General features: G+C 36.0%; 1 protein-coding gene and 1 long non-coding RNA gene across 10 annotated transcripts; one reads left to right on the forward strand and one right to left on the reverse strand.

Annotated features, from left to right (window-relative positions):
• Positions 1-9,190: 9,190 nt before the first annotated feature.
• Positions 9,191-57,821, reverse strand: LOC102802108 (uncharacterized). Of its 9 annotated transcripts, none has more exons than XM_085493552.1 (17): positions 57,258-57,821; positions 55,985-56,642; positions 40,824-40,872; positions 39,087-39,225; positions 37,563-37,634; positions 36,272-37,218; positions 34,276-34,406; positions 24,691-24,812; positions 24,379-24,451; positions 24,001-24,237; positions 16,388-16,481; positions 15,635-15,781; positions 15,341-15,425; positions 14,843-15,002; positions 14,527-14,652; positions 13,964-14,120; positions 9,191-13,150 (listed from the first exon to the last, which is right to left on the reverse strand). In XM_085493552.1, exons 2-17 carry the CDS (start codon positions 56,597-56,599, stop codon positions 10,293-10,295), a joined length of 6,012 nt encoding a protein of 2,003 aa, XP_085349678.1. In that variant the 5' UTR covers positions 56,600-56,642; positions 57,258-57,821; the 3' UTR covers positions 9,191-10,292. The 9 variants fall into 9 exon arrangements, with proteins under 9 accessions (XP_085349678.1, XP_085349681.1, XP_085349682.1 ...); XM_085493555.1 differs by having other exon boundaries at positions 24,691-24,809; positions 34,303-34,406; positions 40,824-40,875; XM_085493556.1 differs by having other exon boundaries at positions 24,007-24,237; positions 34,303-34,406; positions 40,824-40,875.
• An 11,067-nt stretch (positions 57,822-68,888) lies between these two features.
• Positions 68,889-69,568, forward strand: LOC146731474 (uncharacterized). The gene is made up of 2 exons (XR_014927386.1): positions 68,889-69,037; positions 69,391-69,568. It is a non-coding gene; the product is annotated as an uncharacterized LOC146731474 (long non-coding RNA).
• The last annotated feature ends 2,521 nt before the right edge of the window (positions 69,569-72,089 follow it).

The following is a 72,089-nucleotide window of genomic DNA, read 5'->3' on the forward strand; positions in this document are numbered from 1 at the left end:
GCATTACGAAATGTGTATACTGTCAACAGTGTTCAACATATTGAACCATGCACTGTGGCATTACAAAATGTGTTTACTAATTCAACAGTGTTCAAAATATTGAACCATGCACTGTGGCATTACAAAATGTGTTTACTAATTCAACAGTGTTCAAAATATTGAACCATGCACCATGGCATTACAAAATGTGCGTACTGTCAACAGTGTTCAAAATATTGAAACCATGCACCATGGCATTACAAAATGTGTGTATTGTCTACAGTGTTCAAAATATTGAAGCCATGCACTGTGGCATTACAAAATGTGTATACTGTCAACAGTGTTCAAAATAATGAAGCCATGCACTGTGGCATTACAAAATGTGTGTACTGTCAACAGTGTTCAAAATATTGAACCATGCACTGTGGCATTACAAAATGTGTGTATTGTCTACAGTGTTCAAAATATTGAAGCCATGCACTGTGGCATTACAAAATGTGTGTACTGTCTACAGTGTTCAAAATATTCAACCATGCACTGTGGCATTACAAAATGTTTGTACTGTCTACAGTGTTCAAAATAATGAAACCATGCACCATGGCATTACAAAATGTGTGTACTGTCAACAGTGTTCAAAATATTGAAACCATGCACCATGGCATTACAAAATGAGTGTACTGTCAGCAGTGTTCAAAATATTGAACCATGCACTGTGGCATTACAAAATGTGTATACTGTCGATAGTGTTCAAAATATTGAAACCATGCACTGTGGCATTACAAAATGTGCGTACTGTCAACAGTGTTCAAATATTGAAAACATGCACCATGGCATTACAAAATGTGTGTACTGTCAACAGTGTTCAAAATATTGAAACCATGCACCATGGCATTACAAAATGTGCGTACTGTCAACAGTGTTCAAAATATTGAAACCATGCACCATGGCATTACAAAATGTGTATACTGTGAACAGTGTTCAAAATATTGAAACCATGCACTGTGGCATTACAAAATGTGCGTACTGTCAACAGTGTTCAAAATAATGAAGCCATGCCCTGTGGCATTACAAAATGTGCGTACTGTCTACAGTGTTCAAAATATTGAACCATGTACTGTGGCATTACAAAATGAGTGTACTGTCAACAGTGTTCAAAATATTGAACCATGCACTGTGGCATTACAAAGTGTGTGTACTGTCTACAGTGTTCAAAATATTGAACCATGTACTGTGGCATTACAAAATGAGTGTACTGTCAACAGTGTTCAAAATATTAAACCATGCACTGTGGCATTACAAAATGTGTGTACTGTCTACAATGTTCAAAATATTGAAGCCATGCACTGTGGCATTACAAAATGTGTGTACTGTCTACAGTGTTCAAAATATTCAACCATGCACTGTGGCATTACAAAATGTGTGTACTGTCTACAGTGTTCAAAATATTCAACCATGCACTGTGGCATTACGAAATGTGTATACTGTCAACAGTGTTCAACATATTGAACCATGCACTGTGGCATTACAAAATGTGTTTACTAATTCAACAGTGTTCAAAATATTGAACCATGCACTGTGGCATTACAAAATGTGTTTACTAATTCAACAGTGTTCAAAATATTGAACCATGCACCATGGCATTACAAAATGTGCGTACTGTCAACAGTGTTCAAAATATTGAAACCATGCACCATGGCATTACAAAATGTGTGTATTGTCTACAGTGTTCAAAATATTGAAGCCATGCACTGTGGCATTACAAAATGTGTATACTGTCAACAGTGTTCAAAATAATGAAGCCATGCACTGTGGCATTACAAAATGTGTGTACTGTCAACAGTGTTCAAAATATTGAACCATGCACTGTGGCATTACAAAATGTGTGTATTGTCTACAGTGTTCAAAATATTGAAGCCATGCACTGTGGCATTACAAAATGTGTGTACTGTCTACAGTGTTCAAAATATTCAACCATGCACTGTGGCATTACAAAATGTTTGTACTGTCTACAGTGTTCAAAATAATGAAACCATGCACCATGGCATTACAAAATGTGTGTACTGTCAACAGTGTTCAAAATATTGAAACCATGCACTGTGGCATTACAATATGTGCGTACTGTCAACAGTGTTCAAAATATTGAAACCATGCACCATGGCATTACAAAATGAGTGTACTGTCAGCAGTGTTCAAAATATTGAACCATGCACTGTGGCATTACAAAATGTGTATACTGTCGATAGTGTTCAAAATATTGAAACCATGCACTGTGGCATTACAAAATGTGCGTACTGTCAACAGTGTTCAAATATTGAAAACATGCACCATGGCATTACAAAATGTGTGTACTGTCAACAGTGTTCAAAATATTGAAACCATGCACCATGGCATTACAAAATGTGCGTACTGTCAACAGTGTTCAAAATATTGAAACCATGCACCATGGCATTACAAAATGTGTATACTGTGAACAGTGTTCAAAATATTGAAACCATGCGCTGTGGCATTACAAAATGTGCGCACTGTCTACAGTGTTCAAAATATTGAAGCCATGCACTGTGGCATTACAAAATGTGTGTACTGTCTACAGTGGTCAAAATATTGAAACCATGCACTGTGGCATTACAAAATGAGTGTACTGTCAACAGTGTTAAAAATATTGAAACCATGCACTGTGGCATTACAAAATGTGTATACTGTCAACAGTGTTCAAAATATTCAACCATGCACTGTGGCATTACAAAATGTGTTTACTAATTCAACAGTGTTCAAAATATTGAACCATGCACCATGGCATTACAAAATATGCATACTGTCAACAGTGTTCAAAATATTGAAACCATGCACCATGGCATTACAAAATGAGTGTACTGTCAGCAGTGTTCAAAATATTGAACCATGCACTGTGGCATTACAAAATGTGTATACTGTCGATAGTGTTCAAAATATTGAAACCATGCACTGTGGCATTACAAAATGTGCGTACTGTCAACAGTGTTCAAATATTGAAAACATGCACCATGGCATTACAAAATGTGTGTACTGTCAACAGTGTTCAAAATATTGAAACCATGCACCATGGCATTACAAAATGTGCGTACTGTCAACAGTGTTCAAAATATTGAAACCATGCACCATGGCATTACAAAATGTGTATACTGTGAACAGTGTTCAAAATATTGAAACCATGCACTGTGGCATTACAAAATGTGCGTACTGTCAACAGTGTTCAAAATAATGAAGCCATGCCCTGTGGCATTACAAAATGTGCGTACTGTCTACAGTGTTCAAAATATTGAACCATGTACTGTGGCATTACAAAATGAGTGTACTGTCAACAGTGTTCAAAATATTGAACCATGCACTGTGGCATTACAAAGTGTGTGTACTGTCTACAGTGTTCAAAATATTGAACCATGTACTGTGGCATTACAAAATGAGTGTACTGTCAACAGTGTTCAAAATATTAAACCATGCACTGTGGCATTACAAAATGTGTGTACTGTCTACAATGTTCAAAATATTGAAGCCATGCACTGTGGCATTACAAAATGTGTGTACTGTCTACAGTGTTCAAAATATTCAACCATGCACTGTGGCATTACAAAATGTGTGTACTGTCTACAGTGTTCAAAATATTCAACCATGCACTGTGGCATTACGAAATGTGTATACTGTCAACAGTGTTCAACATATTGAACCATGCACTGTGGCATTACAAAATGTGTTTACTAATTCAACAGTGTTCAAAATATTGAACCATGCACTGTGGCATTACAAAATGTGTTTACTAATTCAACAGTGTTCAAAATATTGAACCATGCACCATGGCATTACAAAATGTGCGTACTGTCAACAGTGTTCAAAATATTGAAACCATGCACCATGGCATTACAAAATGTGTGTATTGTCTACAGTGTTCAAAATATTGAAGCCATGCACTGTGGCATTACAAAATGTGTATACTGTCAACAGTGTTCAAAATAATGAAGCCATGCACTGTGGCATTACAAAATGTGTGTACTGTCAACAGTGTTCAAAATATTGAACCATGCACTGTGGCATTACAAAATGTGTGTATTGTCTACAGTGTTCAAAATATTGAAGCCATGCACTGTGGCATTACAAAATGTGTGTACTGTCTACAGTGGTCAAAATATTGAAACCATGCACTGTGGCATTACAAAATGAGTGTACTGTCAACAGTGTTAAAAATATTGAAACCATGCACTGTGGCATTACAAAATGTGTTTACTAATTCAACAGTGTTCAAAATATTGAACCATGCACCATGGCATTACAAAATATGCATACTGTCAACAGTGTTCAAAATATTGAAACCATGCACCATGGCATTACAAAATGTGTATCCTGTCGATAGTGTTCAAAATATTGAAACCATGCACTGTGGCATTACAAAATGTGCGTACTGTCAACAGTGTTCAAAATATTGAACCATGCACTGTGGCATTACAAAATGTGTGTTCTGTCAACAGTGTTCAAAATATTGAAACCATGCACCGTGGATTACAAAATGTGTGTACTGTCAACAGTGTTCAAAATATTGAAACCATGCACTGTGGATTACAAAATGTGTGAACTATTCAACAGTGTTCAAAATATTGAAAAATGCACTGTGGCATTACAAAATGCGTGTACTGTCTACAGTGTTCAAAATATTGAAACCATGCACTGTGTATTGCAAAATGTGCGTACTGTCAACAGTGTTCAAAATATTTAAACCATGCACCATGGCATTACAAAATGTGTATACTGTGAACAGTGTTCAAAATATTGAAACAATGCGCTGTGGCATTACAAAATGTGCGTACTTTGAACAGTGTTCAAAATAATGAAGCCATGCACTGTGGCATTACAAAATGTGTGTACTGTCTACAGTGTTCAAAATATTGAACCATGCACTGTGGCATTACAAAATGAGTGTACTGTCAACAGTGTTCAAAATATTGAACCATGCACTGTGGCATTACAAAATGTGTGTACTGTATAGTGTGTTCAAAATATTGAAACCATGCACTGTGGCATTACAAAATGTGTGTACTGTCAACAGTGTTCAAAATATTCAACCATGCACTGTGGCATTACAAAATGTGTATACTGTCAACAGTGTTCAAAATATTGAACCATGCACTGTGGCATTACAAAATGCGTGTACTGTCAACAGTGTTCAAAATACTGAAACCATGCACTGTGGCATTACAAAATGTGCGTACTGTCAACAGTGTTCAAAATATTGAACCATGCACTGTGGCATTACAAAATGTGTATACTGTCTACAGTGTTCAAAATATTGAAACCATGCACTGTGGCATTACAAAAATCATGTACTGTCAACAGTGTTCAAAATATTGAAACCATGCACTGTGGCATTACAAAATGTGTGTACTGTCAACCGTGTTCAAAATATTGAAACCATGCACCATGGCATTACAAAATGTGCGTACTGTCAACAGTGTTCAAAATATTGAAACCATGCACCATGGCATTACAAAATGTGCGTACTGTCAACAGTGTTCAAATATTGAAACCATGCACCATGGCATTACAAAATGTGTGTACTGTCAACAGTGTTCAAAATATTGAAACCATGCACCATGGCATTACAAAATGTGCGTACTGTCAACAGTGTTCAAAATATTGAAACCATGCACCATGGCATTACAAAATGTGTATACTGTGAACAGTGTTCAAAATATTGAAACCATGCCCTGTGGCATTACAAAATGTGCGTACTGTCTACAGTGTTCAAAATATTGAACCATGTACTGTGGCATTACAAAATGAGTGTACTGTCAACAGTGTTCAAAATATTGAACCATGCACTGTGGCATTACAAAGTGTGTGTACTGTCTACAGTGTTCAAAATATTGAACCATGTACTGTGGCATTACAAAATGAGTGTACTGTCAACAGTGTTCAAAATATTAAACCATGCACTGTGGCATTACAAAATGTGTGTACTGTCTACAATGTTCAAAATATTGAAGCCATGCACTGTGGCATTACAAAATGTGTGTACTGTCTACAGTGTTCAAAATATTCAACCATGCACTGTGGCATTACGAAATGTGTATACTGTCAACAGTGTTCAACATATTGAACCATGCACTGTGGCATTACAAAATGTGTTTACTAATTCAACAGTGTTCAAAATATTGAACCATGCACTGTGGCATTACAAAATGTGTTTACTAATTCAACAGTGTTCAAAATATTGAACCATGCACCATGGCATTACAAAATGTGCGTACTGTCAACAGTGTTCAAAATATTGAAACCATGCACCATGGCATTACAAAATGTGTGTATTGTCTACAGTGTTCAAAATATTGAAGCCATGCACTGTGGCATTACAAAATGTGTGTATTGTCTACAGTGTTCAAAATATTGAAGCCATGCACTGTGGCATTACAAAATGTGTGTACTGTCTACAGTGTTCAAAATATTCAACCATGCACTGTGGCAGTACAAAATGTTTGTACTGTCTACAGTGTTCAAAATAATGAAACCATGCACCATGGCATTACAAAATGTGTGTACTGTCAACAGTGTTCAAAATATTGAAACCATGCACTGTGGCATTACAAAATGTGCGTACTGTCAACAGTGTTCAAAATATTGAAACCATGCACCATGGCATTACAAAATGAGTGTACTGTCAGCAGTGTTCAAAATATTGAACCATGCACTGTGGCATTACAAAATGTGTATACTGTCGATAGTGTTCAAAATATTGAAACCATGCACTGTGGCATTACAAAATGTGCGTACTGTCAACAGTGTTCAAATATTGAAAACATGCACCATGGCATTACAAAATGTGTGTACTGTCAACAGTGTTCAAAATATTGAAACCATGCACCATGGCATTACAAAATGTGCGTACTGTCAACAGTGTTCAAAATATTGAAACCATGCACCATGGCATTACAAAATGTGTATACTGTGAACAGTGTTCAAAATATTGAAACCATGCACTGTGGCATTACAAAATGTGCGTACTGTCAACAGTGTTCAAAATAATGAAGCCATGCACTGTGGCATTACAAAATGTGTGTTCTGTCTACAGTGGTCAAAATATTGAAATCATGCACTGTGGCATTACAAAATGAGTGTACTGTCAACAGTGTTAAAAATATTGAAACCATGCACTGTGGCATTACAAAATGTGTGTACTGTCAACAGTGTTCAAAATATTTGAACCATGCACTGTGGCATTACAAAATGTGTATACTGTCGATAGTGTTCAAAATATTGAAACCATGCACTGTGGCATTACAAAATGTGTATACTGTCAACAGTGTTCAAAATATTGAACCATGCACTGTGGCATTACAAAAATCATGTACTGTCAACAGTGTTCAAAATATTGAAACCATGCACTGTGGCATTACAAAATGCGCGTACTTTCAACAGTGTTCAAAATATTGAAACCATGACATTACAAAATGTGTGTACTGTCAACAGTGTTCAATATATTGAAACCATGCACTGTGGCATTACAAAATGTGCGTACTGTCAACAGTGTTCAAAATATTGAAACCATGCACTGTGGCATCACAAAATGTGTGTACTGTCAACAGTGTTCAAAATATTGAAACCATGCACCATGGCATTACAAAATGTGTATACTGTCGATAGTGTTCAAAATATTGAAACCATGCACTGTGGCATTACAAAATGTGCGTACTGTCAACAGTGTTCAAAATATTGAAACCATGCACCATGGCATTACAAAATGTGCGTACTGTCAACAGTGTTCAAAATATTGAAACCATGCACCATGGCATTACAAAATGTGTATACTGTCGATAGTGTTCAAAATATTGAAACCATGCACTGTGGCATTACAAAATGTGCATACTGTCAACAGTGTTCAAATTATTGAAGCCATGCACTGTGGCATTACAAAATGTGTGTATTGTCAACAGTGTTCAATATATTGAAACCATGCACTGTGGCATTACAAAATGTGTGTATTGTCTACAGTGTTCAAAATATTGAAGCCATGCACTGTGGCATTACAAAATGTGTGTACTGTCTACAGTGTTCAAAATATTCAACCATGCACTGTGGCATTACAAAATGTGTGTACTGTCTACAGTGTTCAAAATATTGAAGCCATGCACTGTGGCATTACAAAATGTGTGTACTGTCTACAGTGTTCAAAATATTCAACCATGCACTGTGGCATTACAAAATGTGTATACTGTCAACAGTGTTCAAAATATTGAACCATGTACTGTGGCATTACAAAATGTGTATACTGTCGATAGTGTTCAAAATATTGAAACCATGCACTGTGGCATTACAAAATGTGTATACTGTGAACAGTGTTCAAAATATTGAAACCATGCACTGTGGCATTACAAAATGTGTATATTGTCAACAGTGTTCAAAATATTGAAACCATGCACTGTGGCATTACAAAATGAGTGTACTGTAAACAGTGTTCAAAATATTGAACCATGCACTGTGGCATTACAAAATGTGTATACTGTCGATAGTGTTCAAAATATTGAAACCATGCACTGTGGCATTACAAAATGCGCGTACTTTCAACAGTGTTCAAAATATTGAAACCATGACATTACAAAATGTGTGTACTGTCAACAGTGTTCAATATATTGAAACCATTCACTGTGGCATTACAAAATGTGTGTACTGTCAACAGTGTTCAAAATATTGAAACCATGCACCATGGCATTACAAAATGTGTATACTGTGAACAGTGTTCAAAATATTGAAACCATGCACTGTGGCATTTCAAAATGTGCGTACTGACAAGTGTTCAAAATATTGAAGCCATGCACTGTGGCATTACAAAATGTGTGTACTGTCGATAGTGTTCAAAATATTGAAACCATGCACTATGGCATTACAAAATGCGCGTACTGTCAACAGTGTTCAAAATATTGAAACCATGCACCATGGCATTACAAAATGTGTGTACTGTCGATAGTGTTCAAAATATTGAAACCATGCACTGTGGCATTACAAAATGTGTGTACTGTCAACAGTCTTCAAAATATTGGAACCATGCACCATGGCATTACAAAATGCATGTATAATTTTATATTAACTTGGGTTTTGAGTGTGAAGGTTTCACTATACCTGGGAGAGGGAGAGACAAAGTGTCCCTTGTTAGAACATCCACTCACAGGAACATAACATTATAGTACAGCAAACGTGCATTGTAAGAATGTATATAATTTATTTTCAATAACAATATAGTGTACAAGGCAGATGAAACTAAAGTGTTTCTGGCTAGACAGATAACTCACAAAATAAGCGCAAGTCTGCTTTTTTCAAAAGACAACTATTCTCAAAGATATTCACTTTGACAATTGGTGTATGAAACAAAATTGACAATTCTTGGTACAGTTTAATGCAATGACACCTAAATCATAAAGATCCAAACCTTACTCATTTGCATAAACACCATAAATACAAAGGACATCACGACTCAGGCTGCCACTGAAATTATGGTAGTTTACGAAAAGACGAACATTCATACTGAATGATTTTTTTCACTTCATTGCAAGGCATAGGTGGCAAAACTGAATTGAGAAAATGGTTTATGATAATGAGTAAGGGAATGGGTGTCTGTATACCCATTTTCAGAAATGACATAACTGGAGATTAAATGGACATGTTTAGTATACACACAAGATGAGTTCAATGACTCAAAATATTCAATTTACAAGAAAGATAGTCCAAATAAAATGTGTTCATATCATGAGAAAATGATGAACAGAAAGAGGATCTGAGTTCTGAGACAATTGTTTAAGGACAGCTCTGCTGCAACAAAGGTTCTAAAAAAACATAAAAGTACACACACAAACAATTCATTTGTTGACAAGCACAAAATACAACTTTGCAGAAATTCACAAAAACTATCCTCTGAAAAATTTTGGAAATAATACTAGACACACAGAATAGGTGGTCATTCACATCACGATAACATTTTATAGTATGTACAAGTATAAGGCTAAAAAGTCTTGAAACCACGCAGAGAAAGTGAAAATTCTTTATCTACAGTATTGAAAAAACAAATCTTGTGTTTTTATTTCATTTTCTCTTTTACATTCTGTATAACATAATTTGGTCTTAGCTGATAAAGAAGGAATTTCATACTCCATAGCAGCAGATTTTACAAAATATACATCAAGAAAAATAATAACTAAGACTTAAGAAAATAACTTAAGTCTTTCAATCAGTGTTCATTAATATCAAGCCAAATCAAAGACAATAAATAAGGTTACAATCTATTAATATTAAATTTGCAAGTTTCACCGTCGCATAACTGTCTGTCCACCAACCTGGTGGTTTATTATACTGTATTGTGGGTAAACAGTCCTATTGGCATGGTAACGATTTGAGTTTGGGACACCAATTGGTGGTTGTGTAACAACTCCCATCTGCATGGGAACCTGATGCTGCTCCAAGTATGGGGGGTTACTATGGTAACTATTATTGACCGGTTGATGGTGCATTTGGTGGTAACCATTGTAATTTGGTATATAGTTATAGGTATTTGTGTTGCCTGTGGGCTGTTGATGGTGAAGTTGTTGCTGAGGCTGCTGATGTTGCACTTGGGGTTGTGCCTGATGCTGCGATTGTTGATGTTTATAATGGTGTATTGTATGAGAGCTTGCTCTTTGCTGTTGATACTGTGATGGCTGTGAAAGTGGCCGACTTACAGGTGCCTGCATAGTTGTAAATTGTGGGGGTGCACTAGCAACACGCTGCTGTTGGTGCTGTTGGTGATGATGATGATGATGCTGTTGCTGCTGTTGTTGTTGCTGCTGCTGTTGCTGTTGTTGCTGTTGCTGTTGCTGTTGATGATGGTGTTGTTGGTGGTGCATGCTTCTTTGAGGTTGTTGGTGGTGATGGTTCATTACTGGTTGAGGCGTTAATGATTGCTGTGGTTGCTGCATTTGCTGTGGTTGCTGCTGCTGTAGCATGTTATTTTGAACAAGCATACCATTATGCGACTGCATCACCATGCCATGAATATTGTTCGGCATTTGTGATTGTAAATGTGGCAACCGTTGCAATGGGGGAGTGTGAGTAATAGGGGGAGTCATGTTTCTTTGCAATGATGGCGGCGGTGTCATATTAGGTGAGGGACTTGAATTCGGTGGCGGCGTAAGATTTGGGTTAGTATGAGGCGACTGTGGCACTTTTAGGTCACTATCCTGCATTATACCATTTGTCAATTGTTGTAACTTGGCCAAACTACAGCTGGTACTAGGTGCTGATGGTGGTTCAATCTGAGCTGGACGTGGGCTAGTACTATACAGCATGTTATTGTTCGAGCTATTTTCATTTTGCGATCCTGGTAGAGGATCAGTATATACCACTTGTGGACTGTTTCCTTGAACCTGTGAGCTATTTGAATGTGGACTCTGTAGTGTTGCCTGTGGGTGAGGACTACTTGAAGCTGGCATTGGGCTTTGCATTTGTACTTGTGATCCATTGGCATGTGGACTGTGCATCTGAACTTGTGGGCTTCCTGCATGTGGGCTATGCATGGCTCTTTGAGGACTATTCATTTGTACCTGTGGACTTGGAGCATGAGGGCTACTCATCTGTACTTGAGGACTCATAGGAACTTGAGGACTGCTGGCACCAAATTGTGGACTACTACCATGATGTAAAGGGGGAGGAGGTGGTGGTGGTGGAGGAGGAGGTGCAGCACTCCGGGGACCATGCAATGGTGCACTTGTAAGATTAACTTGAGCAGTTGTTACAGGACTACTGTCTAGACAAGTCTGTGTTTGAGACGGCGGAGGTGGCGGCGGTGGTGGTGGGGGAGGAGGCGCTGCATCATTGTCAAACAATGTTTCCGCTATTTCCATACAAGGCTTGACAGGACTATGTGTTGGATTACTACAAGATGGAAAATTCTGTGACACCATGGCACAGTCAGGAGCTGATATATCATCATTATCAAGCGCAGTTTCAGCTTCAGACCGGTAATTGGTCTCCTCGTTAGAGTCGTTGAATGAATTAGCAGGTTCCTCATCGTTTTCCTCATCTACCTCCTCCAAAGCTTCAGCAGCTTGTAAATTACTCACAGCTTCACCAGTCTCTTCAGTCTCCTCTACTGAGGGCTCACGAAAGTCACGAAAATTCTCTCCCACATTTTGTTTGTTTACTTCTTTTTGAGATTTATTCACTGCACTCTCTTGTTCCAACTGTGGCATTTCTAAATCCTCATCATCACCACTTTCATTGCTATCAGCATCATTATTTTCTACATCTTTTTGTTCACTCACTTTTTTGTCATCCTGCTTTGTAACTGAAATTCCATCATGATCATCTTGTCCTTCATTCTCAACCTCAGACTTATCCTCATTTAGCTCCTGATCTTCCTCTCCATTTTCGTCCTCGTCCTGTCTTTTTTCCATTTCCTCCTCCTCCCCCTCCTCGTTTTTTGACTGCTGTTTATTCTCTTCTTCATTTTTGTTTTCTTCTTTGTCACAGTCATTGCTGCCTATCGTTTCAGACAACTCCTCCTTTTCCTCCTCACAATTGCTGTTTTCATTACAATCACTATCAACATGATTATTAACACTCTCCTCCTGTTTCCTTTCTTCATCTTTGCTGTCATCTGTATCTTTATCCTGGCCATCAATATCTTTATTTTCAACATCATTTTTCTCTTCTGTATCAGAAGCTTCAAGAGACAACTCATCCTCATCCATATTATCCTGTTTTGGTTTCTTGACAGAATCTTCCTGAGTGCTGTTTACTTTCCCATCATCATCATTTATATGGATTCTACGTTTGGGTGGGCGACCCTGTTTTTTGGATGGCCGCCTGAAAAAGGAGCCCCGTTTGACCCCCTTTGGCCACCCACGTTTACGTTTGACAGGGGTCATGGGCTTGTCGTTTTTTGGCACCTCTGAATCAACATCATCTTCATCTTCATCAACATCATCATCCTCCTCCTCATCATCATCAGTTTTATTGACAGAATCTGCACTATTTGCTTTCTTGTCATCTTCAACCATTTCAGCAATTTCTTTTTCCTCACTTACAAGATCTTCAATTTCTTTGTCTTCTTGTTTACTTTTCTTTTCTGGAGGCTCCTCCTTATTTTCAACCTTGGCATGTACCAATTCTGGACCGTTCTCACAAACTAAAAAGAACAAACAAAATAAATAGAATATAAAGTTTTCAGTAAACAAACAACAAGCAGCTCCGCTGTTTAGCAATGCACATTTCAAATAGAAACTTGAAGATATCAACACAAAATGAACAAATTGAGAGAGGTCCACCTGTAGTACACATATGTGTAAATTCAAAATGACGAAAAAATTCACCAAAATCTAAAATTAAAATATACCATCATGAAATGGAAATATCTAAGTGAGGTCTACCCAAGGTACATAAACACCAAGTATCAAGGCAATCAGGCTTGTAGTTGTCAAGAAGAAGTCGAAAAAGTAAAAAGTTGATGCAGATGACTGATGCCAGACAATCATTCATATGATAAGCTCCGCTCGACAAAGTTGACAGCCGAGCTAAAAGTACACTTTCCTGTATTACAGAAAGACTTCAATTTATCATGGTACCTTCAAGTTTCAATAACACAACGACTTACTGAGCAATGAAGAGTTCTAAGATGAGCAAATCAGAAATTATTACAAACAAAAAGAAAATAGTGAGACCATTTCTTGTACATGTATTAATGTTTGTCATTCATGCTCAACAATGAAGCTACTTTGTTTTCTGCTGCGAGTATGTTAACTGTAGTTAACTGTAGTTAACAGCTTAGAACAGTAATTCCTATGATTGAGACATGGCAGTAAACAATGATGTATGTATTCAAGTTGGAATGTAATCGATCTAGGAATGCATATCCAGAATTTGTCTGAACTATCAACTTGTGTATTTCTCCAGACTCACTGCAAATTCTGTCGTCAATTGTGTATATGGCAATTAAACTTACCAGTGTCAATCATAGCTTGGTTTTCTTTCTCAGGAAGTGACACTACTGGGAGTAATGACTTTACTTTCGATTTGGGTTTTTTGGGTCGCTTCGTATCATGTCCCCAACCAGTTGCCCGCCGCCTCCTTTTACGGCCACGTTTCTTGTGTGGAAATGCCTATAATATATATGTATCCGAGTTAGGACTAAACCCCACAGTGCTGGCCCATTGATAACTTGCCACCTTGCATAAAAGTGTAAGAATTTTTTCATTTCAATAACATTAAATGAAATGCTTGAATACCATGGTCAAAGAAACACTGGAAACGATTATGAGAGAAAATGGAACATGCAACATTCATATACTGAGTAGAGAATGTCAGAGTGAGAAAGACAATCAAATTATACTTTTGTGCTCCACAATTTTGCATATTTTCATGTTTTTCTTTTTTGTTATTTTCTACAGGTATTGATCAAAATTTTGGGGAAAATAAAAAAAATGTACGTGGTTTTATTTTGTGAATAGTAAGAACAGTTGATGTTCTCTATAGATTTTTACATTTCCATCAGATGGCACTACTTGCCTTTGCTTGAGATCCATCATTGATGTCTTCTAAAACATCCTTGGTTTTATTTTTTACTACTTTTGGCTCATCATTAGCATGCCTGTCTTCTGCCAAACCATCGACTAATGCTCCCATCTTTTCAACCTGTTAATAAAAGTATGTTAGTTTTAGCCCAAAAATTTATAACTATTTCTACAATCATGGCACCATGGACTAAATAGAATTAAACCACTCAAAAAATATAATTTTAATTTTTCAACAACCTTCCTATTTTTTTCTTCTTACAATTCACCCACCTACATCATGCAATTAATAGATGGAATGAGGAAGTTACCTCTCTCTCAGCTTCTTTTTCTTCTTCAATGATAGCTGTACCACTAACTATAGGCGACCATCTCAAACTTTCTGAATCTAAATCTATTCTTCTTTCTTTCCATTTCTTTAATTTAGCCATATGTTCATTGATTACACTCCTACGTATGCTTAACACCACCCTGACAAAGGAACCACAGAATTGTAAATACAAATTAGCTTGTGCAGTGTGTAAAAACATTTGAAATCACACCAAAACAGGAAAGTTGCCAGACACAAATAAGTGAACTTGTGAATGCGACCTGGTAAGGAAATATAGCACAGTAATTTGATAAAAATAATACAAGTCACACAAATAGTTGGCTGAAAATTTAACATAATAGCAGAACTTTCCACAAAGCACTTATATACTTGTAGATAGATCTCATAAATTTGTACTGAATTATTTATTTATAGAACATTACAAAATTTCTTACGAGCAGTACATCTCAGTATTATTTCATGAAGTAGTAATACTTACTTCTCATTTATTCTTGCTACCATATTAAGACTTTGTAATGTTGCTGCTATATCATGTGGACACATACCTGTGGCTCGACTAATTGCTGTGAATAGGAAATGACATAAATACTGTCAAAGAACATGCTGCTAGTTGACCATCTTGACTTGATTGTGAAACAAATGTGTGAAGCTTGAACATAATCAGTGCAGGCATGTTACAGATACATGCACAATGCGTATGCATACACTAATAAATGTTTGGAAACAGTTTGGTATTACATGGATTATGTTAGGACCAGTGGATAGTAGGTACCTTTTATGGTGATGACTGTATTCTGATTTCTATGTAGATACTCTAATATTACACTCCTCCAGTATGCACCGTAACTGACTCTCCCCAAATCAGATAATGGTTTCTCTGGAGACCCTGGTTGACCTTCCCTTCTTGATAGCAGATAACCTGTAACACAAACCAAGCAATGCATTGAACATCAATTACAAAGCCATAGACGCTTCTGTCTTTGATCAATATAAAGAAGTCATACATAGACTCAAATTTTAACAATAATTCATACTCAAGCTATCATCATCATGAACCTGTACAAAATGTTAAATTTGTATGAACCCTGAACTGTAAAAAATTTTAATGAATTACAAGAAAATTTGTTTGGCCTAGCCTTAATGATGAAATGAGACAATTTAACACTACAAAGAGAAAGAAAATTGAGACCAAATAGTACAAGAATGTTTTAAGATCAAATCAAGACACACAATGAACATAATGATTGTTGTATTGTATGACTACATACATGTCATGTGTATATGAATGGATACATTTTTAAAAACCTGGGCACTAATAAAAAACAGTAATCAGCATTAGTGTACAGGTAGTGCGACAAAAGTTTAAAGCATGCCATTGAAAAGGGGTATAAATAAATAGTATTAATTTGAGCTACAAACATTTGCCAGACAAAACTATATAAAACATTTTCACTATCAAAGCAATACTTTGTCTGTTTGTTGTGGCTTCATCACTCACTACTTGCTTTGAAATGTGAAAACTTACTGAAATCTATGAGGAACCTTCCAAAGCCTCGTCTCTGATAAGGTGGCAGTGTCATAATGCACGAAACATTATACCTCTGTTGGCAGTGCTTCTCCTATAAAACACAATAATACCAGATTTTAATACTTTATATGATCAAGTTATTCAATATACTTCTTGTTTTTTGGACGAAGCACAGAGTACCATTATATACTGTATCTCTTTAAAATATTTGTTATTATATGCACCATGTGTCATTTCTGGTATGGCAAGCAAAGGTGAGCACATCTCAAAAAAAAAAAAAATGTAACTTACACTTTCGGTAAAGTTTCTTAAAGCCCCCACCCATAATCCAAACACTCTAACCCCAATTTAATTATATATGCACCGCTAGATAACTATACGAGGAGGACATATACAATTGAGGGGAGGATTAGGATTGAGTTACGGGCAAGGGGGCTTTAAGGTACTATTACTGCACCTTTCTGGATTCATATTGTTATTGTATAACCATGAAGCTAAAATGTACACCTTCCTGGTTATTGTACTAAGAAATTAAAGTTAAAATGACTTTTGGTTCCTCTAATGCACAAGTATAAATGCAATGTGCATAATTATAGCTTTAATCCTAGTCTGTACTAGCCTGTATTCTGAACGCATCTCAATAATGACTAATAAACTTACATTATTAAATACAAATTACAAATTGTAATGTACAGACCAATCTTAATTTTGATTTGTTGAAACATCACAATTCAAAAACGGTGGGGATACAAAGAATGAACAAAACTTTATTCAGTCACAGGTTATAATGTTTTTCAGTTGAATGCCTGTTCTGTTACGGTATCTATTATATCACAACAACATACATCAACAGAATGACACCATATGCAAGCAGCAGCTGTCACACACAATGAAAGGTGTAATCCCAAAGCACATGGTTCACATCATTTTATACTGGTAAATGGCATCTATTGTAGAATTTTATATATATATTAACAACTGGCATGACCTCATTTACAGACAAAATCAAATCTACCCAATAGAAAGCTTAGAAGAAGAAAAAGAATCTAAGAACTTTTTTGCTGATGGATATTAGGGGCAAAGATTGAAAGCACAACATTGATAATCAAAATAAGCTTATTAAATAAATTTAAACATTTCATACTGTAAGTATTCTGTATGAAATGAAGTATGAAGTACTGTATGAAATGAAGTGTTGTTTTGACAAAGTAGAATTTCAACTTGAGATATAGTTCAGATACATAATAAACTCAAAACAATTAGGTAATTATCAAGTTCATTTATTTGTGTATACTTTCAACATGCTAAGAACCTGCACATTAGCAACCGGACTATGTACCTTATTATTATGCAAATTAGTATATTATTTTTCATATATGTACACACACACAAAATTGATTTTTAGAAATTAGCAAATTGTAGCACCTGCAAGCCTGTAATGAATTTTATCAAATGATACAAGATATTTACAGAGAAAAATCTAAAAATTGGGTATTAGTGTTATGCAAATTGATAAAAAAAAAACACGATCCAAACAATGTTATCCTCAACACAACCACAGGTACGAAGTTCAATGAAATCTTAGAAGTGGTTCTATAATATAACCAGATATACTGAAAATTAAGTAATACAACTTAGGTAATTATTATAAACGGGTTTGAACACACCAAGTTTCACTGGAATTTCATGTGCGGTTGTTGAGAAATCTGTGGAACAGACATAAACATATGTACACACCAGATTGACCTTTACACAAAGATGTCAAATGATGGGGAACTATTTTTGTTTTATTAAAATAAACTATTACTACTAACGCTGCTCAGTAGGTTACACTCTGAGATCATTCCTAAAGCTTTACTGAAATCTTGTGAAATATTTAAACATAAAAATTCTATAAAATACTAAATTTAGGTATGAACAATTCTGACCAAAAATGGACAAGAACAATGATCATGATTACATAAAAAAATAAATGTTCTGTATTAATCTCAATGCCCCTTAGAGAATAACACAACATTAATTGTATAAAAGTTCCCAAAAACGGCAACATATCTAAGTAAGATTACGCAAGAAAAGTACTAGCCAACTTGTTTCTCAAATAATACTACAAATAGAATGATAAATATTAATTATATTATATCAACATTTCCATTTGCCTAAATACATCATTCTGATTGGTCAAGAATGCGTCTTCAGTTAATCATTGTTGTTTTATTAAAAATACTTAGAAAATAAAAATGAAAACAGTCAGTGAAGGAGCAATGGCATAAGAGGTTTGTTCACACAAGCTGAAATGAGACAATACACAAATTAGCTACTTGATTTGCAGTCATGGCTCCAATACTAACCATGTCTGCTTATTGCCCCAGGGTGCCTATGTACCAAATTTGATCAAAATCTGAGAAATTTTTGAGATTTTGCTTATACAGGCTAGGCTGAAATAATTAATATACAAATTAGCTACTTAATATGCACAGACAAGAACTCAAAACTAATCCTGTGCACATTAATCCCAAGGTTTAAACGATCGTCTCATTTGCATAAACTAATATTCATGACCAATGAAAAACTGGTCTTTTCAGTAAAACTGTGCTAAAATGCTTTCCTATAGTCATTATGGTCGATATAAATTGACTGATTCTATCATTAAAAACTGGAAAAATAATCGAAAAACTAATGTAAAAGTGTTTTGTTTTTTTTGAGACACGTTTTTGATTAGACTCTAGCAAACTGCTGAAAGTAACCACAGTTTTTTTTCTTTAATGTGATCATAGAAAGTCATGAAATTCATAGAGAATGCAGAAGGTCGTTGATATGTCCCTCTAGTACTATCGCTCAAAATGTTTTCAATAACTTTTACAAGTGACAAGTTACCTAATTAGTATGCATTTCAAGAAATCACTGTGTGTAAGCATGCACAGTTTGAAATAGAACAATTTTGAATGCAATAAAATCACACTTGGAACTCACTCCAGCAAGGAACTTGTAGTGTCAAACATTGAATTGTTTTACAGTATACATAATTTTAGAACTTGAATATTTCTCTGTGATGTTCCTATATTTCGTTGAACATAGTTGAACTCTGGTGACCTTTCCCTTTGTTATATAATATTATTCCCTTTATCATAGTTTGTTTCAATATGCATATGCATTGTCATAATTAATTTTGAATACAAACAGGTTTTGGGATTGAAACAACAGTGGGAAAGCAATCTACCGAATGTCCTTGATTGATGTAAATACAGTCAAACCTGTGTTAACGGCCACCTGGATACAGAGGCCACCTGCCTATAGCGGTCGCAACCGAACAGACCCTAAGAATTTTACATGTCAAGTACCCTGTTTATAGCGGCCACCTGCCTAACGCGGCCAATGGCCACGCTTCAGCGGCCGCAGTGATCAGTTGAACTGCATATAACGGACATAGTTCCCGGATGTCTTGCAGACTACTGCCTTCCATCTCAGACAACTAATAAGCTCACAAAGGACAAAGTTAGCACGTTTTCACACCTTTCATTCAACCGATGGCTTCGGCAATTGTGTTTTATTCTTGTTTATAATTCAGTTTACCACGGCAAGCACAACCTACTGATGGCTTTGGAACGCCAAAAACATAATTAAGAATTTGCAAGTGTCCTGATAAAAACATGATGTCATTAATGTTTTGTTGAAATATGTATACCATGGGAATAACTTACAATTGTGTTCAATGACTGAATCGAGCAACCACCACAACGATGACGACCTGCAAAGTCACAGTCCCTATGCATGTGGCTGGGGTGAATCGGAATATCGACTGTAAATCATAACAACTCACTTGTTATTTAGTATTGATATTTATTCATTTTGAACTCCTATAAATATCGATAAATACGCATGTAACTGGAACTGATAGCAAAAAGGAAAAAAAAATCAACGCAACGGCCATGCCTGTTGTTTATCCATCCAAATAAATTATGCTAATTAGCCTTGCACATGTGCGTTCTTGTTCTTCCGGGGTTATAACTTGAGTCAAAAAGTATAGTCGCTTCCTTTACTTCCTATCGATCACTGAGGGAATGTGTGTGCAGTATCGTCTCATAGTCCAACTAAATTCATTCAACTATTTTGTTTTCTCGGTTGCTACTGCCTCGGTACATTTAACAATAGATGCTTTTAACAATGATGTTAAATTGACCTCAGTTCACTGGCCAAAGTCGCCAGGGCATATTTCACATGTTTCTATTGTTGCATCAGTACAAAAACATGGAAGTCACACAAATTTCGATTGCGCAAAGTAATGTTTTAATTAGGGATCACCCATTTCGTAAGTGAGGTAGGTCAAAAAGATTTTTGAAACAAGCAGCCTCTCGGGTGAGATAGCTCTGCTGTTAGCAAGGCACATTTCAATTAAAGAACTGAAGATATCATTAGAAAATGAACAATATGTATAAGTATGTATAGCAATTTTCAACAATAATTCAAAAATATCACTTTTTACCAAAAATTACATAAATATTCATCAAAATTAGATAATTGAAGATATCACCACGAAATGAACAAATCTGAGAGAGGTCAACATGTAGTACCTATATATGTAATATCAAAGCAACTGAACTTTTGGTTTTTAACAAGAAGTTGAAAATATCACTTTTTACCAAAAATGACAAAAATATTCACCAAAATTAAGAAATTTAAGATATCATCACGAAATGAACAAATCTGAGAGAGGTCTACCCCAGGTACATACACACTAAGTATCAAAGCATTCAGGCTTGTAGTTTTCAAGAAGAAGTCGAAAAAGTAAAACATTGACACGGACGACGGACAATCACTCATATGATAAGCTCCGCTCGACAAAGTCGACAGCGGAGCTAAAAAAAATGAACAAAATGTTAAGGGAATTGTGATTGGGGAAGAAACTTTCAAGTTGTTACGTAACTGGAAGGAGATCCATCACTACAATAGATACGTGTTCTTTTCATATACGTAACGTTGTAGGGATCAATAAAGCACTGCTAACTGTCCCTTCCTTCTCCTTGGAAGAATTTGCTATAGCCCAGAGACACTCCAATTTATTAGAACAATTACCAGACAATAGATATTAAAAGAAACATACAAATTCAGAATAGCTAAGCAAAGCAAGCTGAGTGATTTCTTTAGTAGGAAATGAGACTAAAACTGCTGCTGAACATGAACTTTACTGTACAAATCTTCAAATATTTAATTTTCATACTACTCATTATTGTGCAATGATCGATTTTTGTGAAATGATTTTAGTTTACATAATACAATTTAAAATCAACATTTTTTATTTTTAATAAAGTGTTTGGATCAGTGTTCTCCCCAGACTTCATGTCAAGCATCACGGCCAATTTGCATAACAATGCATCTAATTTGCATAATTTTTATTTGCATAATAATCAGTTTTTCCCAACAAATATTGTCAATCTACAATTAATTAAAGACAAGATATTTTTATATCTGATAAATTTTATATCGTTTTACTGCATTGTATTTTTTGTTTTTGTATCAAGTCAAATAAAGTTTGAAATGGAACATCATAAAAAGGAAAAAAAAATTGAAAAACTTGTGTTATAGCCAGTCAGTGAATATACTGTTATCCATGGATGTAACTGGTTCATCATTGTGTATAAGTTTTAGTGCCCATGTCACTGTCGGTTCATATAAACGTCGGGGAAAACATTTTTTGGTTAAATATATAAAGTCGGCAAGATATCGAAATATGTTGAAATTAATAAATCAATAATTAAAAAAAAATTCTACAATGGCAGTTCGGCGATTTTTCATTGCAATATACCTTGTGAGTACAACGCTACGATCACCGTAACATTGTCAGCTGACGGCATTGCGTAGGACGGGTATTCACCGCTGCTATTGCGATCATCGGTATCTGACTTTTTGGTGTGAAATACACAAATTGTTTATTAAAACGATTCATTGATGATTATCATAAGCATTACATCTAAATTGCCAACGAGATGTTGTTTTTAAACATCGCGGAAAATCATGCATTCTGCGCCGCCATCTTTGTTACCTCGATCAGAACCCCTGATAGCCCAGCATGCATCGGTCACAATGTTGCAACGTGCATTATGTCGCCTTAGGGCGGCGTTTTTCTGTACTAAGGTACCCTATGAATGGGGTATTTCCAGAGGTCAGAGTTTGTTTTGTCTCATCCTGTCTCGTCTGCTGTTGAATTATTCATACTTTTCTTTCCAATGCGACTTAATTTCACTTGTTCTTTTTTTAATTTTGGAGTAAATAATGTCACCAGCGATTGAGTGATAACAAATCAGAGTGCAGCAAATCGGGGTTGATCTTCCCGACGTACGCCGTGACTTGTTTTGTCACATTGTTGCCGTTGCGTGCAATGGGCAAATTATTGCTATTCGAGTTATTTTTTTTTTGATTTGGAGGCTCTGCACCTTTGAAAGACTTCGCAACATATTGCAGACTTCCGTTTTTATCACTGTCTTTGTATGGCTAACAAAAGCGGGATTACCTAAATCGATCAATACATGTTATTGTTTTAAATACGTGCAAGACGAGACTGACACTTGTAAACAAAAATATAAGCATCACGGCTGAGTGATCAAGCGTCACGGACAAAGGGCAAGCATCACGACCGAGTGTCCAAGCGTCACGGTACCGTGTCGCTTCAGAGGCCTGGGGAGAACACTGGTTTGGATACTGTGTACACTAGTGTATACTGTAATAGTGTGTGTCAAATGGGGTTGAGAGATCTGTTTTGAACAGTATTACAACAATCATGCAGACAACTAGCCAGGGTGTTAATTTATGCATAAATTTGAAGTAGTGAAATTTGAGCTGCTGCCCTGCAAAATTGACAACTGGTAAATTGACAGTTTTCAAGACAGCACTTTCTTCATAGTAAACAGATGTACCCAAAAACCAATTTTGACAGGAAACAGAAGCATGGTTTAGAAGCTAATTTTTTTTGTGCATATTACAAATTACAGTGCCCATAAAAAAAAAATACTAAAAAAATGTTAAAATTCATACAATAAGCTTTCCGAAAATATATAGTTTTGTGGACAAGAAAGGTCATCTTGATGTGCTAATTAAATTGCATCTCTACTTTAAAGGACATAATTTTCAGCTTTATTTTAAGTAATTCAGATATTTTAGTATTAAAACAAATGCCTCATCTCGGGTAAAAAAGTGTTACATCCAGATTGGAAAGCGCCCTCTCGTTTTTCAACAAGAAGTCGAAAATATCACTTGTAACTAAAAATTAAACAAGACGTGAATGTCACAGTCCCCGTTATTTACAGCAAGTCTCAGAAGTATTGGGGCAGACAATTTGCAAACGATCGCTACCATTAGGACATCCCACAATTTGTTCAAATTCCTATCATCAAATATTTCACATAATAGTCTAACGACAATAAAACTTTAGGAATGATCTCGCAGTTCAACTTAGAATAGCACATTTGTTGGGCCTGCTCAGCAAAAATTAGGTGAGATTCGTGACCGAAGCAAAAGCAGGGACAGTTTTGTGGGCAAGTAGGCTTGTAATGTAAGAGTGAAAACTAAGTGACTACTCATGCACTGTGAATGTAGATAATAAATAAAATTTTACTGACCCTTACCTTGGAAAAGTATCCCACGAGATGACATCCCTTACTATCATTGACTGTAAGTACATAGAATAAGAACGGTTCCACATCGTAGTAAAGAGTTTTGTGGTCTAGAAATAACTTGGCAAGTAGACATAGATTCTGACAGTATATTTTGTTTACATTTCCATCCACTTCAAATACAGAGACTTCGCCTCGTCGGTAAATTTCATTTGCTGGAGGATGATATAAGCCACATTTTTCCTGTGGATAGAGACAGAACAGTAATTAAACAAATGGATTCAACGTGAAATTACTGTTAGATTAAATGGTCACAAGCCAATACCATACCCTAAAACTATTTTCCCTTAAAGCACAGAACTGAAAATATCAAGTAGTACATACCATGTGTCTTTTTAAAATACTCCTACTTTTCATATATTTTAAACAGAATTCACACAAGAATAACTTGGGTAATCTGAAAATAAAATGAATACAGACGACTCAAACAATGAAAATAAATATTATGCTTTGTTATTATTAGTTTTTTGAATAGACATGCATCTTCATAGATTAGTAGCCTAGCAGTCAACAAATATTTTTGCACAAATAGAAGTCACGAAAAACTCCAGTTTTGATTAGACTTACCCACAATGCATTTAACATTTTTACATCTCCAAAACAATTTAGACGTTCATAATTGGAGAAAAGAATTACCTTGCATACTCTTGAGGATATGGCGATGAGTACCACGTCTGGATTTCATAGCGACCAAATTCGATTGCAGCTGGGGACCTTCCCTGTGGTTCAAGCGGCTGGGTGACTGGAGCACCTGACTGCTATAAAAGTAACATTAAATAATAAATACATTGTTCCAATAGCTAAGATATCACTACAAATGGCAGCAACCCATAGCAAGCATGGTGCAGTACTGATATTAGATGCTGTTTAGATTATTGCACCCTAAGATGTATAGCATATAACAGCCATTTTAGCATGCATTCATAATAAAGGACAGTGTTCTAATGGTGTAACATAGATACCAAATCATATTTGAGTTCCCATTGCAGTGTGATATTTTCAAAAAATGTAATCAATGTTTTATATGAAGACCAAAATGAAAACTGTCAGTAAATGCGCCCAAATTGGGTGCATAGGCAGACCAGTTTGTTTAAATACTGTAAAGCTCCATCAATTTGTCTGTTCCATTAGGTTAACCTCTATTTTTGAAATAAATAATACTTGACAAATATGGATCAGTTTATACTTCTTCAGAATTTGCATGGAAGAGAACTTAAGGTAGAAGCCTACTTAGAAATGAAAATACCCAAATATATTCAATAAATTTTTGAATTTAATTGAAGGCAATATAAGGATATTGACTTAAACAAGCGACCTTGCAACTGAAAAAGTACCGCTGAAACATCATTCAACCCTACGCTTCAAATCCACAGTTAACAATTACAACAGAGCTCTTTCGAACATGTGACCTTGTATAGACCTTGAACCAATCCTGAAAAGGGGGGGTGACCTTGAACTCAACTTCAACGCAGGTGTCTAATAGCAGCAAACATAAACATTGGAATGACCTTGACCTGAAATTCAACATTTTTTTTAAAAACATTGGCCCAGGTAGTTCAGAACCCAACAAAATGTATGCTGAAAAATACCATGGAAAACATTGACCCAGGTAGTTCAGAACCCAACACAATGTGTACTGAAAAAGACTACCTTCCAACTGTTACATTTGTCTAATAGCAGCAAAACATATAAACATTGAAATGACTTTGACCTGGTAGTTCAGAAGTGTTATGTAATACACTTGTCCTTTAAAGTCCATGTATTATACATAGCCCATATACTGGATTCTGCAGTAAATTCGCCCAGGGAGTTCGGGTTTTTAAAAAACTAAATTGGGACCAAGAAACCGCCCAGGGCGATTTTTCGGCAGTTTTTTAAGGTGTTATTTTAATCTTTTCTGATGCCTAAAAGTTTCGCCGTATTCGTTGACGCCTATTCAAGAGTATTGATGTTTATTGCGACTAGCGTGAATGGATTAGCTTAGTTTCAACAATGAGTTATAGCTGTAAATAATGTTAAATTATTCTTCAAATGCTCAGTTTATCTTTTGAAAACAACTATTTTTTTTATTTAACAAGTCATTGAAAATGACACAGTCCCTGTTAAATTTTTGAAAGTTCTCTTTGAGCTCATCATATTAAAGCGGAGGGGTTGTCGCGAGCGTGTCCTTGAAACTTGAGTTCCAAGTGGCGTATACAACAGATTGTTTATTTACATCAAAACACGTGTTCCGCGTAGTAGTAATATGGCCAAAAATAAACAGCCGTTATTTTTGCATTTTCAAAAAACAAGATGGCTGCGAGTCGGCCATTTTGAATCGAATCGTTAAAGCACTGCATGTGCATATGCACCACATAAGGTACTAGGCACATGCAAAGAATGAACGGAATCGGTCCACAGGATTCTGAAATACGACTCTGGACAGACTGACAGACGGACGGACAGACTCAGGAACTCATGGACGGTCGGGGACATGTATCCTAACATGTATGATCTATGTACTAAATTTGAATGAAAACTGACATTTTCAAAAAACAAGATGGCTGCCAGTCAGCCATCTTTGATCCAATTGTGAAATAAATCGTCATGGACATGTATCCTAACATGTAATAATCTATGTACCAAGTTTGAATGAAAACTGACAAAGCATGTCCAAAATACAACATTTTCAAAAAACAAGATGGCTGCCAGTCGGCCATGTTGAATCCAATCGCTAAAACACTTCATGTGCATATGTCCCACATAAAGTACTAGGCAAATGCAAAGAATGAACGGAATCGGTCCAAGGGATTCTGAGATATGGCTCTGGACGGACGCACAGACGCACGGACGGAGACCGAATTATAAGTCCCCGTTTTCGGACTTCGTTCGAACGGGGACTAAAAACAAATGCCGCTTTCCCATTAAAATCCAAGCCAAAAGATCGTACAACAACAGCAAATCTCTTCCATGCTGGGTTCAATAACATTAACATATTTAAATGTATTTTGGTAATTTGTACACGTTGGCACCATCCATCGTTTTCATTGGTTAATTATCAAAACATGGCGGATATTCATTTCTACAGCATCGAGCGTTGAAAATGCGATCGAAATCATTCGCTTACGATGAAATAAGTTGAAATTTATTTGCATTTCATAACAATTCAACGAATTTATCTTTTGCACGTCATAATCATTACTAGGTAATAATCAACAATTGTAAAACGCAGCATGACCGGATTGCGCTACCACGATCATCCGCTACTAAGCAATGCAGTTGTGTTTGTTGTTATTTGAAACTTCTTTTAGAATATACTTTCGTTACTAATAAAATGAAACAAAATAATTGTATTTGGCGCACAAGGTTCGTTAATGTGATTTTTTGAAAAATGATGCGCGGTCTACTTATTAATCCAGCTAGAAAAAAATGTATACAATTTTAGTTTCTTTCGTTTTGGGTGCATGGTCTAACTGCCGGTGTTGAAAGTCGATGTAGGTGGATTTTTTAATGAAAATATAAGCCCCCTAAGAATATTTGATGATAATTTTTTGAAAATTTGAACCCCAAATAAGGGCCAACCAGCCATGAAACCTCCTAGGACGATTTTTTGAATGGGCGAATTTACGGCAGAATCCAGTGGGGACAAATCAAAAATAATATTCACAAAAAAAATCATAACTTTCATAATCAAAGAGAGAACTGTTGCTTAAGGCATGAAGTTGGCACATGTGCTTCTATTAGAGCAAATACAGCATTTAAAATCAAGGGGGGTTCCAAGTTAACAATTATAAATATTTAATGAAATAATGACTTGATATTTGGTCATGTATCTTGTCAGACAAAATTATAGCATGACCCTATCAGCAACAGCACTGATATCACATTGATTTCAACCCCAAACTAGTCAGGATTGCGCATTATCCCAGGGCATCTATGTACCACATTACATCAAAATCTGTTGAATAGTACATGAGAAACAAAATGAAAATCATCAAAATCATCTTTGCTAGCCAAGATCTAAGTTTATTCGGCCAAGCCTCTAAACAGACCTTGGCTGAACGCCATCAAATATGCGTATTCTAACAGCGCCCAGAGTAGTCAGTTGCGGCTAATCATTGTCCAATCAGTTTGCGTGTTACAAACCCCTCTTTGGCGTTTCATTTTAAACAAAATGACGGCGCCCATGAATTGTGATATTTGTGATGATAAAATCGCGAAAGTTTTCGGAGTTAGTGCCCTCAAGCCTCATCAGGTACAGGCAATGTGGAAAGGATGTCTTCATAGCGACAAAAACAGGAAGTGGAATTTTGTTTTATAATTTGGTATGTTCAAGCTGACTGGCGCCTTGTTTCGAGGCGTGCCCAATCAGATCTTGCTGCTTAAGATACGCAATTAGCCTATGCGATACCGTACGGTATCGTGTAGAGGCCTATGGGTCGAAGACACGGGACTGTGCGATTCGGACAATGACCTAAAATATGCTAATAAATATGCAAATTAGGTTATGAAGAAGTATAGATTTTTAACTCAAAACTAATCAGGTCTGTGAATAGTCGTGGAGCATCTATGTACCAAGTTGAAATGTTAAGATTAGTACTTGAAACAGCAGAAAAGCTGAAAATGTACTAATTATACAAATTAGGTAATCAATATGCACAAGTATTAATCCAATACTTATCAGGTCTGTGCATTGTTCTATGACATCTATGTACCACGTTTCAGACAGGCTAACTGCAAAAACTCCCATTGTGTGCTTCACACACGGAAGGCAGAAATGGAGATATTTTCACCAAATGAACAAATTTGAAAGAGGACCTGACCTGTCCATGTGTCAACATTATGAATTTCAAAGCAATTTGGCAGGTGCTTTTTGGAGAAGTCAAAAATATGTAAAAATTAGCAAAAAAACAAAAAATATTTCCTAAAAATAGATATTTGCATATGATCTCATGAAATTAATAAGTCAGAGTCGAGTCCATGTCAAGACATTCATGCGAAACGCCAATGCAATCTGACAAGCAGTTGTTGAAAAAATCATTTTTGACCAAAAATGACAAAAATATTCTCTAAAAATAGATTTGGATGTGATGTCATGAAATTAACAATTCTGACAGAGGACCACCCCAGGTAGCTGTGCTATAAATAGCAAGGTGATCTAGCTTGGGGTTTGAGAGAAGAAGTTGCTTGAATAAAAGGTTTACAGATGACAAACAGGTCCAGTCGAACATGAGCTCCGCTCGGTCATCTTCGATGACAGCGGAGCTAAAAAGTTGAGGGTCAACAGCCCTAATTTTTGAGAAAATAAGGGTTGTATTCTAGCAGATAGTTGTTATTTTGGCAGGATAATAATGCTTTTACCATGGGTTTGTATGGCAGAGATATCATGTCGTATATTATATAACACTATTTTACATGGAAAAGTTCTAAAAAAAAGTTTCTCAAAAAAAACACAGCTGTAACACATAAAATAATGCTATATCATTGTGCCATGGGACATTAGCTTCATGACTGTACATAACAAACCAATGAATATTGTCATGCGAGTTGTGATGAATTTTCTCAATATTATGAGTAAGGCTCTACCTTAATCTCTTTGAAGTGGATGTAAATTTTATTTCTAGTTACACATTACACTCTGACTACTTTTTACAACAGTGTTTCATTATGCAATTGTGTCCTAATCAGTGGATATTAAACCAAAATGGAAAAATCATGTTAGATTGTGTGCCAATTGGGGGGTATTGCCCAAATCAGCATCTTTTAGATAGTGGATATTCAGATTTTCACACTGTGCTTTTATTTCATGTTGTTACTTATGGTCACAGGACTTCTTTTTGAGTAAATTAAAAATTGCTAAAAAACATGCAAATGCAATGTTTTTAGCATTTTGTCACATGATTTTCTCAAATACCATGATTTGTACACAATAAAAACATTCAAAAGATATGGAATATATCCAAATATATAATTAGTAATTTTAAAACAAAACATTCTGATAAAATTTTCATCTTATTTTTTTAGCCCTGCAAACTACCTTAATTTAGGATTTTACTGAAATTCAAACTAATTCCCAAAACTTAATATGTATTACTTAAGGGGTTAGCATACATTCGCTGGTTCATTTTTTTGGCCTCAATTTACAGATTGAAACATACATTTTACCCATACATGTTATATACCATAATAAAGATCTTGTTTCAAACTTTGGAAATATGGCAATTTTTTTAAATTATGCAAATACCAAGTCACGTGATCACAAGAATACGCGAAAATAGAGTAAAACGGTTAATGACGCAATTAATAATTAATTTGCAGCACGACTGAATATATTTTTTTATGTAAATATTATAGAAGGGTGCTTCATGTACAATGTTCTTCGTTTTTTTGCAACTATAATTTGTTTTTATGTAGCCTTATTTCAAATGTTTGGACGTTAATACCCGAGTAAAAACAACATGTCTCTATATAAAAATAAGCAAAAAATCAAAACGAAGGCAGACAGAAAAAAATCCAGGAACATTCCTCCAGTACTCTATATAGCGGTAAAGTTGACCAAAAATGGCGACGATCTGACCTTTCGTTTGTTAGAAATTGCGTACTGAATCTGTAGAACTGCGTAGAAATCAATTTCAAGATAAACGCAAAAAACGTCCAAGGTCAATGAATCTCAAACTAGGCCTAAAAATTTTGAAAAATATGGAGTTATAATTATTGAAACATGTCTGCCTAGCGACCAGCTACTAAATAATGCCTTTTAATGTCGGGGCTAAATGTTATACGCGTTAAAGACAGGATGAAATATGTTTTGAAATCTCAGAACAGCCCTACCGTGTGCCAACCGACAACGTGATGACTTCCCGCGAAAGTGACGTAGTGATTTGCATATTACTAATATGGTGTGGAGGCGGAGTTATTCCAAATAAAGAAAATGGTTTAAGCCGTGTGCACAAGATATTTTCAAGTTTGTTTTGATTACTGTTCCCTGTAAAACTGATAGCCGGTGGCACGTAGTAGCAAGCGTGCGAACACCGTGACGGTTTCTTTTTTAGTAACCGTTGTGCGATGACTTCGCCTTTTTTCGCTCGTTTTTGTGACCGCTTGTTGAATTCGACTGGACAATTTCCGCTTTATTTTCGATCGCGAAAACCCCGAAATATCATCACCCGCTCGCTCGCAGAAAATTTCCGAGGTTCACATTGTCTTATAGTTGTCTTACCGGTTTTTATAAATGTTGAACAGCCGACACAAATTCAAATACTTTTCGTTTTAACTACCTATAATTATATGCACGCAATCTGACCCTTTGACTTCGATTTGGCTTGGATTGAATATTTTATTTTAAACATTATTCTGACGTGAAATACAAAATGTATTTCATCACAAGTACGACATGGTTGTCTGAGTTTTGTTGCCCGATTATTGAGTCTTCGCAATGTGTTTACAGTTTGTATAATTATTGTTGTTTTCCTCAAGGCGAAAACAAGCTGAATGACCATGAAGCTAAATGGCAGTTCCATGCATGGGCTGAGTGAAAGAAGATATTTAATCTAAGCCTAAAATAAAACCTAATATTACACTTCTTTGTGTATTTGTTAATTTTACATGTTTGTCATGACAGTACATCTAGAAAATCTCCTCTTTCGTTGATAATTTCCATTGTTTGGAATGTCTGTCGACCGTGCCCCAATAATTTGTTCGGGAAATCGATCCCCGTTGGTTTCTCCATACTGAGTTTAGGACGGGCGTCGGTCCCGACGTACGGCATTCATCACAAGCAGCCGAGACAAAACATTGACCCTAATTTATGGGGATCATGTCCCGTAATTTGTGGGCTAAAAACCCAAATAATTAAACAAGTATTATTATATATATTTCATTTTACATCGCGAAACTACAACAGAGCTTGGTTGTTCGCGGTTAAACAGCCGCCTTGAAGTCGATACAACTTCAACTAGCCACAGTCCCTCTATCCTCTATCTATAGAGGGACTGTGAACTAGCCATTTCTTACCTTGAAATAAAAAAAATAAAGATTCCAAGAGCATCGGGAATATATTAATAACCATTTTTAGCAATCGCTAGATTTATTTTCGACATTTATTGGCAACTTCCGCGCTGAAAATGGTTGAAAATGTGGGTGTGGTTCTCTCGCAAAATCCTGTTGATAATACGGACAAATATGGTTCTGTGACCCAGGTCGTGCTCCGATCAGGTGACTTTCAGCAAATCAATGATGTTGTAACAGAGCATATTTGACGCTAATTGAAGGGTCGTCGTACCGTCCAATCTCCGGCTTCGATTCACCTAGTTTTTTTGTTCTGTGACAGGCTTCAAAATTATTCACTGAAAAACATCGGTATATTTTGATTAACGGAGGGGATTTGACGTCAGTTCAGAAAGAAGAAAAACTAAGCTGAGTCCACGGCGAATCATTTTTCTTTGCTAGTCGTGAAATAAGGTAACCCAGAGTAGAGTCGATGATTTTCAGCCCTGAAGGACTTCCGCGTGAATCCTGATTTTCGAATAGTTCATCGTCTGGCCACCAAATATTTATGGCTATAACTAAATTTGACACGTTTTTTTCTGAATTATTCATTTATGTCAAGCTCTGTTCTGTTTTTTCAGAGCATGTGGCCGTTTTAGTCAAAATATTTTTTGTGGGAACACTTTTACGGTACACGTATAGATCGAGCTCATTCACTGATCGTGACTTAATTTTGAAAATTTAATGTAAAATTATACCAGACCGACCGCTGTGGACCGACGTGGTTTTGGTATCGTTATTTTTGGAATTAATCATTAACATTTTCCTCGTTTCTCTGCTCTGTCGAAAGAAGTTACCTATGCCCTTTTCACGTAACTGTCTCATTAAAATAAAATATTACATTTAGAACAAGCATCGAAAACACGTAACAAGAGGTCCCAGTTAAGTTGCTTTGACCAGGGACGTACGAGTACATCCATGCTTTGACGATTGAGTGTCATGCAACTATTAGATTTGAAAAACCACCATTTCGACTACTCATGTGTGATCAGTGTTTTGGTGAGCAGTCAATGTTTTCAATGAGCGAGCGAGCGAGCGAAAAAAAAGAGCGATTAAAATGCTGTCGGTTTCCGGTCGGACAAGACCGCGCGATCGGAAATCAAGCAATAAGCTGTGGGTGTAAAAGCGGAAGGTTGGGCGAAATTGGTACCGTAATTACATAAACTTTCTAGTATTGATATGCAAATCGGATTTTTCAGCAAGTGTCAATTAGGATTACTTTCATGCGAGTGTTGTGCTTATGTTGGTGGTGTTTATAAACAATCACACGTGGCAATGTTTTGAAATAGAAAAACGTCGAAATATGCCTTATAAAATGGAGTTTTTGTTTAGACTAAAAGCACAGCCATAGATACTGTCATAACCATCAATAATTTAAAATAAAAAAAAATATTGAAAAAAAACACATTAAACGTATGCTAACCCCTTAAAAGAGCCTAATTACAGATTAGTGACAAAGCTGTCACTAAGGTTACATCACAAGAAAGCAATCGTAACTCAACAAAAATCAAACCAATCGGCTATTCAGACATTAATCAAGGCTCAAAAAAGCAGAAAGAATGCCAAGATGCCTAACCTGAACACCCTTCAAAATATTCAAAAATTTCCATCGGCATTTTTAGAAATGTTTAGATTCGTGGGTAGCTTCAGAATAACAAGGTTTAAGACAAACATAATTATTAAAATATGATAGCAATGATGGAGCTAACAGTGTAAACAGTACATCGTGTAAAGCCTTCATGGTATCCATCATTTTTTTTTTTTGCATTGAACCATTCACTGCAATGTTGAAAAAATATAGGATAGTACAGCCTCAGTGTAAAATAGGTGCATATAATTTGTGCTACATCATCATTAGGAATACTTAGGAATGATAATTTATTTCCAAATAAGATGTAACAGGAACCCCCCTCCCAAGATTTTATAATTACTAACATTCCAGGTAGCAAGATTTCTATGCACACCTAATGTACACTGATGACAATACATCACAAGTATCAGTTTGGTGTAAGTATGATTCGATCAACCTGGAATGCACTGCATTATGGGATAACAGTCATTTTAGACATGCCAGTTAGGAAAAACAAACGTGCATTTAGATAAAGACAATACCCAAAACATGAACATGCACACAAAAATTATATATTTGTTGACATACATACATACAAGGGGGGTGTTTCAAAATTAGTCACTTACACCAAGCGTATACTGTGGCATAATTACCGCAAGAGCTTTTTCCTGTGCTTTTTTGAACATGTTGACATCATGTTCTGTAACACCACGTGGTAGTGAGGACCTAGGTTTGTTTGGCGGTGATCCTGGTGAACCTGGCAAATTGAATGTGGGAGAGAAAAAAAATGTCAAATTAATTAGTGTGGTGATAGTATAGTAGTTTTGATTGATGTGCCTAGAGGCAAGATAATAGCTGGTATTAATAGACCAACCAACAAAATAGGATTGTGTCTACGATTTCCTATTTTCATGATCCCAAAAATTGCAGCATGACATTCTATGACAGATGCAGATTAGTCAGCCATGAATTCAATGCTGATTGTTGTTGTTGTAACCACCCTAGTAACATATTGCAAAATCAGACACAGATTTCATCTTAAATTTGAAATAATTAACAATGACTGACAAAACTGCAGCAATAAATTATCAAATAAAATATGCAAAAACAACAAGTAAAAAAAAATACTATCTGACTGACTGATCATGAACCCCCTCACTACTGGCTGGCTGAAGACAATAAATGACTGTAAAAGATTAACAGAATTAAAACCAATAAAAATTGTAGTAATGAAACATCATTCAGATTTTTGAGTGAAATCCACACAATTTTGAAAAACAATCATATTTTCAATTCATATTTTGCTAATTATTTTTGAGTTAAGACATTGTCTCTTTGGTAGCTACCATCATGTAGATTTGAGGAGGGTGTGTTTCACTTCGATATTCTGTTTGCTGCTTCATGTCCAATTTCCATGGTGTCCCCAAGATACAATAAATGGAATGAAATGGGACCAGTAAACTGAAATTCAGACTCGGCAACAGACTATGCAAATAAGTTGTCAAGTGGAGAATCAATACAACAAAAAGCAATACAACAAACAGATGGGTCTGTACATCCAGTCCCAAGGTTGCTGTACAAGTCGGCACAATTTAGTGGTTATCATCAAAAGGTCTATATAGTAGAGTCTGGCTTTCAACTGACCAGTGTTATATGTATTTATGATCACTGACTGACACTTATTAGTCCTACTACTGGATGGAGGGGGATAGAAATTAGATCTCAAATTGTTGTAATACATGTTACAAAACACAATGGCAATGGTTTATTTTTTTTTTTCATGCATTACAATGGTTATGCTGTAAACAATATGTATGACTGTTGATTAAGTTCTTAATGCATGCATGATTGTATATTGACTGTTTTTGTAATTTTTTTTCTCTGAAATTTCCATGCATGATGGAATGGCCAATGTTGGATGGTCCTAATCACAATACACATAATATGAACAGGGGATAGCAACAACAAAGAGACTCGACTGAGAAAGAAAAGATGTGACATGCACGACAGCCAATATGCCCGTTAGAAAACAAAAGATGAACCACAGTGCAAGTCAGTGCAGAAAAAGAAACTGAGCTCAAATGCCAATAATTTTCAAATAGAGCATGTTTAATGTTTTTAAATTCCTAGTTTTCTAGACACATCCACCCTGAGAATACGTGGGGCACTGCACGATGCCGCATTAGGCTGGTAATTAACATCCACAGGTAGGCAGGCCTCTCAAGAACATAACATCACAGGCATCTTCCGTCAGTTTCCATCATGTTGCTACATCCTCGCTCACATACAGTGCACCACTTCTTCCAGGATGGATGCAAAGATGTATGCTCTCTTACTGCTTGTGTGTGAACCAGTGAAACAGCTTCTTGCTTCCAACGTCTCCACACAATGCTGAAGGACATTCAAACTCAGTTTGTTCAGATGAACAAAGTAGGATAGTTTAAGCAGGCAGGCAGGCAGGCAGGCAGGCATGGCAGACACACAGCAGGCAAAAGAAAGTGAGAAGATGGCCAAGCAAGCACCACAGAGGCTCACTACTACTACATGCTATTCTATGCGACTATCACTAGGAAGAGGGTATCTATGGGGTCAGTCAGTCAATCAGCAAACTCAGCTTCTTACCAGAGGGTTTGTGACCCCTTCCACGACCAGCAGACCCCCGACCAGCAGAGGTTGCAATAGGTGTTGAAATAATACCACTGGATCTGACACTTTGTTTGTTGTCTGTCAACTGTAGGGTCGGGGTAGCAGGTCTGCGCCCACATGACGCAGCGCTAACCCTCCCCCGTGCTGCAGAGGATGATAATGATGATGGGACTGATTTTGTAACCACTTCACCCTGTGTGGAGGATTGTGATTTAACAGCTGCACAAACAGGTTCCAGTCCTAAGGAGGCACTTGACAATTTGGCAGGCTGCTGAAATGCTGCTGATGTAGCCGAGCTAGGTCGTCTTCCACGTCTGGGAGGTACATACATGGGAGCTCCTCGTTTACGAGTTTCAGTTGGAGGATTATAAAGATGTGAAAGCCCATCAAAGAGTCCTTTTAACTGTCCACTACCAGACTTCAACATTTGTGGTGGATGTGATAATATTGAGGATGTCGATGAGAGTGAACTAGCATTAGAACTATCAGTACTCTTATTGTTACTATCCCTGTCCCTGTCTTTCTGATTTTCTTTGCTAATATGCTTTATTTTGGATTTCTTTTTCATCGTCCCTTTAAGTATTCGAAAATCAGCCAAATGTGAAGGGTATACACGTGTTTTTCTTTTGTTTGTAGGTGTAAAGAATTTTGTAAGGCCATCTATGAGGCCTTTAGGTTTGACTTTAGGAGTGTACAGACTCGTCTCCTGGGATGGAATGGGTTCTCTTTCATCCCCAGAGGATCCATCTGAATTGCTGATTGTCACTGGTTCTGACTTTGACACAGACCCCCTCCTCCCAGGGGATGAGGACTGCTTTTGCTTTCGATCCCTACCAGGTGATTGAAGGTTAGATAGTGATGACCGCCGGTTGTTAGAACGTGGTGGTCTTTCTTCAGGTGGACACCTTGGACATGCATACAACCTAGTAGGGAAGGTGAACGGAAACTCTTTATTAATGACTCTATAAACACGATAGTATTCCACTGTTGACAACGAGGTATTACATGAGACTGGCATTAGTAATAGTTTACTACTGTATTCACAAATCAGATACACATAATCAGTATCAAGTAGTATACCTTTAGTGCAATGAAGTGATGGAAATAGTGAATCGAAATATCACAAAAGCTATGTTGTCCACTCAGCTTACTACAATACATACACAACATTTTATTTATTCATATAAATACAGCCTCTATTCAGAGAGTAACAAGCATACACAAAACTAACCAGGCAGAAAGGCAGACGCACATGATATATACTTACATTTTGTGAGACTTGAATTTGTCACTGACATTGCCCGAGCCATCACATCCAGGATATGGACACGACAGAGACCTGATGATTATAAAAACAATTGTATTTCAAAATGCTTTCCAAAGATGAGAGGAAAACTGTATCCCCTCAATAACAAAGATATGGGCAGAATTGTCTCTTGAGATGCAAACAGCAGCATTGGTTGATTTAATGATTTGTAACATCAATTATTTGGTCATATCATGAGACCATCATTTCATAGCCAACAAGAAAAACAAATGTAAAGCAAATGTGAGGCATGAAGACAACTTAAAATAATAAAAACAGTATTTAGTAGTAAACTTTGATCATTATTATTCAATTTAATATTTTATCTATATAATAACAGATTGTAGGTCTAAAAGTAAGATGGAGAAAACAGCTAGCTGAATGCCCGACTGAGAAAGTGATACTGAAGCAATCAACGTCAACACAAACACTTAGTGAAGTCATGGAGGTAAAAGACAGGAGGAGTGACAACTGGTTTAGGATCAAAGGTTCCATGATCATTTCCACTATTTCCAGCAAACAAATTATCTACAGATGAATCAACATATTACGGACATACTTTGAGAGTCCCAGGGATTATTCAAAAAACCGCCGGGCCAAAGGACATTATTTAAAATGGTGTCGCTGGAAAGCATTCGTGAAGACGGAAGTAAATGAAATTGAAGAAGTTGCGATTGAAGAAGATAAATTTTGTCTCAAAAACATAACGCCTGGATAATAGCGAAAGATGTGCCCTGAAATCATGCAATACGTTAACAACAAAAAAACCTTGAAAACAGTTAAAGTTCTAACGTCTACTGCATGTGCGGAGTACTCTGGAGGAACATAGTTTTAACACCATTGCAAAGATCGTAAAGTAGGCAATTTAAACTAACGCATAAGTAGGCCAATTTGGTGCAACCCTATGAAAACAGCAGTTGAAGCAACCTATAGAAATTCCACGAAAAAAACAGGAAAACAACACAACTTACTGATAGATCGGTCGATTTTGAAAATTCAAACATGAATAAACTTGTTATAACAATGGCATTCTTTCTAGACGCGCAAGTAAAATTACTTTTATTCTCGTAAAACACCAAATAGTAATCAAGAGAAAAAAAGACCTGCCCTTGGTTATGGGGACAGTGAACACAAGCATTGGAAATGATCATGGGTACTGTAAAATGACTAATTTTCACTGGGTTTAAATTTCACTGATTTACCATCTCAGGCATATTCAGTGGGTTTTAAATTCACGGTTTTGTCATTTAGATAATGTGTTCTATGCTAAATTTTACATATTCACTGTGTTTTAATTTAGCGCATTTTTCCAGTCAGCGAAATAAGCTAAATTAAAACCCAGTGAATAATTACCCCCTTTACAGTATCAAAAGGACATTTAAACAGACAAGAGGATTAACTAAACTAGAAACAAAGGAAATTAAATAAGCTTAAAGCAGTTGTAACTCCTGTCTTTTACCTCCATGGTGAAGTGTAACTACTTACTTTGCACTGTCATCTTCTATTGCCTTTATTTTAAGTTTACTGTTCTTTCCAAGCTTACTCTGATACCTCTTTTTTACACTAGCTGCAGCTTCTAGAACATGTTTTCTCCCTGCTTTTTTCAATTTTTTATCTTTGAAACCTGAAAACAAAGTGTTTTCCTATTCAGCAAAAAAATTGGCAGAGACGCAGAAGCAGGATGCTGTGCCCTACTGAACTCTCTGGTGGAGAAGTACGCTGATATTTTATACGCCGAGAAAGTGAAACGTTGTAGAAGTTCTGATTAACTTTGAATGTCACAGTGACACCAATAACCTACATGTTTTGTAACATCATGTATCAAGTTTATGATCTGGAAACTAGTTTATAATTGTTATTCAGCTGTTGTCTGGTGACTAAGCATCAGTTTAATGTTTGTTGTGCTTGTTGATTTGCAGAGCAACATAGAATAGTAGGGGGCAATATTTTAGAGGGCTGTAAAAACACTTCACTCTGGAGTGAATCTAAAAACAAGCAGCCTGTCGGCCGAGATAGCTCCGCTGTTAGCAATGCACATTTCAATTAAAGAACTGAAGATATCATTAGAAAATGAACAATATGTATAGTATCAAAGCAATCGGACTTGCTGTTTTCAACAAGAATTCAAAAATATCACTTTTCACAAAAATATTCATCAAAACAAGAAATAACTGGACGAGCACTTAAACAATTATTACCAGTCTCTGTACCAACTTTGAGCAGAATTGGATGACATATGTACGAGAAAAAGCTGGTAACAGCTAGAAAAGCTTTTTGTAAAGATTTTTGACAAAAATGGCCACCAACCAGTCAAAATTCATTCAATCAAAAAATAACTTGATGTGCACTTGTACAACATCAATTCCAGTCTCTGTACCAATTCTGAACTGAATTGGATCACACATGTGTGAGAAAAAGCTGGTAACACATATGCACACACGGACAGACGGTCGGGCACGACTTAATTTAATTTAGATATTTAAAGATATTTATCATCACAAAATGAACAAATCTGAGCGAGGTCCACATGTAGTACCTATATATGTAATATCAAAGCAATTGGACTTGTGGTTTTTAAACAACAAGTCGAAAATATAACTTTTTACCAAAAATATTTATCAAAATTAGAGAATTGAAGACATCATCATGAAATGAACAAATCTGAGAGAGTTCTACCTGTAGTACCTATATATGTAATATCATAGCAATCAGATTTGCGTTTTTTAATAAGAAGTCAAAAATATTCATCAAAATTGGAGAATTGAAGATATCATAAAATGAACTAAGAGAGGCCTACCCAAGGTACATATACACTAAGTATCAAAGCATTCAGGCTTGTAGTTTTCAAGAAGAAGCCGAAAAAGTAAAACGTTGACACTGACGACGATGACGGACAATCACTCATATGATAAGCTCCGCTCTACAGAGTCGATAGCAGAACTAAAAATACAAGCAAATAAACACCAAGCAAAAGTAATTATGCTACAAGGCCAAAAATTGTGCTTTCTGTCACAGTTTATTGTGAAGTGCACCAGCATGGTTTCTTTTTTCAGAGGATGTGTTTTGTGGATCCAAACCAACCTTTAATGCATATATTCAAATCATTATTTAATATATATTAAACATTGAACATATATATCATATGTTGATGCGATATTGATTACATACAAAAAATTGTTAGGTCTAAAAGCATAATCTCTTCTTTTTTTGCATAATCCTTACCTTTTTTTGATTGCACATGAAAACCACTACTACTGGAGAGCTGTAAGTCCTGCTGATACAAATGAAATAATAACAATTATGCCAAAACCCAAACAGAGATGCAATAAAACCCACCACAGAGTAATGACTAGACACAATTGGTCACTATGTTGTCATCCATACGCACAAAACAAAAATTCCATCAGAAATTGCATATTCCTCTGCATCTTTGTGGTTGAACCTCTATATCTGTGAGATCACATGACCATATATGGTTATGAAATATGTTGATCAGATTTAGTGTGCAATGTCTTATATAACACTGTGTGAATGTCTATCTGCAATAGTGCTGATATGAATTTGTACGAACAAATTGAAGTTGGTAACTACAGTACAGTTCTCGCGGAAGCTTTGGCTTTACTTCAGCTTCACCTTCGCTTCAGCATCGCATCATTATGGCATTGTTATGGCTTTAGCATCGCTTCAATGTCGCGACATTAAAAAGTTAGGCGGTTATCGCTTCGCTTCATTGTGGCCTCATTATGGCGACAATGTGGCATCAGCATCGCTTCATCAAACAAAGAGGTACAGAACTCATTTCGCCCAACCTCTCGCCCGCTTCTGCTTTTCAATCGCTCGCTTTTGCGACCGCTTGTTGAATTTCCGCTTTATTTTCAACTGCAAAAATTCGGACTACTAACAATTTTATGGTTTTCATAGATCACGGTTACTAGTTTAGTAATCGTGCATAGATGTTAAACAACCGTCAAAAGTTCAAATACTTTTTGTTTTAACTATCTATAATTATATGCACGCAATCTGATCCTTTGACCTAGATTTGGCTGGGATTGACGATTTTATTTTAAACAACTTATTCTGACGTGACGCACTGCTACAAAATGTATTTCAACAGAAGTACGACATGGTTGTCTGGGTTTCTTTTCCTGACTGTGTTGAGTTGATGATTTGTATAATTATTGTTATTTCCCCCAAGGAGAACACAAGCCAAAGGACCATGAAGCTAAATAGAAGTACCACGCATGGACCGAGTACAGAAAATATTTCTAAGGCTAAAATAAAACCTAATATCTCTTTGTGTATTTGTCAATTTTGCATATATTTGTTGTGACAGTATGTTCATAAATATCTGGAAAAATCTCGTCTTTCCGACAGTGTCCCAATAATTTGTTTGGAATATCGATCCCCGTTGGTTTCTCCAAACGGTCCTGACGTCCATTATTCAACATAATCAGCATTTATTTATCGTAATTCATGGGGATCATGTCCCGCAATTTGCAGGCTGTAAAACCAAATAATTAAACATGTACTATTCATTATATATATTTTTTTACCTCGTGAAACTACAACACAGCGTAGAGTTGTCATGGTGAAACAGTCGCCTTGAAATCGATGGAACTTCAATTATCCATTTCTCGCCTTGAAATAAAATTTAAAAAATTCGAAGAGCATCGGGAGATATATTATTAACCAGTCTTACCAACCGCTAGCTTTATTTTATTCAAATCCATAAAATTCACGAGTTTTTCGACATTTGTTGGCAACTTCCGCGCTAAAAAAGGTTGAAAATGTGGGTGTGGTTCTCTCGCAAAGTCCCGTTGATAATACGGACAAATATGGTTCTGTTACCCAGGTCGTGCTCCAATCAGGTGACTTTCAGCAAATCAATGATGTTGTAACAAAGCATATTTGACGCTAATTGAAGGGTCGTCGTACTGTCCAATCTCCGGCGTCGATTCACTGTGCTGTGACAGGCTTCACAATCATTCACTGAAAAACATCGGTATATTTTGGCAAACGGCTGGGATTTGACCTCAGTTCAAAAAAAAGAAAAAAGAAAAACTGGGCTGAGATACAAATCAGTTTTGCAAGTTGGGAAATAAGGTAAACCAGATTGGGGTCGATGATATTCAGTATCGAAGGACTTCCGTGTGTATAATGAGTTTCAAATTGTTCATCGACTGGTCACCAAATATTTACGGCTACAACTAAATGAACACTTTTTTTTTTGAAGCCCAATAAATTATTTCTGCATGTCAAGTGCTATTCGATTTTTTACCAGGCCTGTGGCTCGTTTTTATTTGAAAATATTTTTTTTTGAGAATACTTTTAAAGTACGTATAGATCGAGCTCAGGTCACTGATCGTGATTTAATTTTGAAAATTGGATGTAAAATTTTACCAGACCGACGCCACCACAACCATCCAATCACAGTTGGAAATGTACGCACTTGTTTTGGAACTTTGTATCAAGATGGCCGGCGACAACGCCAGGCGGCGTTCGCGCGTTTTGCATGTATTAGTAGTCCGGGCATGGGATCGAACACGGCTAAAATTAAACGAAACACAGAAAAATACCACCAAAATGAGGAATCTGAATCTGTTCTCTTACCAGCAAATAAAATGAACGAAAATAAGGTAATTTTATAACAAGAACAGTTTCATTTCGTATAGCAAATTGTGTTTCCGAACGACGATTGCATCGTGTGATTTAAATTTATCACGTTTTTCCTTGCAGTCAATATGACACTCGTCACCTTGCAGATTGCAATGTACTTCACATAGTTTTTGGTACCCAATACTCGCAACATTAAATAATTAAACAAGATATCTTTTTAAAATGTCATTTTACTCTTGGTCATATTATTTTATTCTCCTTATCGCTTTTAATTTCAAATCGATTACATATCGAACTTCTGTACACGTGTTTTTTTCTCTACTGCCTTTCCATGTGAAAATAATGATGTCATATTCATGTCACAATACTTTGAAGTTGATGCCATGGGACTGCGAAGCTGAGGCCACAATGATGCCACAAAATAAGAGAGGCGAACACAGCTTCAATTTTCAATGACACGAAGCTGATGCCACAATGATGCGATGCTGAGGCGACAATGAAGCCATGCGTATGCGACAATGATGCCACAAAAACCAAAGCTTCCGCAAGAACTGTACTATACTACCGTATATCCCCGCCAGCTCTATGTGTCGGGAATAATGAGCCACTGTCTACTGGTCACCCTGATACCATCCATAGATGCTCCGCTCCCCCAGTGCATTTGGTCACCGAGTCGTAAACACAATAAACACAAAGATAGTTAGTCAAATGTACCCAACCAAGTACACTTGGCCTCTAAGACTGAATTGTTAGATAGACATTCATATACACACACATACACTAAAGACCACTAAGAAGAATTTCACAATTTAAACTGGTACAGTAGTAATTAGCAGCACCTGCAGTTTGATTGATAAATAACAATGAATGGATGACTGGATCACTGAGAAGCTGACTACACTACATGTTAATCATCATTATCTGTCTAGTCAGTCTCCCTATCGATTCAAGTCATGATCACCTATGGAAAGTCAATGCCATAGAGACAACAGGGTGCCAAGCAGCAAACAGATCATGGCATGGCATATAATCTCCTCTGCAGGCTGAACATTTAGCTCTATCAATACCCATATTGATATTCTCAGCCAAGTGGCAAGAAAATTATTTTTGCTTTTTATTAGCAGCATGGATAGAAAACATGATAAATTGTTTATTGATGAACAGGCCTCTTTATTAATATAGAGTGAATGATCTGGTCTCATGCACGGCAAGATGGGAATTAATTGTGTTTACAAGAGAAAGCTGTTATCACTTGTAGGCTCTTATTAACTTAACAATTGCTTCACACATGATATAATGGCCGAGCTTCAACATCTACATAGGAGTGTCTGCCCTTCAGATCATGTAACAAATATAGACTAACACTGATATTTTACTGATTAACAAAATAGGCCCTGCTTTGATAAAGTATTCAAAAGCAGATTTTACTGCTCTTTTGACTAAGCTTTCATTTTCAATTAAATACCAATATTTATTAATAAGACACAAATAGAAGCAAATACTAAATATTATATAATTAAATATTGGCAAGCAATTGAGTTTAAAAATCATTCTACAAGCCAATGAAATGAAAATATTTATATAGTTTTCCCAATTTGAAATGAAACGTGCATACAAGGGCAAATGTGATATTACACAAAATCTGATTACAAGTATTTCATTTAGAAATATTAAGCACAAGAATATGGAAATACATCTAATGTTTGCTTCATATACACTTAACCAACGAATCAGGATGTATACTGTGTACATCAACAATGAGGTTAGGGTTACTATGACGATGCATTATTCCCATTAATTTACAATTTTTATTTTGTTCGCTTGTTAAATCAGTCCGTGCTATTCACCCTATTAAGTAGCAAGGCAGTCAATTGAGCATGTCAATCAAATCACTAATACTAAGCAGTGGCCTTTACTTAAATCACTTGTACGTTACCCAATCACAAGTCTTTTAATACCTTCACTATTTTAGTCATTAAATCGGCACAAATCATATGAAGATATTGCAGTGATGAGGATATACAAGATGGCTCAACTAACCAGGGAATAAAACTGTATTGAGCAAATAATTTATATCCAATTAAGAGGAGAAAATTCAGAAAAAAAGGGGGAAATGATTGATGGGAAGATAAAACAAACTTATTTCTATCCATAAATCCACAAATTCAACTTGGGGATAATACAATGAGATATACATGTATATTATCTGCCCTGAGTGGAACTTCCTTGTTTAGGGCCTCTTCTCTGTTGAATATAATCACAGATAAGGAAGCAGTGAGTTATTAGTGTGTAGAGTTAATGCAGACAATGACCTGATGGCTTCTACACAAACACTGGTAATAGGTTCTAGCTAAATTGCCTCCTTGGAAACATTATAACGTCATGATACTGATATTGTCATCATCCTCCCTAGCTTGTCAACTAAAATTAAATATACATATTTGTGTATAGGTCATCATTATGTCGTTACTTATCACTGTCTTTTGATCTATCCCCATTGTCAGAATAATTCTATGATAACTTATCAATATCTACTTGTTTTTGGCAATTCTAAATTGCCAGTAACTGTCAATGAAGAGGCCTAAATTAATGCATCACAATGACATGCCAGTTTGAGGGCATTTTTTCCTTTTTTATTACGATTTGCTCAATAAATTAGGGCAGCAGACATTTTATATAATGCCTTCTCGAAAATCAAAATTTATTGCTCTGCAAAATATTCTTACTGCAATAGTTGCCATGAGCTGGTGAACACAAATTTTTGTAAATAATCTGATTGGCATTGCAGAAAAACTAGTCTAAATTAAGCCAGATCTTCACTGTTAAATTTGCCTATCACTTTTCTTGTTACGGTTAAATTACTTGATAGTAGGAGTATTGATATGCATGCTAATTGGTTAGAGACCTCAGGTAATTTAGTTGCTTGACATAACCACCTACGGAAATGCACATAAACTGCAATTGCAATACAATTAATTCTGCACTGAGAGAACCGAATGATAACTCGGCAATATTTAGACTGCACTATAGCAATGCAAGTAGTCCCTCAAGTACACAAATCTTTGGCAATGTGTACACGTAGCTTGAGTGCAAGAAATACTAACTGTCTGTATAAATAAATATTTTAAAACAAATATTTAATATCTGGGGGTATATCACAGTCACACCTACAATTCCATTTAGTGTTGATGGATAAGGGTACACCCACCGGAGCATCAAATATAAAGCAAATTTAACTTGTATAGACCTAAGGGAAAACAGAAATAAGCCATGAATACGAATTACTATTGGGAATCACCTGAACTTGCAATAATACAATAGTGTGCCGCATATGGGGGGGGGGGGGGTTACTACACTGGTTGTAACTGCGTTTTGAGATTCAAACACCCAGTTTAGAGTAAAATAACTAAATGCAATTATAATCACAGAAACACCATTGTTAATATCAATGCTCAATACAGCAAAGGTCACAGCATATGGTTGGGTGTTTTAATATCAGTCTCCTCTGGTAGAGTATGAATAACAGTCAATACACTTGGAATAACAAGAGGGTAATTTGAGTGTAATAGGTGTGAAATAGAAAGTCAATTAGCCATGTAGGAAAAACTGATTGATTAACAAGTCTAAATATGGTTTGTCACATGTCTTTCTTTTTAGTAGCTAGGGATTCCTTTGATTAAATTTATAATACCGGTAATGAATAGTAGGTAGTGCAGTTGGAATACCAGTTAAGTTGGATTTATAGAGATGAATCCTAGCATATTTCATCACTGTCCGTGAGAATTGCCCAACATTTCAAGCATTAATTCTACTCTACTATGCAGCAAATAAAATTGTTCATATTAAGATATTAAGCATTAATGTCTTGTTATTATATTTGAAAAGCTTGTATTTAAAATATGTTTTTTTTTAATGTATTTGGAATTAATATTTACCAATAATAGGATACTGGAACTAATACAGAACAAGTCTCCAGAGAGCAGGTTATGTATTTTTTATTAAATACTGCAGTGACTCAGAAAGGTAATTGGCATTTGTCATTGTAAAACATGTTTAAATAAACATCTTTACTATATTGCACAAATAGGAACATGGCGGAAATTTCCTGTCCAATAAGAAGATAAATAATTCAAATACCATACAATGATCAGCATTGAAAGGTCAAACTATCACCTCCTATAAGCAATGATTCTAGTATATGGCCACATTGATCAAGTCTTATGTTCAATATAGTGCTAATGAGATTTTTAGGTGAAACACGATTAATTGTTTTTAACTGAAATTAACTAAACTATTAAAAACTAATTCTTAGCAACAGGAATTATACTAACATTTTTCTCTTCAAATTCCAGATCAGTTAGAAAACATTATTTGCCTGTAATCACATATTCGGTTACTTCCTAAAGGTCAAAACACTGAATCATGGATTTACTGCTGCAAATCAGAAATAATGCCCCACGGGAACGACATCTTTGCGTAGAATTTAAGAGGATGTGAAGATTGAAATGCAGCTTAATTGGGTTTAATTTAAGCCAATAAATTATTTATCAAACTAACAGTATATGTTTGGATTAACTAGTTTTATTTCACTGTTAAGCTTTGTCTTACAACCCCAACAAATTGATAAACTACTACATACAGATTTTCTATATGGCTTGAGTGGAGGATATGCCTGTGTGTTGTCACCCCAGAGCTGGTTAATTATTATAGGTAAGCTGCAAGTACCAGCCTCAATGTCAATTATTGCAACATGAACACAGGTTCTTTGAATGTAAATGCAAAATGAGATGCTAGCCACAGATAGAAAGAACAACTGTATATGTGGGACAATTTAATCAGTGTTAACTAATTTATTGAGCATGTCAACAAATGGAAACATCATGCTTTGATGAAAAGGTCATCATGCAAGGCTAAACTCCCTCACCACCACACTAAGTAGCTGAATATTTAAGCTCAGGGGGGAAAAAAAGACAGCAGAGAGCTATTTTATGGAAATTGCTATCTTCATCCACCCATGATGAATATGGTAACCATGACAACCAACACCATCCAGGGTGAATTGTAATATCCTTGTATCAAGAATAATTGGGATGTTTTGATACATTGTACTGATAAGTGGTGGCTATTTGTTTTTCTGCTCCCATGATTTCTTTCACTTCAGGGAAGGAGGAAGTGCTATATTGCTGTCAATATTGATCACAGCGTGCAGGTGAAGTAAGATACTTCAAAGCATTAAGCATCTTGCCCTGTATTAGTAAAACACCACTGCACCACTGCTAACACAGTAACCAGACCTATATATATATACAACTTACATATTCATATATATTCCACTAACTTACACATGTCCATCAAATCCATAACATTTGCACAAATTTTGGGTAAAAGATTTTAGGTTCCTTGGTGCTGGAGCTCAGTTTTCATAAAAAGGCTATTGTAATGTTAAAGCAGGCGTCTTAAGAAAAGAATTAATATAAAAAGGAAACAAAGGGGAAACCCCAGATAATTTTATTTTTGTACAAGAGATGACAAATCACAACATAAATTTTTAATTACTGTTAGGTAAAGTAGTTAAATTAAACAAAAAACTAAAAACTTTATACAAGTAAAATACAATATTTTTCAACACAAAATTTAAATATGAAGCTAGGAAAGGGGATGTCAAATGGCATGTTTTTACATCTGACAGAATTTTTAACACCTTGTTCGACTGATTTAACAATTCTATCACACATTATTCCCTAGGCATAATCTAATACGGTTCTATTCCATTGCTAATCTAGATACAAGAGAGAATCACTATGACAATTATATCTTTCATTTAATGATAGTGATAGATACTTGCCAGCAGGCAATGCCCTATACAACATTACTCACAAGCACAAATATGTATTTGCACCTGTCATTAAAAAACTGATATATTTTTATGAACTGAAAGCAGATATATCAACAACACTGTTGAATAATTAATCAGCATGTTACTTAACGTAAATATAGGCAGTAGCCTAATGATTAAGCCTGGGGCATGTTTCGGTGTGTTTTATGTCTTACCACATTTCTAATTGAGAAATCAATATTCAAGATAACAGTGTTAGAAAAGCAAAGCACACTTGTTATAAATTTCTGTTTCTGAAATCATGTCAAAAAGCCCAAACTTAGGAGCAGTGAAGAATCAGCATATATCTTAATAGATTAGAATTGTTAATTTGTACATGTGGGAGATAAATATCTGACAGAGTAAAAAATAAATAAATAACAAATTAAATGTTCTATGAGAAAAATTCAGAAGCATTGAAGACTACCATTTCAAGGTCAATTCACACTAAGGCAAACAGCAATTATTGAACAGGAAATCATACGAATAACCAATAATGCAATATTAAATTGGCCACCAAAACCATTTTTTATGTTTAACATTTTTTTACTAATCTCAATTATGGTCTCTATTTTTTTTTTTTAATTATTAAGCATACGAATTTGACAATTTTTTATTATGCCAGGCCTGTTTAACACTTTGAGCATCATTGTCAACTTTTGGCATCAACCACAAAATATTCCTTACAAACTGCTTCTGACATGAAATCCTACTACCTCCTACAGTGTACGTATAAAATGTTAAAACAATCAGGCTGTAGATACCTTGAGTGGAATGCTCAAGAGTTGTTGATTTCATGAGGTAAAACTCAATACACAAGCATACATAGTGAATATGAGCTATAACCCAACATGTTTGGTTGTTTAATCTGACATCTCAGCAGAGCTATAACTCTTTATTCAGAAACCAATGAGACTTGTAATCACTCCTGCAGGACATACATGTATTCAAGAAAATCAATAGAACTGCTTATCAAATATCACAGCAAAGATTTGTTCAGTGTTTAGTATTAAAAACAAGCTATCATAATGCATATAGCAAACTACATAACTTTCCATTATTGTCTAATGTTATAATAAAAGTAATCATCTTAAGAGTATGCTGGTAATCTCTTAACTGATCAGATACACTGTTAGCAGACAGGAAGAATACCAATTAGACTAATAGCTTTACCATTACATCTAATTTTATCAAGCATTCCATTCACAGAGATTCTTATCCTGATAAAAAAAATCACTAACTGTCTATCTCTACGGCAGTCTTCCATGCATACTTAATAGGTATGGCGTTTTAGTACATCAGTGATTTCTCACTCTTCAAATGGAATGCTTTAGCATCTATCCAGCCTGACTCATCAACCCAAAGGCATACATCTACACATATATCTTTACAACAACATGGTTTGGATTAATCAGGCAATGAAGACAGGAATTGACATAATTGATCTGAGAACATCACTTGGAGCGCTCTTCACAGTGATAAATTAAACTAATGAAGATGAACCACTGAACTATTATTGTTAGCTATTTACAAACTCACCTTAAAACCACCAAGTTGTTAGTTTATTAATAGTATTGTACAAAATAGGTTATTCAGGTATCTTAGATAATACAACATTGCTGGGAGATACCTCATATGTACATTCACAGATTCATGAGAGAAAATTCAAATAAGTTAAATGAATGACATGCTTTGGGGATCAGTGAATAAAAACACTTGGCTGAATATTATGAAATACAATACTAATAACAATGATGTGTCTATAAAGAGTCTATGCTGTGTAACACTTTGATGAGTCATATTTACAAAACATTTTCAGGATGAGGAATGATTCTAGTTTTATAGATTTGATTTCACTTTTACTAACTCTAAAAGAGGCATAAATCGCAAAAAAATAAACTCAGTATGCAACATTCTAGTGATGAATGTACATTCAATTGTATTTTGTTTTCATTGATAACTCAAAATCAAATGACTGCTGACTCATCCACTCACTCTACTAATCAAAGAAAGCGAAGTAAGAACTCCTGTGTGTTGAGAGTATTTTAGGAATATTAATTAAAGATTAGCCTTTCAAAAAAAGAAGCTTGATGACTAATATTGGTCAGCTATTTGAGATAGACACATGAAAACAATGTGATCACAGTATTGAAGATCATAATAAATGTGATTGTCAATCTAATTTATTCCAGAGCACCTCTACTACAAGTTCAATTTAAATCTAAATTTTTCAGATATCAAAATTTGGCTAATAATAATTAGATAATCAATATGCATGGTTTTCAACATTAAACTAATCATGTCTGGATTACCCCAGAGCTTCTACAAACCATATTTCAATGAAATATGATTATGCATATTACATGTATGCAAACTAGGTAAATTAGGTAATTAGTATGCTCAAATTTCAATTATAAACTCAGGTCTTTAGCATTGTCCCCAGGTACATAACTACCAAGTCTTATTAAAATTCAATAATTGGTTATTGAGATGTACACGTAGGTGGGGAATATAGACTATTATAGGTATTATTATGAATATACCGGATTATGCTGTAAATTCGCCCTGAGCCGTTAAAAGTTTCAAAGAAGTCATTGACACCTATTTTAAAAAATTATGTTTATTGGGACTAGCGTAAATGGGTAAGCTTCGTTTCGACAATGAACTGTTATCACCGTAAACAATGTAACATTATTCTTTAAATGCTCAGTTTATCTTTTGAAAAACAAATAATTTTTTTATTTAAAAACAAATCATGTCACTTTCATGCCGAAATTCAAGCCAAAAAGATCAGCAAATCTCTTCTGTGCTGCGTTCAATAACATTAACATATTTAAATGAGTTATGCTAATTTGAACGAGTTGGCATCGTCCATCATTTTGATTGGTTAGTTTGCGATTTGACCTGTTAGGTCAAAGAACACCGTCCCAGGTCAAAACATGGCGGATATTCATTTCTACAGCATCGAGCATTTAAACTGCGACCGGAATCATTCGCTTACGACATTAACATATTTAAATGAGCTATGGTAATTTGAACAAGTGAAATAAGTTGAAATTTATTTTCATTCCACAACAATTCAACAAATTTTTTTTGCATGTTATTATAATAACTACTAGGTAATAATCAACAATTGTGAAACTCAGGAAGACCGGATTGCGCTACCACGATCATTTACTACTGAACATGGCAGTTGTGTTCGTTTGTATTTGAAACTTCTTTTAGAATATACTTTCGTTACTAATAAAAAAAAATAAGTGTATTTGGTGCACGTTAATGTGATTCCAACAGGTCGTACTTCGACATTGATAATTCACTTCCGCATTGCGTTACCGGAAAGTCTTCGATAATTTCTGAAGAATTGAGTTGGTACAACACAGCATTCTGATCAGTTAATAACCAACTTGACCCATTAGGTCAAAGGACGTTGCTGCAAGTCAAATCTGCAAAAGCATCATGGCGGAAAGTGATTTTCATCGTGAGTTTGCATACGATCCAACACCTTTGTCAGTGGAGATAATGATGAGAATTTTGACTTTGTGTTCCAACAGACTCGATGTTTTTAATTTCGTAAATTTTGGTGGTACGTAATTAATATTGTAATAAAATGTGCATATTTTTTGTGGTTATTTCTGTTTCTTTATTGTGAAAATCAATGACGACGCAACTAATTTTGTAATTTGTCAAAGACGTAGCCTGTCACATGATGAATCACAATTTTCATTTGCACTTATTTTCGAGGGGGGATGCTTGGGTAAGCCACCCCTAAAAGATCGTGATTTTCTGAGTTGAGGCCACTGAGCACTAACGCGGTCAAGTACGGTATATACAAATTAAGTAATATTGACTAATAACTAATCAGATTTGCACAATCTCTCAGAGCACATATGTACCAAATTTCATTGAAATTTGACCAGTGGTTCTTGAGATATATGTGGAACAGACATACACACAGGGTATCTATAAAGACTCCCATTTTGTACTTCGCATACTGAGAGTCAAAAACCAAGATATAATATTTACTGCTCATGATAGCATATAAATGTACACTATAATCTTTTTGCGGGGCAAATTCCAATGATACTATTATAATAATTCATGCAGCAAGTCTTTCACTTCAACCAGTTCTCACAGAATGCAAGTTAATATGTAACAGCTTTTATACTTTTACGGTTCATCAACATCAAAGATGACAATTAGTGGTTGTCTTTCATTTTATAGCCAGTCCAACTGACCTTTCAAAGGAGTCAAACATGTTCTACATACAATTGGGTCTCTGTATAGAAATGCTGTTTCAAACACGTAAATGTTAACAGCGCTTTAAGGTGGCTATGATTTTTATTCAGACAGTAAAGAATCCAGAATAACTATTCTTGCTGAAAAAATGGCTAGATTGATCCACTTTAGTTGCACAATAAGATCTGTGAATAGAGGGAATGTTTGTTCTTTACACATACTACAGTTGCCATATAAGCAGACAGACAAACTGCTTTGTTGACAAAGCAAGTATGTATAAAGGCATTTTGCTGGTAAACAAGGCTGGTGGATTATTAAAATACCTTGAATTTCATAGGGATGTCATGATGTACATGTATACATAAGTAGTACACGACTCCCTACAGTGCACCACTAAATGAGGGAATTCCCCAAAGTGAAGTACCATCATTTAATAAGGAAACAATACAACTCGCAATGGAGCAATTTAGAGTCAGAATGCTGATTATAGTAATGCACAAAGAGCTGGAGGGCATAATGAATCATTTGTTTATCTTATAGAACACTGGGAACAAGGTGAAACCAGGTCAGTGACATTTGCTTATCATTAGCCAAGGTCTAACATAAAGTAGGGCACACAATTTAGTAGTTTATATGTGTACTGTGGATTTGTCTTGACATGTCAAAACACATCACATAGAACACTTTCAAACCATGCAGGTATCTATGGTCAAACCATACTCATAGACAAATATAATTATATGAATAATGTCTACGACATGTATATTTGAAACAAAGCTGCAAACTTGAAAGATAATTTATATTATCCATATATCATGAAGTCGAAAGGTAATACTGATAGTTCACACTATATCGATAATTTACCATTATAACCACACCGATTATTTTTTTTTATAGTGCAGTACATGTAGGGTATTCTTGCTCAATTAGAATCACATCTCTAATAGAGGTATACAAAGCCAAAAAAGTTATCATCTATCGTTTACACAAAAGCAATCCCTCCTGACAGTACTGCAAATTTAAATTTAGGCCGACTGGTAATTTTGTGATTTAACGTTCATAAAGACTATAGCTCATGAAAGTCTGTTATTTCCAAGAACATAAGAGAACTAAGCATTTTTCAAATATAATTTACATCACAATATAATACATTGAGTTTAGCTTATAAACAAATTACTCATCCCTAGCATACTTTTTGACTGTCATCCTGTTTTTTATTTATGTGTAAAGTAAAGTAGTTGTTGATGGTCACCCACCATAACCTGGCTGCAGGCTATCATACAATATTACAATTGAAAGGTCATTCAGGATATTATCTGGTCAATAAAGATGTCAACAAAGCATGTGGTTTCCGGTACACATTGTGGGTTCCTTTTCAAGGAACATATCATCAGGCATCCATGTAATTGTATATGCCAGGATATGTCTGATGACATAGCTATGCTCACCCACTCACTGATAAATACCCTGACGAGCCAGTAAAGAGGTCACACGAATACAACAATTAACTTTGAAGATAATTCTAAACATAGATAACTGTATTCTTTCATAGTCTCGAATTTGGGGATCTTGTCACCTTCAGGAGCACAGAGAACATGACCAGAACAGTCTCCAAGTATACATTTGGAACACAGTTATTAACAAAAAGGCCACTAAAGAAACCAGAACATGCAAACAAATCCTGCACAAGTTAAGGTAATTTACTACAATTAAAAACAGGTTAAAAATAGGCTAAAATTTAAAATTCTGAAATTAAAACATATATGGTCACTGAACTAATTTTTACACAAAACAACTTTGGTTAAGTTCCGCAGGTGGTTGTGTTTAACCGGGCCTGGTCGACGCCATGATAGCGCAATAAATTGCCATTTGATAGAGAGATTCAATGTAACTTTCACAAAAACATTTGGGAAATTGGAAAATATTATACATTAGTACAAGTTACCCATGGAATAATGCATTTACATGCATTGTTCCAAAATGGCCACTTTTTGGACTATTTTGCATTTCTTGACAACACATTCTTTCTCCATTAAAAACTTTAAATATGAATGACTTCCATGTATGTGAATCATTACACAACAATTTTTGAATGAGTAACTGTGATCAATTTTATCTGTTTCTATGGTAGCGAACTACCAATCATACAAAACCACTATCCAAAACATTTCTATACCAGCATTTAAAAATAAATTTCCCTATCAGATATGTAGAATACAGACGAAATATTACATGGTGTTTAAATTATTAACAAGGCAATTTATCACCAGAAAATCTCTTCTCTCTTAATGCTAGACTACAAATACATTTGGGAATACCCTTTCAACTTTTACCTTTGACCCAACAGTACAGTATATTGATTATACTCATTCATTCATAAAACCATGCGTACACGCATACTACAACCAGATTAGAAACATCAATATAGTGCTTATATGGACAACCATCAGACATGTTATACAAGACATGGAAAAAGGTTTTAGCTGGATTGTTAAAGTAACCACAAGTCATTTTAAGACAAAACAAAACAATGTGAACTAAAAAACTACATTCACATTTTCAAACACAGCATTCAGTAAAACACACCACATAATTTATCATACAAAATAAAATAAAATTCTTTTAGTTTAGTATCAAGAAAACATAAAATACTAACCTTACGAGGGATATTACCAGAGTCTGAGCTGTCGTCACCGGAGGGACTCTCGTGCATTGGACTAGACGAGTGTGAACTACTGGCAACCTCAAGTCCATTGCTTGCCCGACCTCCCCTATTAGGAGGTGATAGCTTGTAGTGTCGCCCATTCTTAACTAATTTACCAGCCTGTACAGATCGTTTTAGGGCAAGTCGCAGTTGAGCGTTCAAATCCACACCTGATGCAAGTTCAACAGTACATTTTTCTCGGACATATTTCTCTATACTTTTCAATGACAACCCCTTAGGTTCTCTGAGATCTTTAATAGCAGTTTTGATAAACCTGAAAAGCTCTGTAGTTTTGGTGATGATCACACTCCGACTCCTCATGGTGGTGCCCCCTCTTTGAGCCGGATCTTTGTACGAAGCAACACCTTTATTATAAACTCTCAAAACATTACCATCTTGGACATTCAGTTCAAGTTCTTCTAGAATTTCATTTTTACTCAGACCATGACTGGAACTCACTACATTGCAGATCCTATCGTCTGATGGCCTCTGTTTTTGTTTTTTTATTTTCTTGATTGCTTGCAAAATCCATTCAGTGGTTATGCATGATTCTCTCTCTCTAACCATTATGGCTATGTACGTAAACAGACATCCATACTTCACTGTGCAGCTGAAACAAACAAATAAATCATGGGTTAAGCACAAAAAGTCTACCAAAAAGTTTTCAAAGTTTCTTTTGTCCGAGGATGAACTTGATAGAGTCCTTTGTGTGGTTTCTTGTCTACTATTGTTATTAGGGTATCGACTGTGGACAAGCACCGGCGTTTCTAAAAGTTTGATGCCGTTTCAAAACAAAAGTAACACTAAATCAGTACAATGACAAATCCAGGAAAGCAATACAAACTTTTAAATTACCTAGAGACCCACTTAAATATAAGATTTAACGACCCTGGACAAAGACTACAATGACTGCCTTCCAAAGCTAGCTTGTTTACACTCGTTGTGGAAGCACAGACAAGCAGGCATACAGAACGGTTGAACATCGGAAGGCAAGAAAGCCAAGACACAAAACTTTGATATAAAACATTCCTTTAGGCAGAAACTAACTAAAAAAACGTTGAATAGCAATGAAAATGGTACTAACCGATCATCTCTGGAACTTGGAGGTCAAATTCAAATATTGAGTGAAACAACATGGCGCAGTCCTGCTACATTTCAAACAAGTAAAGGTCAAACACCGGACAAGTTTTAACGATATGATAGCAAAAAATAGATTGTTACCTACCATACGATATTGCAAATCTATCACTGCTTATCCCGCAATACTCAGTACCACAAAAGTCGTATCCACGTCTTGCAGAAAATCAACAAATCTTAGCAGCTCGGATTGCAAAACAAAGCTGCGTTTCTACACACAGCAGTCCAACCAACGGTCCCCGCACGACCGAGGTAGAAATAAACACCCAGGAACAGCCCCGATTCTTCTTCTTTTGTAGCCAAATTCCAACTCGTACGAGTTTGAAAACTCTCTTACGGTATAGTAAAAGGTTGAGCCGGTAAAAAGGTACACATGTGGGCCAAATTGTTGATGAATATATAATTTCTTGTGACTACACAACAAAAGATTCAATAGTCGCACGCTATAGTCTGCGCCTCTGTGTCACCTTTGCAGGCCTCAACATTGGGAGAACTTGGGTGCACGATCAGAAAAAAACATTCACTAATATTGTCGTATTTACTACAAATAGCGACATGTTATGGTCAACTATTTTTAGTTACTTCATTATATACGAGCAATACCCCTACTTCAACAAATATTACCGTCTCCTGAAATAAGACAGCGCTTTACATTGAATATTATGCCAAGCAGCTTCTAAATTCTTATTTCAGAAAATGTTCACAGTTTCCCGACGTTACGATAAAACCATAGTGGTGATTGGCTGATCAAAACATAACGATGTCTCTGATTGGCTTCTTTCAAATATCACACGCCCTTGTGGGGATTTAATTATTTGTGTCTGGCAAGTCACATTTAGATTAGTTAGGGTCAGTTGTGCTGAAATAAAGATGCTCCTAAAACCGACATTATGTTTACAGCGTTATACATCGTCAGAAATACGGACTACAAAGCCAACACAGAAACGGGAAAAGCTACGACATAAATACGGAGGCCTCGCAAAGGGTTGCGCCATCTGCCCGAGAGTTCGTCGACCTCTGTCTTAATCGTACGATGGCGCTGTTCGTTGTTAATGCGTCTTCAAGCATGAGAATCAAAATTACTGTTAAAATTGATTTTTCATGTAAAAAGCTAATTTGTTTGACATGTGTAATTTATTTGTTAACTGATTTAGCATAAACATTGAGGTGAAAACAATATACCTACATAGCTAAAACTACTGGTACTATCAACACAACAAACCCATTCCTATTAAAATTCAAACTAAAGTAAGCCGTTTCTATTGGCCAATTGAATAACGTTAGAATATTTTCAGATGACCTCATTGTGCACTGTGCAAGTTGATTGGCTGGCTGGATTCAACTGCCATAAAAAATTATAAATATGAATATGCAGGGACTAGGTTTAATTTGCGTCACTATTTCTCTCATCCCAACACATTCCCTTCACTTTTTTTATAAATACACTGTATTTATAAAATTCAAACTAAAAAAAGCGGTTTATATTAGCCAATTGAATAACATAGGAATATTTTCAAATGACCTCATTGTGCACTGTGCAAGTTGATTGGTTGGTTGGATTCAACTGCCATAACATATTATGAATATAAATATGCAGCCCCCCTCCCAGGTTTACAATAATTTGCGTCAGTTTTTCTCTCAGCGCAACAAAGACACCCATTCATCTTTATAAATATTTGTCAATTTCAATGGTAGTTGAATCTAACTTTAAAATGTTTAAATGTTATTCAATTCAGAAACCTCTCAATTCAGTTGTGAAATTTATAAATATTAATAAGCCAACAAAGATAAAAATATTAGATAAATAAACGAAAGCTTAGAAAGAACTCCCATGTTCTGAAGGTATTGGAGACATTTAAAGGCAGCAGTCGACGGGCTGTGCATGTGCAAAATTTGTGTTGATAACAATTGATTTTCCCACTGTCACACGAACAACAGTAACATAAAGACTTCCCTGGCGGCAATGATAAAATACGAACGCGGAGCCAACAGATGAGGTTTCAACTGGTACTGGTATTATTATACTCTGCAAACATCAAGTACAATAACGCGGTAAAACTCCACTACTCCAATGACTAGATACTTAAACTCCAATACAATACAACGAGATCTCCGATCTGAACTCAGTGCTGAACAACTCCCCTATATATACCTCCACTGTCAATAAATAGACCATTACATCAGCATACATAATGAGTCTAGCACTTACTACAAATTTCTAGAATGTTCCATTACCTTCTATTGCCTCCTACAGTGTTCTATTACCTATTCAACCAGTTTCTAAAAATATCTAGAATATTCCACCCAGACACAGTACGGTTCTAGAACATTCTCAGTGACACGGAAGTGGTAAATAAGTCGTATGCGACACCCACAATTCAATGCTCTCTTCTAATGGAAATCATGAGTATGAGTTTGACCTGGGCGCGATGTGCACTAATTGCCACTGATGAATTTTTCAATACTTTCCAATCACCAAAGAAATATCTAGTTAAAGCGGGAGGGTCGTCACTGCGCACGCGCGAGAATTGAGTCCCAAGCGACGATAACAACACACGCTAAAAACGCAAAGGCTCATGGGTAGACTCTTGTTTGTAAACAATGACACACTATGGCCATCCGACGCATGCGCAGGTGACGACTCCTCCGCTTTAAAGCTTGGTCTTAGTTTGTACTCGTTGGTCTGCACAACAGTCAAAGTTGACATCTTTGTTCATAACAAGGAAATTAGCAAATTATAGAACATTCAAAACAAAGTTTAAATTGGAAAAATATTTAATAACAATGAGAAATGTTAAAGCGCGGTGGTCGTCGCGGAGCGCGTGTTCGAATTTTATGTAAATAAACAATGTATTTTATACGCGTTGTATACGTTGCTATGAGTCCCATATCGAACAGGACGCGGCGCGACGACTGCCGCCCTTTAAACTGAGACAAGCCTTATGCCAGTTTAGAATCCCTGATCATAAACTCCATATTGAAACTGACATGCATTGCAAAACTCCAAGGAATGAAAGAGTATGTAAATACTGTGGAACAGATTGAAGATGAGATACATTTCCTTATGGACTGCAGTCTGTACAATACACACATAATTAAATTATCCAAGCACTGCAAGACATTATACTAAATTTTAATAAGTTTAAATGAACTGGAAAAATTCGAAGCAATTATGAAATATTGTTACATACAAAAATGTGTGCAAATGAGATATGAGCAGCTCGACCAAACTATTCTTTCCACCATAGTTTAATTACATTAACGGATGTAACTGGCAACTTTTCCTATGAAATCCTTAGCAACCCGTTGGCAGGCCAGTCACAATGATTCTCACTACAAGAGGTTACGACCCCCCCCCCCCGCCAAATGCTAAGAAAAACTGAAACGTATATATACATATTTACATGAAAATTGTCGACCTATGCGGATCTGTTTGTGCAGGAATTTTACGATCGCGTGCCTTTACTGACGTCAACCAAACTTGTTATGTGGGAAGTTGGCACCCAAGGCTTACATGTACTACACCTTGCCCTGGAGGTAGTTGTGGCAAATGGTAATCTCATTCTCTCAAGTCCATAGACTCCACAACCGGATGTAGTTTAAAAGCTTACCCATGACAAATATATACATATTTAAATAAACGTAAACGTTGCCTTTAATAGGTATTGGTATGGTATTGTATTGTACTGTACGTACCGTACAAGTTTATTTACACATAAAGTGTTTGTAATATTATTTAGCTTTATTTAGCATTCTGTTTAGTTGGTTAACTATTTATTTTATTTTATTTTTATTTTATTTTATTTTATTTTATTTTATTTTATTTTATTTTATTTTATTTTATTTTATTTTATTTTATTTTATTTTATTTTATTTTATTTTATTTTATTTTATTTTATTTTATTTTATTTTATTTTATTTTATTTTATAGTGTTGAATAATATTATTATTATTCAGTGTGTACATTAGAAGCACATCTTCAATACACACAAAGGGAAAGCGGGAGGGTCGTCACCTGCGCATGCGCGGGAATTGAGTCCCAAACGACGATAACAACAGACGCTAAAACGCAAAGGTTTATGGGTAGACCCTTGTTTGTAAACAATGACACGCTATGGCCATCTGACGCATGCGTAGGTGACGACTCCTCCGCTTTAATTACATGCAAAATCATTGAAATATGCCATAAACTTGTCTTTGTCATTTATATTTACAGCCGGGATTTACAGTAAAGCACATGCATTTAAAAATAAAACTGCAAACAATGATCAGGATGGTTCCAAATAGCTATGTTTTAATAATTACAAATATTTATTTATGACCCTATATGATGACTTGATATTTTGATGTCATATATATACTGCCAGACAAGGACATAACACCAGTTGCATGTCTCCAACAATACTGAAAGGGCGGCGGTCGTTGCGATGCGTGTTCGAATTTCATGTAAATATTACGTCGCTATGAGTCCCATATCGAACAGGACGCAGCGCATCGACCACCACCTTTTAAGATATTACAGTTATGTATATTATTGAGGTCACATGACCATATAAAGTCATCTGATACAGTTATGCATATTAAGGACACATGCAACGATTTATACTAAATAGATAATTATTATGCATGGATTTCAACCCTCAAATAATCTGATCTGTGTATTTTCCAAAAGCACCTATGTACCTATTTTCAGTAAAATTTGATGAGTGGTACTCGAGTGGTACTATAAATTGGTTAATTTTTGCAAATTTAATCAGAACGAAATTTAACCCTAAACTGAACATGTATATGGCTTATCCAAGAGTATCTATGTACCAAGATTCATTGAATTTGGTCAGTGGTTGAGATATAGGTGGAAAAGCTAAATATTGGCTAATTTATATGCAAATTAGGTAATTATTACGCATTGCTTTTAACCAAAAACTAATCACGCCTGCGTATTTTCCCAGAGCATCTATGTACCAAGTTTCATCTGTTCATGGTACATGAGAAGCAAGTGAAAATGCGTTTTTCAAGACTTCAATACATTATTAACCAAGTGGACAACCCAACCAAATATCTGAAAAAATAAACACAATGTTATTTAAATTTCTGTGCAGGGCCCTGATAAGATTGCAAGACATCGATGCCATTAATGCAGCCCAAATAGTTAACTGGTTGATACGAGTGAGTAATAATTAAAAGTGTCACATCCATAAAAAACAATCATTTTAGACACATTGATTCCAATTGGTGGACTCTCAGTTTTATTGAATTGTATCTTTGACCCTAAAGTCCTGCCAGTGAGGTTACCACTGTTCTTTTCAAATATTTTACAAAATTGGGTAAGACTGAATTCAGACGTAAGCCCAGCAAACGAAAATGCATTTCATGAGCAAATAATTTGGAATAACAAACTGACTCTACTAGGAAGGAATTTGGTCTTCATTGAGGGTTATTTTGATGCTGTAATTTTTTTTTGTTAAACAAAAGTATAGGGAAACTGGGAAACTACGGGCATGGGAGAAGATTCAGAGCAAAGGAGTACCCGAGTCATGCTTTCTAAAATGGTACGGCCTGATACAGTGCGCAACCTCACAAACTGAACAACACTGATTTTGATGAGAATGTTAGCCCTTTGGATTGTACTACAAAAACTGTGGCTACGAGTATTGTGAACAACAAATTTATCTCGCCTAGATCTGAGACCTATTTTACTGTATTATTGAACATCTCGCACTTGATGTCATGGTTACCAATCTACCAATTACCCTTTCGTATTACAATTTACACTCGTCTCAGAGAATTTCAACTCTAAATAATCCACAATATTTTGACTACAAATAAAACATTATTTAAGATGAACCCTCCTATTGTTGAGTCTGATCTGTGTACTTTCTGTTCATCATGTTCTGAATCTCTTATCCATTTGTTTCACCAATGTCAATGTACCCAAGATTTTTGGAAGACAATGTATATGCTTTTGGGGGAGGGGCAAGCTTAGCCTGCTTGCATTCCCGAACGCACAACTAATCCTTCTCGGGGAAGAAAATTTTACATGTTTAGTCAAATTCCTCTTTCTGGTAGCAACAAGTTATATTTACTCGTGTAGACATAACAACTAAAAGCCAGAATTCATGGCATACAAAAGATAAGTAAAATATTTCCTGGAGATAGAGTACTTCATTGCTTCATTCTCATAATAAGAAATGGAAAAAATGTTATGAAAAATGTTACCCAGTCCACTTCACAATATGTAGATTGATTGCAATTTGTAATGTACAAACCAGGTATGTAAGATGTTAATTTCAGTGCAAACTCCAATAAATATATAATATTATAAATACATGTACAAAAAAAAAGTGAAAATGCTTTAAATTGGCTAATTAATTATCAAATTTAGGTAATTAGTATGCACAGATTTCAACCAAAAACTAATCAGGTCTGAGCATTACCCCTGAACCAGAACATCTATGTATCAGTTTCATGTTTCTGTTCAATGGTTCTTGATAAAAAAAGGAAATGACATAAATTAGCTTTAATATGTAAATTAAGTAATTAATATGCATGATATTTTAATCATCGGGGTGTAATATACTACTAGTAGTCTTTAGTATACAAGTTAATTTGACAACAGCGCCCCCTACGCTACTTAGTAACAATGGTTATTTTAGATTCTGTACATAGCCGCCATTTTTGAATTGTTATACAATAATATAATATACATTATTTCGAGTACTAGCTCATATTAACATAACCAAAATTACAGAAAAATGAGAATAAATACCAAGCAAATGTACATAATAAATATATTAAAAAACTTGGCTCAGCCAAGTACTCAAATACGTACTACATTTCATTAAATCTGGGCTATAAATAGCTGTAATTATTGCATTCTTACTTTTTATAATTCTTAAAATGAAGTTCGCCATTTCTTTTCTACGAAGAGCTTCAAAAGTAATAACACGATTTTTCACAAGGGATTGAGTCTTACTAATATCCCTCTTGCCAAGCTTCAGTGAAATTCTAAATGCATTATTATATGCAACACGAACTCGATTAATCTGCCCTTTAGTATGTATAAGACCACAAATGGGAGCAGTACATAGTCATACAGTAACTCTGAAACAATTTAATTTTTATTTTTGAAGAGCAGTAAGCAAATCTTCGAATAAGCCAGTTTGTTCTAGCGTAAAAACTTTTCGTTTGTCTATTAATATCATCACTATCATCCCCATGTTTATTAATGACCACACCGAAATGGGTGTGCTTGTCGACAAATCGCACTGCAACACCATTCAAAAATACGCATGGAATTTGTCTAATTCTACAACGAGGAGGTTCCATAGAAATACATACAGACGTTTTAGGATTAAAAATAATACTGTTTGATACAGAATATATACAGCAAATAGCAACTAGTCTTTTAAGACCTTTAACTGACGGACAAAGTAATACAATGTCATCAGCATAGAATAAATGATTCATACACTGCCCACTTACAAAACAATCAATTTTCTCAGTCATTAGATTTTTACTCAGTTTATCCATATACACTGCAAAAAGACGGGGAGATAATATTCCCCCTTGTCTGATACCATTTAAAGCAGGGAAAGACATAGACATAGATAGTCCCCATCTCACAGAGAATTCCTGGTTTTTATACCAGAATACAAGTACTCGGACTAGAAAAACAGGCATATTCCTGCCCAATCTGATTAAAATCTGATGTAGTGTACGGGCTTTAATTATTTTGGCTATAAACTTATTTTAATTTTAATTACTTTTGTTATTAATGCCTTTTTATTTTATTATTTTACTTTGATTTTGTGATTTTTTTTTTATTCCGCCTTACATACATCTGACCCGATGCATGACACCGTACATGTTCACCAAAGTGTTAAAACAGGTGATGCAGCTGTTACACCGGTCGTCGGTCTATCTGAACCCATATCTCGACGACTGGTTATTACACAACTGAGACAGGGAGGTGTCCACGCGTTGGGCTTTTTACTAAATATAGCCAAGTCCCACCCAATACTGTCCTACAGCCTGGTTTTTCTGGGTATGTAGTTTGATACGAAGCAAGGGCTTGTTTGCCCCTCTCAGGAGAGATGCGACTCCCTTGCAGAGCTCACCAGCCAGCACTGGTCGTCTGGTTCGGCGCTGATGCGTGAACTGATGCGGCTTATTGGCAAAATGAATTCAGTTTGTAGTCTGGTTCTGTTAGCAGCTCTCCGGTCTCGTCCGATTCAGAGATGCTTACAGGGTCCACATGCGGAACCTGACGTTCAGAGTTCAATTGTCGAACCAAGCGATGGCGGCCCTCCTTTGGTGGAACGACGCATGGAACTTGGAAACGGAAATACCCCTAGATCTGACAACTCTCTTGCTGACTCTCATTACAGATGTGTCACTCCCGACGTGCGTGTCGCTCGTCCTGGAGACGAGCACTTCCTCCATGAACGCTCTATTGATCTCTTGGAGTCTCGTGGATGCTTACGCTTTTCCACCCTTCCAACTGGTGTATCAAGTGTTGGAGAAGTTGCGATTTGAGCCCACCTGCCTTCTGAATTTGGTGGCGCCCAATTGGCCAGTGAAGGTCTGGTTCCCAATGTTGTTGGAACTATCAGGGGGAAAATCTCTTCTCTCGGGTTCTCCACACTTGTCAGGGGGGAAACTCGTCTCATCTCTCTATCTCGTCCCCTTGAGGTACGGGATCGGGAATGTCACTTATACTTTACAGTCAAATAAGGCACACACAACGAAATACGTTTCAACTCTCGTCTTAGTCGGTCAATCGGAGCACTCTATAAGACACAGCGCCCTGGGGAAAAGTCCCCAAGACTCTCACAAGGCTGAACCAAGACTCGCTCAAGACTGGATTGCCTCAAGGCTCGCCCCTGGACTGGGCTCGACTCTCCAGGACTGCACTCTCTCTCTCTACTGCGTCTATCGTGCTGTGCTCCCCAAGACCAACTCAAACTCTCTTTATTCATTTTCACAACTCTAACCAATTACAAAACAGTAAAAGACTCTAGGGCGTAACCTTCAATCATAAAGCCAATCACACTAAGTACTGAATACGTCATATCTTTTGATTAATCGTTCACTACATTAATAAATATGAATATAAACTGTCAGAATCGCGACGGTTATCTGGTAATTAGTTCCAAATCACTGAGCCAAGTTCCGTCCAAAACTTCAAATAGACCTAAACGATGACAGACATAACATAGCAATTCGCTAATAATCAGTTAATTAAGTCGGTCAACAGATACGCAAAAACAAATTCATGACACATCCCTTCACCCAAACTGAGATATGCCTCTCGGCATTGCACGTTCATAAATCAAAGATACCGTCAGCCACTCATCGTCATAGGGTTAAATACAATACTAAGAAAAGAAATAAATCAAAAAGAGTAAAACACACTAATTAAGTACAATGATTATAAAGTCTAAATACAATGGTTATAAAGTCTCAAATATCAACGGTTATAAATCAAAACAAGGGAAAGGCTACCAATCGACTCACTTTTCTCAAACAGTTCACTAAGATAACCCTTCGCTGCACTGTCTCTGTTACTAAGGTTACAAACTCTATATCAAAAGGTCAAAAAAACTAAGGCGTGGCGATGTAACCAAGCGATCAGCCAATCGCTGCAGTCGACAGCATGATCACGTGATTACCAGGCATGTGTCTCTCGGTTAAAGCATTGCAAAGCGGTAACTAATAAACAATGAATAAAAAAGCTATTAATCAAACTCTTGTCATCTACGCTTATAAACTTCAACTGAACTCACAAGTCGTTAATCTAAACAAAGGTCATACGGCGTGGAAACAGAATGCAAAGACAAATCTATCATAACACATTACTCCTCTGGCAAAAAAGACGGGGGAAAAGACTAAAACAATAGAAACTACTGAGTCACATAAACCTGTCAATCATGAACAAAAGCTTGCGTTATCAAACAATACGTATATAAGCGCACCAAACTCTCATCCCCAAAAGACATAAAAAAACGTTACAAAGTGCTCTCAACTCAAAAAAGCGTCAGAAGTATTCTGGAAAACAACACATAAACAAAAACAACTCTTAAACGTCGGTATCTCTGTACATCGACAAATCTCAAAACTCTTAAAAAAACTCATTGGGGCATTACTTTTCCCATCATAATCCGTACTCATAAACTCATTAAAACACCATAAACTTCACAAAACTCAAAACACTGTGTTGCAAATACTTGTCCACTGAGGCGCGCTTAAATCGTTATAAAGGACCTCGCACGTCACTAAATATCAGTTCGAAACAAAGATCTGGGCGCTTACATACATACAATTCAACATCACAAAAAAAAAACGGTAAAAACAATAGAAAAAACCAGCAATACATTACATTACTAAGCAATAGGGTTAGGGTTCTGGAAAAGAGTTCAACGTCTTAAGTTACACAGTGTCAGTTACAGTGTTCAGCGAGCAGTTCTCTAAGCAATACACAGATAGCTAAAGTTCTAATCAAAGTCTATAAGCGTCTCTTCTCTTGTCGCGTTAGTCCGGGTCGTTCTTTATCATCTTCTTGTCTTTAATGTCGCTCAATTCTTAATTATACAGTCCTATACGATACTCATCCTTCCGAAGGGGCTTCGAAGTCTTCATCTCTTCAGCGTTGTACATCGGTGTCGTTCAGGTAAAGCCGTTAGTCGTCAAGCGCAGTTTCTGAGTCGTCTCTGCCATCGAGCCAGTTAGTTCGGTTCACAAGAAAGACACACTTTCGCCATTTCACTTCTCTTCACAGGATGTCAATGTGCGTAAAACGCAATGCCCAGGGTTCTTACACCACGTATCAGGGGGAAATTCTCCTCTCTCGGGGTTCCCCACACTGTCAGGGGTAAACCTCGTCTCATCTCTCTATCTCGTCCCCTTGAGGTACAGGATCGGGAATGTCACTTTAACTTTACAGTCAAATAAGACACACACAAAGAAATACGTTTCAGCTCTCGTCTTAGTCGGTCAATCAAGCACTCTATAAGACACAGCACCCTGGGGAAAAAATCCCCAAGACTCTCGCAAGGCTGACCCAAGACTAGCCCAAGACTGGACTGCCTCAAGGCTCGCCCCTGGACTGGACTCTCGACTGCACTCTCTCTCTTCTGCGTCTCTCGTGGAGTATTCGCCAAGACCAACTCAAACTCTCTTTATTCATTTTCAAAACTCTAACCAATTACAAAACAGTAAAAAGACTCTAGGGCGTTACCTTCAATCATAAAGCCAATCACACTAAGTACTGAATACGTCATATCTTTTGATTAATCGCTCACTACATTAATAACTACGGATGTCAGAATAGCGACGGTATCTTGTAATTAGTTCCAAATCACTGAGCCAAGTTCCGTCCAAAACTTCAAATAGGCCTGAACGATGACAGACATAACACAGCAATTCAGCTAATAATCAGCTAATTAAGTCGACCAACAGATACGCGAAAACAAATTCATGACAGAACTTCTAGTTGAGTCACCCGTAGAGTTGCAGGATCTTCCGCAATCTGATTAAAATCTGATGTAGTGTACGGGCTTTAATTATTTTGGCTATAAACTTATTTTAATTTTATTTTTTATTACTTTTGTTATTAATGCCTTTTTATTTTATTATTATTTTCCTTTGATTTTGATTTTTTTTTTCAATTCCGCCCTACATACATTTGACCCGATGCCTATGTAACGAGATTTCAATGAGACCCACTATGGACGATTTTAGTCAACGAATCACAGACCTCCTTCTATAGCGCACATGATGACGTCACCGGGCAGATTCAGATGTCAAACACACTCAAATGAAAATGGCGGATTATACCGACGTTAGCGACGAGAAAAACATGGATTTTCGGTGAGTTTATCATTGTTAAATGCAACGAAAGTCATTTTTTATGTTTATATTGTGGCTCGAATGGTTCGAGTTTAGATCGTTATTTTGAAACCGTAGCTGTAAATATTCATCAAAATGTATCAACATTTGTACATTATACAATAACTCTTTATTAAAGTAATTGAGCTGATTTGGACTGGAATAAAATATTTATTTGGAACACATCGCAATTGATCAGGAAATATTTGTTTGCTCCAATTTTCTGCGTCGATGCCGTGGGCCAGTGACCGTTATACAATTTAAAATCAGTTTGCATTGTTTACTATAGCTGTTCTAATCATTACGATTTACTTATTTGTTTGCTTCCATTCTAGATAATTATGCTCAGTGTTCGATGTAAAATTGAAGCGATGACTGAATAAGCGAACCTTGGCTGGCGAAGATGTATCAGGAAGTGTACACATTTGTTGGAAGTGACAAAAATATTCATTGTAATGACAAAAATTGTAAAATGCTGTGGAATTTCTTTTGTAAATAAAAATATACTAGCAATTTTCTATTAATGGTTTATTCAAGTTGGCAAAATATAATGTACAGAAAGATTGCCGGTATACACTGAAATGTAAGCAATCGACAGCCTGTATAAAGGGGGGGGGCTGTGATTGGCCGTTACTTACGCGAGCATTTGAACGGGACGTTCTTACATAGGCGTCGGATCAGATGTATGTAGGGCGGAATTAAAAAAAAATAAAATAAGTTTAGCCAAAATAATTAAAGCCCGTACACTACATCAGATTTTAATCAGATTGATTCCTGCCAAGAAGCTTACGAAACAGGATCCATTGATTAATCCTATCGAAAGCTTTGAAAGCATCTAAAAAGCAGAGGAAAACTGGACTGTTATGAGTTTTATAAAAATTTACAATCTCTTTCAATACAAATATACACATATCAGTAGAGTGATTGATGATCAGTAGTTGTAAGAAAAGTTTCACATCGAGACAAAATAATCAATTCATACGCTTTAGAGATAGATGTAGCAAGCGCAATAGGTCTGTAATTATTTGTATCTTTACTAGTAGCATCACCCGTTTAATCTTTTATAATGGGCACAAGAGTTGTATCAAGCATAAGTTTAGGTAAAAGGCCTAAATTAGAAATACTAGATCTAACATAAGATTCATTTTGGTTATCTTTAACAGATGAAAGCAAGTCTGCATAATGACTACGCCACATATCAGTAATATCATCTTTCCCATCACACCCACCTACTGATACAGATAGAGGAGGTGCCTTACTATATGAATTTACTTTCTTCAAAACAATTCCCGGGTTCTTACTCGTATAATTGGTCGCGAGCGCATCAGCTTTCATCTGAATTTCATTTTTCCTACAAAGTCTTAAAGCATGTTTAAATTTTGCTCGTGTTTTTTTCATCAACTCAAAAAACGGACCATGACGAGGACTTCTATTTTCACGCCATAAAAGGAAAGCATCGCGTGCTATAGTATGATACTCTTTCACATTATCATTCCAACCAGGCACACACCTTCCTTTTTGCATTGAGGGGAATGCAGTCCTTGGCCGCCTCACATAGAATTTCTGTAATTAATATCATTGTATAAATTATCAATGGTATTTAAATGCGTCGAGTTCTTACAATCAGTGTTCCTACAAACAAGAGCATCGGCAGAAATATCAATTGAAGCCAAACGTCTGTGCGTTGAAATGGCGTATTCAGTAAGCGAATTGTCACTTACACCATACCAGTCAACACAGGTGGAATTACTATAACGAGTAGATGCAAAATCAAAACGTTGGCAACATTCCAAATCACAGATCACATTAAGTGGAAAATGATCCGAACCTAGAATATCATGTAAAATATTAATATCTGTAATAGTTTTGTGAGCGGCAGGTGTAGCAACGCAGTGGTAAATCCAAAACGTTGTATGATGGGCTTCACTGTAATATGTAAAATTACAGTCACCAGTCTGAAAATAACGTAACCATGGATGTTGTACTAATGTATACTAATACTGTTCACGAAGAAGCGATCCGAGCAACCGCTAATGCAATGCAATCGAATTACAATAACAATGATAGTCCTTTGAAACCACGACCTTTGGAATATATAATTAAACTCCTTGAAACCATTCTGCAAAGAAACACATTCGAGTTTAATATAAATGAATATGATACCCAAACATTTGGAGTTAGCATGGGATCGCCATCTTCACCTGAGATTGCTGACATTACATTCCACCTACAAATTTTACTACTTGGTGCTCGATGTATTAAAACTTTGTAACGTTTTAAGATGACATCTTCATAGTATTCAACAGAGGCGTCGATCATAGGGGGGACAGGGGGACACGTCCCCCCACTTTCTGAAGGGTGGGGGACACAATATCAACTGTCCCCTCCACTTTCCAGACTTACCCAAATATCAATAATAGGCTTATATCAAAGCCTGCGTTTGTGTAAGGCCTTTGGTTCTGTGTACATGTACTGTATTCTTAATGATCAAGAATGAAAATCCCCAAGTATGCACCAAATGACTTCATTTTGGTTGCATTTTTCAAAAATGTCTACCTTCTGAGGGAGGCACATCCCTCCTCGGGGTTACACACCTCTATTCCGACATTCCTATATTCCGACACCCCTATGTTCCGACATTCCTATATTCCGACAAACCTATATTCCGACAACCATATGTTGAGATGCTAATAGGTTCTGACACCTACGAAATTTTAGAAACGTTTTTGACATTTCACTGCGTTTTTATCTCTTTACTATAAGGAAAAATATCATTATTCTTCTTCAAATATTATTCTTCGCTTACCTTTTGTAACACAATGTTACATTTCTTTACATTCAAAAATAACTATGCCGGATTATAATACTTGCCCTCTTCTGGCCATGGGCTTTCATGGAGGTGTTTTTGTGATCATCGTCGGCAATATTCTCAGACGCGATGTATCATGTGGGCCCCTGACAACTTGTACTCGGGAAGACCTAAATTACATTGTTTAGTACTTTTATGTTCGACGATCATTCAATAAATTCTGAG

This window comes from Saccoglossus kowalevskii, chromosome 19 (genome assembly GCF_978046115.1).
Source record: "Saccoglossus kowalevskii chromosome 19, keSacKowa6.1, whole genome shotgun sequence".
Classification (NCBI taxonomy): domain Eukaryota; kingdom Metazoa; phylum Hemichordata; class Enteropneusta; family Harrimaniidae; genus Saccoglossus; species Saccoglossus kowalevskii.

Excerpts from the sequence above, each read along its gene's own strand:
- LOC102802108 (XM_085493550.1), bottom strand. The coding sequence starts at position 56,599 with ATGGTTAGAGAGAGAGAATCATGCATAACCACTGAATGGATTTTGCAA. Across the intron at positions 34,407-36,271 it reads AAGGGGTCACAAACCCTCTG|GTTCACCAGGATCACCGCCA; the intron begins GTAAGAAGCTGA and ends TCAATTTGCCAG. Across the intron at positions 24,813-34,275 it reads TGCCACAGTATACGCTTGGT|CAGTCAGGTGCTCCAGTCAC; the intron begins GTAAGTGACTAA and ends TTACTTTTATAG.